At 36.9% G+C, this 72,089-nt stretch overlaps 2 protein-coding genes across 2 annotated transcripts; both read right to left on the reverse strand.

Annotated features, from left to right (window-relative positions):
• Positions 1 to 7,826: 7,826 nt before the first annotated feature.
• Positions 7,827 to 13,963, reverse strand: LOC127640576 (prosaposin receptor GPR37-like). The gene is made up of 2 exons (XM_052123208.1): positions 12,647 to 13,963; positions 7,827 to 9,980 (listed from the first exon to the last, which is right to left on the reverse strand). Exons 1-2 carry the CDS (start codon positions 13,559 to 13,561, stop codon positions 9,159 to 9,161), a joined length of 1,737 nt encoding a protein of 578 aa, XP_051979168.1. The 5' UTR covers positions 13,562 to 13,963; the 3' UTR covers positions 7,827 to 9,158.
• A 262-nt stretch (positions 13,964 to 14,225) lies between these two features.
• Positions 14,226 to 56,619, reverse strand: LOC127640651 (protection of telomeres protein 1-like). The gene is made up of 18 exons (XM_052123336.1): positions 56,573 to 56,619; positions 43,154 to 43,243; positions 42,980 to 43,030; positions 41,566 to 41,671; positions 40,225 to 40,355; positions 38,921 to 39,214; positions 36,298 to 36,453; positions 21,545 to 21,714; positions 21,249 to 21,337; positions 21,128 to 21,151; positions 19,914 to 19,946; positions 18,776 to 18,932; positions 17,449 to 17,636; positions 16,735 to 16,870; positions 16,235 to 16,317; positions 15,532 to 15,626; positions 15,140 to 15,245; positions 14,226 to 15,002 (listed from the first exon to the last, which is right to left on the reverse strand). The coding sequence occupies exons 2-18, from the start codon at positions 43,172 to 43,174 to the stop codon at positions 14,908 to 14,910; spliced, it is 1,935 nt and encodes a 644-aa protein (XP_051979296.1). The 5' UTR covers positions 43,175 to 43,243; positions 56,573 to 56,619; the 3' UTR covers positions 14,226 to 14,907.
• Between the last annotated feature and the right edge of the window lie 15,470 nt (positions 56,620 to 72,089).

Here is a 72,089-nt window from a genome sequence, read left to right on the forward strand (position 1 = left end):
GTCCCTCTACTTGGCAGGCAGAAGAATTTCTATAAAAAATTGACTTAAATATTTATGTTTCTCACCCACACCTTTCATATTGCTTCAGAAAATATGGATTTAACCACTGGAGTCATATGGATTACCTTTATGCTGCCTTTATGTGATTTTTGGAGCTTCAAAATTTTGGCACCTATTCAGTTGCATTGAATTGACCTACAGAGCTGAAATATTCCTTTAAAAATCTTATTTTGTGTTCTGCAGAAGAAAGAAAATAATTATCTCTGTATATAAACTGTATATCTATCTATATATATATATTATATATACAGTGCTGGGCTGATTACTTGTGAATTGTAATCTGGTACCGATTAAATATTACATACGCAATCAGTAACGTAATCTATTAGATTACATATTTGGAGTAATCTGATTACATTCAACCTAATTTCATTTTATGTCACATGCTTTTGAGTAGGATAATTATTTTAATATAAACATACAAAGAGGAAAATGTACTGTATTCCATTCTTTATTACTAACAAAAAGCTCCTTATGTCATTTTTAAAAAGTGCATTAAACATTACATGAATGAAATAAACATGAAATCTAACAGCAATAACAGTGCATTGCCAAAGTTTATAACTCAGAACACTGAGACATGAAGTTTATTTTAAGTGCATAACACACTAGCAGGGGCGTCGGACTGGGGGGGTAAAGGGTACCGAGTACCCAGGGCCCGAGGCAGGGGGGGCCCCTTAGAAGTCAGTTTTCTATACATACATATTTGGTACGGGGGCCCAGCAAGATGGTTTGTACCCAGGGCCCAAAATTTGGTGCTACGCCCATGCACACTAGCAACATTACGAACATTAATGACCATAAAATCAACATATTATTAACAATTTATTGCCTTGATAATACACTCACCTAAAGGATTATTAGGAACACCTGTTCAATTTCTCATTAATGCAATTATCTAATCAACCAATCACATGGCAGTTGCTTCAATGCATTTAGGGGTGTGGTCCTGGTCAAGACAATCTCCTGAACTCCAAACTGAATGTCAGAATGGGAAAGAAAGGTGATTTAAGCAATTTTGAGCGTGGCATGGTTGTTGGTGCCAGACGGGCCAGTCTGAGTATTTCACAATCTGCTCAGTTACTGGGATTTTCACGCACAACCATTTCTAGGGTTTATAAAGAATGGTGTGAAAAGGGAAAAACATCCAGTATGCGGCAGTCCTGTGGGCGAAAATGCCTTGTTGATGCTAGAGGTCAGAGGAGAATGGGCCGACTGATTCAAGCTGATAGAAGAGCAACTTTGCCTGAAATAACCACTCGTTACAACCGAGGTATGCAGCAAAGCATTTGTGAAGCCACAACACGCACAACATTGAGGCGGATGGGCTACAACAGCAGAAGACCCCACCGGGTACCACTCATCTCCACCACAAATAGGAAAAAGAGGCTACAATTTGAACCCACCAAAATTGGACAGTTGAAGACTGGAAAAATGTTGCCTGGTCTGATGAGTCTCGATTTCTGTTGAGACATTCAGATGGTACATTCAGAATTTGGCGTAAACAGAATGAGAACATGGATCCATCATGCCTTGTTACCACTGTGCAGGCTGGTGGTGGTGGTGTAATGGTGTGGGGGATGTTTTCTTGGCACACTTTAGGCCCCTTAGTGCCAATTGGGCATCGTTTAAATGCCACGGCCTACCTGAGCATTGTTTCTGACCAAGTCCATCCCTTTATGGCCACCATGTACCCATCCTCTGATGGCTAATTCCAGCAGGATAATGCACCATGTCACAAAGCTCGAATCATTTCAAATTGGTTTCTTGAACATGACAATGAGTTCACTGTACTAAAATGGCCCCCACAGTCACCAGATCTCAACCCAATAGAGCATCTTTGGGATGTGGTGGAACGGGAGTTCGTGCCCTGGATGTGCATCCCACAAATCTCCATCAACTGCAAGATGCTATTCTATCAATATGGGCCAACATTTCTAAAGAATGCTTTCAGCACCTTGTTGAATCAATGCCACGTAGAATTAAGGCAGTTCTGAAGGCGAAAGGGGGTCAAACACAGTATTAGTATGGTGTTCCTAATAATCCTTTAGGTGAGTGTATGTAATCATCTTTACCCTTCAACATATAAAAAGAGTTGAATTCCCTTTATTCTAAGATAAATTATTTTTATATATATAAAATATAAAATGTATATACACATCTCTGGAACAAAATTATGTGTTGGAGTAAAATAAAAAATTTTGTTTTATTCTATGAAGTAATGACAACATTCCTGTATTAATATTGTTATTCAGAGCATTTATTTGCAGATAATGACAACTGATCAAAATAACAAAAAAGATGCAGTGTTTTCAGACCTCAAATAATACAAAGAAAATGAGTTCATATTAATTTTTAAACAATACAGTACTAATGTTTTAACTTAGGAAGAGTTCAGAAATAAATTTTGGTGGAATAACCCTGATTTCATACGTCTTGGCATGCTCTCTACCAGTCTTTCACATTGCTGTTGGGTGACTTTACGCCACTCCTGACACAAAAATTCAAACAGCTCAGCTTTGTTTGATGGCTTGTGGCCATTCATCTTCCTCTTGATCACATTCCAGATGTTTTCAATGGAGTTCAGGTCTGAAGATTGGGCTCCTCAAAAAAAACCTTAATTGTTTCATTCATGTTCATAGCACAAACGGTGTGGGACAAGTAATGCACCAAAACGCATTACTAGAATGATACTGAAGTATGAGCAATATAGTGGTAACTTGGATATCTGCAAAATTTAGAACGATTTGTGCACCTTAAAAAAAGAGGGTCAGTCTGGCTAATGTATGTCCAAGTCGACCACTCCATATGTTTTCTCATGGGCCTCAAACATTAAAAATGAATGAGTCTCTTGTGGTCCTTTTGTTTGTGGCCTTTGAGTCGCAGGCCAGTAATGCTCATTTGGCTTTTTCCCCCACATGCCATAAAATGTCCATACAGGCCAGTGTTTGTTTCCTTTTTACCCCAAATGTCACAGTGACGCAAACAGTGCACATTTCGGTTTTGATATATTGAAGAACAGTCATCAGAATTGTTCATTCTTGAGAAAGCTAGCTAAACAAAGGGGTTAAAGAGATAGAGAGAGGGGAAAAGAAAATGGGTCAATAAGAAACAGAAGAGATAAACATGTTCTGTAATGTTTTGTACATGGGTAGCTGGCATGAAATACTTTTTGGAAAGTTACTTGCTCTGCGGTGTGACATGTTATACTCATCTAAAAGTATTTTAAACAGCAGTTTGCTAATTATTTTATAATTATTATGCATGTAGCTTTACCCTATATTAAGAGACTACACAGAGACGACAAATTACAGGACCTGAGATATACAGTACACCTTAAAGTTAACCTTAAATTTTGATGTTGATAAAAAGCTCTGAAAAAGAGATATGAGATTGAGAGCGAGAGATTATAGAAATGGTTTGTAACCATTATTATGATGCTGGATGGTCATTTGAACCCTCCAAAACTGTCTGGTTTATTCACTTAAACAGTATGTATTTTTTCTGGACAAGGATATGGGCAATGGTGGCTCAGCCAGGTTGAGGCTCTGGATTACTAACCAGAAGGTCGGGGTTCAAGCCCCAGCACTGCCAAGATGCCACTGTTGGACCCTTGATCCTATCTGCTCCAGGGGCACCATATCATGGCTGACCCTGCACCTCTGACCCCAGTTTAGCTGGGATATGTGAAAACAAATACATTTCACTGTATATATGCAAAAATGTATGCATAATGCATACATTATGCATTAGTATATAAATAAAGGCTTCAATTCTATAGCACTAAACTAAATGTCTACAGAACAACATTCTTTTGTTGTTTATAACAACTACGGTGATTTATATTGGAGATTAGAGTGGATAAAAGAAGCTATTCTGAAAAGCTGAAAAAAACTGTTTTCAGATAACAACCCTGCATCAGTGAAAAGAGGCTTGTAAGGCTGAAAGACACCATCCCCCAACACCTCCTCCCCTCTCCTGCTACTCAACATGCACTTAAGACTGTTAAGATAATGTGTGCCGGGTCTTCCGGAAACAGAAGACAAGAAAATCACAGAGCCCAGATGGTGTTTCACCCACTTGTCTAAAATCCGGTGCTGACCAGCTGGCCCCCATCTTCACACAGATCTTCAACAGATCACTGGATCAGTGCGAAGTTCCCTGCTGCTTCAAATGCTCCACAGTCATCCCCGTCCCAAAGAAACCCATGATCAAAGCACTTGTCACTCTGATGTCTGTGGTCATTTGAGAGACTGGTTTTGGTCCAGCTGAAGGACATCACTTCTGGACAGCCTTATAGAGCAAACCGGTGGATGATGCAGTCAATATGGAACTGCATTTCATACTTTTGAATATGGGATATGGGACTTTTGCAAGGATTCTATTTGTTGACTTCAGTTTGGCTTTTAACACCATCAGCCTTGCTCTCCAGTGGGCTAAATTAACCCAGCTCTATTTGTCACTGGATCACCAGCTTTCTGACAGACAGGCAGCAGCTAGTGAGAATGGGGAACTTCACCTCCAGCATACGCACAATCAGCAGTGGTGCCCCCCAGGGGTTTATGCTCTCCCTACTACTTTTCTCCCACTACACAAATGGACCCCTCTGTTAAGTTCGGATTAAAAGACTTGAGTTATGGGCTTGATGCTGAACAGCAGACAAATCTTAATTTCTAGGCAAAATGCATTAAGGTGAAAGAGTAATTTATTTTTAAAAGATGATTAAAAAAATATTAAAAGATTTATTATTAATTAAAGGGATAGTTCACCCAAAATTGAAAATTCTCATAATTTACTCACCCTCATGCCATCCAAGGTGTGTATGACTTTCTTTTTTTCTGCTGAACACAGCTCTGAAGACCCATACAATGCAAGTGAATGGTGGACAGGCCTTTGAAGCTCAAAAAAGTCAGCATAAACATTATCCATAAGACCAAAATGTCACTCCTTTTTCACTATAAATCGCCCTGCGCATGCATCAAGCATTAGGAAGTGGAAATCAAGCTTGAAATCATGATCATGCCTAGAGACTGCAATGGCAAGATGTGAAAAAGGAGTTATATTTTGCTCTGTTCTCACCTAAAACCAATTGGATCACTTCAGAAACATTGATAAGTTGTATGAATTACCTTCATGCTGACTTCATCTCCTTTTTGGAGCTTTAAAGGCCTGGTCAACATTCACTTGCATTGATTGGACCTCCAGAGTGGAAATATTCTTCTAAAACCTTTATTTGTGTTCTGCAGAAGAAAGAAAGTAATACACATCTGGGAAGGCATGAATGTGAGTAAATCATGAGATAATTTGTATTTTTAGGTAAACTATTCCTTTAATTTGTGGGAGGGGTGATTTATAAGATATTGATAGCATCATGATTGTTACATTAGAAGTGGAAGTAGTTTAGTAAATCTACAGGAACACAATCATTCCTATTGCTTGGATTTCACTAGCATAAGTCTGGGATTCTGGCTAGATAATACAATTTAAATACAAAGTTTTGGATAAATGCTTTTCCTTTGATGTCACACCTGTAATATTGTATTATTGAAAAACTGTATACTGTTTGATTATTAAAATTTGGCACATTAATATTAATATTATTAAGTACACCAATATTTTCAGTATCTTTGGTTTTTGGGTCCTTCCAAATAATTCTAAATGTAGATGCACGTGAACAGATATTAAAGACCAGCCATTAAGAATCATTAAATATTAGCATATTTAAAATACTAGTCCCTTTCAATATTAATAGTGTTTTAAATATGCCCTAATCACTCTGCAGAAATTAGAATTAATTAATGGGACATTAATTTTTACATCTAGTGAGAAAAGGTTATTGACCGTCATTTGGATAGGGCACAATTCAACAATCCCACAGGTTTGGGAAATTATTGTTCTTCAGAGTTATCATTGCAATATTTACTCTCAATAAGAGATCTCTTTTGTATAACCAATGTGTGTCCTTTCATAATCTTTAAGACAAATTTAAGTGACATTAAAAATGAATGTCCCTATATAATGTATAAGAGAATATAAAGCTGACATAAGAGACAAATTGTGACTATTTCCCCAAGGCTGAAGGTCATATGCCAAGGGTAGGAGGGAATGAGGGATGCTCTGCTGTGTGAATGTCAGAACACCTTAATTAGGCTTTAACAACAGACCTTTGATTTGGCACAGCCAGCAATCATTTTCCATCATAGTGCATTTTAGGAGGGGGGCACAAACAGTGTATACAGTCTGTGACAGACAAGACCCGTTTACACACAAGGAAGTGTTCACAGGGTGCTCATAAATGCATTCATGCGTCCATCACAGGCAGTGACCTAGAAATGAGGAACAATTTCACAAAGGGAAAAACAAGACAATAAAGTCTTTCTTTTCAATGGATGGATCCACTCAATCAGATGGATCCAATTAATAAAAGCAGAGAGCCATTAGAAGTATAGGTACCATCACGGTCCAAACACCTAAAACTGTTTCTTTTCAGAATAGCCATTGTGTACTACATAACAACTGTAGTAACTATGGTTTTACTACAAATTCAATGGTAAAATATGGTCACTGTAGTAAAATCATACTACATTTTGCAGTTAGGGTGGTTATACAAAAAAAATACCATAGTTGATTAAGCTATTGCAAATTAACGCAAAACCATCAGAAAATAAATTCCCTCCCTGTCTTCTACAGAGCTACATCATTTTGCACCCTATTGGTGGAAAGTGACATTAACAAATTCCACAAGCAAATCTTGCTTTTGGCATGAGAAATAAATTACCCAAGCAAGCAAGTAATAAAAAACGAACAAAAATGGTAGAGGAGAAAAAGACAGATAAACCAACACCAGCGATCATCAGAGACAAAAATGAATGAAGTCCTTGCAGCATCCCAACAATGTCTGAACTGTGTAGTGGATTGGCACGAAGATCTCATCATTCATGAAATATTAATATGGTGTTCAAAAGAGTGACTGTTCATTGGTTCTTATGAATCATTTATTAGACTGAAGTGTGGGTTTGAATGATGCAATCTACTTAAGTATGTATGAGAATGTCAGTGAACACTCTTAGAGAGCCTTAAAATAAAATACAACCTAGCCTAATCTTTTTATGATACAAATGTATTTTGATTAGGTCATCAAGGCCATGTGAGAAACAAATGGAAACTATTCAAAGATGGAGAAAATGCTGTGAATATCCAATGTCAAGTTTGGCAAGTGGTCAAAATCTGCCTGTATTGCACTGAACATTTCAGAAACTAATTTAGTCCAATGTTGGGACACTTGATTTCCATTGCAATAAGTTCTATAACATCTAGATATAATACAAAATCAGCATAGAAAATATGAGAAAAAATATCAGCAGATTTAGTCTGGACCTGCCTATAAGCAACAACTTTCCTGTTAAGCCAAATTGGCTTCCTACATCTTTCCCCACACTCCCAAGCCATTCCACATATCTGTCTATGATGTCATAGATCCTGCTGCTGAATGCCTAATATTGAACTGACCACATCCTTAGACAATAGCCTCTGTGTGCTAGGAGAGTACTGTATGGCATTGATGACTTGCAGGCCTGATAACAAACACCTTCACCATGACTGAAACTGCCATTGGGGAAGTTTTGGTCTAAAAATCTTCTCTAGCACAAACCACAAAGCATCAAAGTGTGGATTCTTCCATTTACTAAACCACATAATCAGGTCAAATGTCAATAAAACTCAACATTTAAAAACACTATCCGCAATTACAGTTGATGACCCTAGTTTTCGCTTTGTCCAAAAAGGTTTGGTACATTCTCAAGACGTCTGCAAGAAATGTATCTAATGCTGATAAGCTTTAACCTTTCAGGTGTCGTTTTTTTATTAAAGTGACATATCTTGACTGAAACAACAGTTGAAGAGCAAACTGAAGAGCATTTTACAAGTTTTTTCAGCTAGCAAATACAGAGGGAATTTAAGACTTACATAGCAAAGGAGCTAGGCTTACTTTTAAATTCCGATTCACAAGAATCGCCAATTTAAACAAACTACGAACATCCATTTTCTATATATTACCTTCCATAATACACAGAAACAGATATAAAAAAAGACACAAATGGCCATGGAATAAGTCACCAAAAAATTTAAATTACGTCATTATTCATGCATATCATTAGAAACCCGTATGATTTTCTTACTTGCATTGAACATTAGAGGAGAATGTCTTGCAGAATGTCCAAACTGCTGTTTTTCAGATTCAAGCATGGTGCATACAACACGCTATGGCTCGGACATTTTTCTCATCCACAGCCCCCCATCCCATTCAGATGAAGAGACAACCATAAAGATTAATCAACATCTCAAGAGTACGTGTCTGCAAATTCTAGGCAAAGTGTGGCCACTTCGATGTTGCTAAAATATAACGTAGTTTTTATTTATTTTGATTTTTTTTAGGTCACAACATAATTCCCATATTTCCATTTCTATTATTCCAGAGTTGTGATGACTTTACTATTATTCTAAAATGTGAAATAAGAATGAGTAAGTGACCCTAAACTTTTGAACGGTAGTGTACCTTCATCGTATGGAAAAGAGCAGCTTGGATATTAATTCTGTGACATTCTCCTTTTATGTTCTGAGTAAGTAAAAAGTAGTACAGGTTAACGGTCATGAGCGCTAGTATTGTGTATTACTGGGTGAACTATTCCTTTATGACTGAAAAATATAGAAGTAAGAAAAATGTGCAAATATAACATATGCATGTGTTAACTCATAATCCTTCTAGACTTCCTATAATCTTTCAACAAACTACAGTACACATTACTCACGGTTTTTCATTGTAAACAGCAATATGGCAGTTGCATCTTAAAGACAATCTGTCCTGTATTAAACGTGGTTCTTTGTCCCTACTGTATTTTCACAAGGTAAAATGCACAGTTTCCAACATCATCTTCAAAACACAGTCTAACATTAATCAGTATTAAAACAAGGGCCGTGCGTAAATCTAAAAATTGTGCATCCAGAAAAAATAACTTTTCTTGATGGGTTTATTCAGTAAATCTGAGCCCTTGGTAATGGACCTGTAAGGGTAATGTGTATCCCTTAGGTAAGGTACAACCTTAGAAGTGCGTTCCCACTCTTGGGAAGGTAAATGTTTCCCTGTGGATGGTGCTATAGGGTGAAAGCTCCAGGTCAGTGGTGCCGTCCTGATCATTGTCATTGCTGGTGGCCGTGGAGGACTTCGGAGGGCCGCACTCTTCAAAGCAACAGCAGCAACAATCCAGGAAGGCTTTACTGAAAGGCCGACAAAGTACCAAAAGCAGCACAGGTGTAACTGCTGACTTGCAGAACATCATCATCTGACTTACCAGATGCAGGATATCCAGTGTGCGACGTGGCACACTTGTTGCCATGTACACCGATACGATGTTGCTAATGTTCTCCGGAATGACGCAAAAGCCATACAGAATGGCTAGAGCTACAATGATGCAGTTCATTTGGCTCTCTAGTTGGATCTGCTTGCGGTTGCCACGGACGCTGGCGCGCTCGGCCTTGCGGATCTTGTGAGCTGTCACCACCGAGCTGATGATGGTGAAGAGGGTGGGCAAGCAGAAGTAGCAGCCAAAGTACCACCAGAGGCGAGCACTGTTGTAGGTGAGTCCGAGAACGTAGAGCGTGTCCGGGAGTGCTGTGGAGATTTGGACTACGCAATGCTCGTAGGGTGTCACCTCCGGAGGCTCACGCTCCTCTTTCACCAGCTGCCGGATGAGGAGCTCGGGCAGGGCCAGGAGCAGCGCACCGAGCCAGATAACCGTTAACTTGGCTGCAGTAGAAGTACAGTTCTCAATCATCTCGTAGTACATCTGGATGTTGCTCGCTGCACGGAAACGGTCGATGCACAATGCACAAAGCGTGAATGTAGTCACTCCCAAAGAAGCCACCTGCAAGGTAAAAGCATGTAAAAAAGTTTGATCATTAAAAAGTGTACAATTTAGTAGAAAAAGGATTGAAGAGCCCATTAAATGGCTTGCCAAGCACAGCTTTCTTTCCTGTGTTGATGCATTTCCTTTTGAAAAAAGGAAGCTGGGGTAAGGCATATCGAAAAGCTTGTTGTTAGTGTATGTCACACCCATGGACTTTGAGGTGCTGCTTGCTATTGACAATTGGCAGCTGATGGTATTGAGGAGGGACACTCTGATTCTAGAGAGCATTTCATTGGATGTTATGTGCATCCCCAAATGAGAGGTCATTCATATTTTTGGTCCATTTTCTCAGAAGAGAGAGACTGCCATTTTAAAGGCGTATATTGGCAAAAAAAATAATTGGACAGTTTTCCACCATCAGGCGAACGATTCCAGAAGTATTTCCAGTACGTTATGATCACAAACTGTTCCCAGACCAGATTTCTCAGCACAATTAGCTTGCCGTACTAATGTAAATAATGCTGGTGGAATGTCTTTAGTATGTGGTGACTCACGCTTGGGTCACTTGTTCTGTCAATCCCATGTCAACAAGCCTGGATCGGTACAGATGGTGGAAAAGAATCTATTTTGCTAACTTTCAAGAGTACACTAGTATATAGATGGCCTCAAAGCTAATAGACATGAACTTGATTTACTCTCATGCGACTCTCATATGACTTTCTTCTGTGGAACACAAAGACATTATGTAGAATATATTAGGTGTTTTTGACGATACAATTCAAGTTAATGGAATCCAAAAAATGTAAGGTCCAAAAAGGACATAAAGGCAGCATAAAAATAATCCATATGACACTAGTGGTTAAATCCATGTCTTCTAAAGTGATATGATTGCTTTGGGTGAAAAACCAATCAAAATGTAAGACTTTATTCTTTATTAATCTTTACATCCAGGCCAGTTGGAACAAACTGCATGCTTCAATAATGAAATGCTTTGATGCTACAGGCGGTTGCCAGGTACTCAATCCTGGTATCCTTATACATCATCGAGATGTTGCATTTTAAATTTCTAGTGTTTATCATTAACATTGTGACGACTGCTCTAAATTTGAAAAACACCTAATCCCCCCCACCCCCCTTTCATTTGTGTTCAGCAGAAGAAAGTAAGTCATACTACTTTAGGAAAGCACACGGGTGAGTAAATAATGAGAGAATTGGGTGAACTATTCCTTAAACACCAGAGGTCAAAAGAGACATTCAGCACTTACATCATGACACAATATGAAATAAACAAAATAATTGTCGCTAATTATGCAGTATCACAGTCCTAGAGTACAAATAGTAAAAATGCGTCTCCATTTCAACATATGGTCATATTTTTCTATTTTAAACGGGGTCTACATGTGCACAAATTTTTGTAGAAATCCAAGGGAAATGTATTCTATTGCTGTGAAAGAACCATGAAATTCAATCTTCAGAACTAGGTTGCACATGAACAGCAAGGCCTAACCATTTAAGTCCATAGACTTCCTTGTCATGTTGAAACATCATGGTAGCAGGAGGTTTTGAATCAAGGGTGTAGGCTGGGACTCACTAGTGTCATAAGATTAAAGCTGCAGCTATGACACCAATCAGCACAGTTCTTCAGGAATACATGATACAATCTAAATTCTACCCAAGGGCATCGCCACTATCTCAGTGTTTCTGCAGAGACACTTCCCCCTTACATTACATAAGTGAGGGAGACAAAACAACAAAACATATCCATGAAAGTAATGACCTACACACATACAGTAACATGAATTGTGGGAATACTGGCTGTCTATATCTGTAAGCAGCATACATTTAAACAGGCTATATTAAATGGATATTTTGGGATACATCCAAATGTTTTTTAATTCTGTCATCATTTATTCACACTCATGCCATATGTGTGTGACTTCTGCAGAACACAAATTAATATTATTAACAGAATGTCTCAGCTAAGTAGGTCCATTCAATACAAGTGAATGAAGGCCAGAACTTTGAAGTTCCAAAATGTGCATTAAGGCAGCATAAAAGTAATCCATACTGCTCCAGAGATTAAATGATCTTCTGAAGCTATATGATAGGTGTGTGTGAGAAACAGATCAATATTTAAGTCCTTTTTTACTATAAATATCCAGTTTCACATTCTTATTTTTTGTTATTTGCATTCTTGTGCATAACACCACCTACTGGGCGGGGAGAATTTATAGTAAAAAAAAAAAGAAAAGAACTTCAATATTGATCTGTTTCTCACCCACATCTATCATTATAGCTTCAGAATGCATGTATTTAAGTTGTATGAATTACTTTTATGCTGCCTTTATCTGCTTTTTAAAGCTTCAAAGTTCTGGTCACCATTAAGATGCATTGAATGGAACTTCAGAGCTGAAATTTTCTTCTAAAAATGTTTTGTCAGATTTCTCACATATCTCCTATAGTTATTATTCATGAATAGTTTTAGCTTTTGACATATTGTGGCTATTCCTTTTAACTTTCAATTCTAGTTGTTTATGTAAAGAACTAGTTCATGGATAACATATGCATTCTAGAACATACGCCAAATATTACTATTTGAAAAGTAATATCAGACATCAGTAAATGAAAGCACTCTATTTCAAACAACGTAACCAACCACAGTTATTTGAATCCAGTATGTTTACCTCAATGTAGGGAATGATTTTACAGGTGAATTCCCCAAGTAGCCAATCCTGAGTGAGTTCATGGAATACAACAAGTGGCAAGCTGAAAAAGAGGACGACAAAATCCCACAGGGCAAGATTGGCCAGCAATGAGTTTGAAATGCTTCTTATGTAGTAATTGTTGCACACTATGCACATGATTGCTATATTTCCAATAATGCCCACAGTGAAAAGGATGATGGAGATGCACGTGACAACATATGCACCGTAAGATTCACTCGTCACTGGGTAAAATGGATTCCTGACCCCTGGGGTTCTTGATCGGGTATTCAAGGGAATGAACGAGGTGACGAGCTCCTCATAGTCTTTTCCAGGCGAGGTGGACCATTTAGGGATGCTTGAGGAATCAATGGGAATGTCTGTAGGCTGGATCTGAGCTTCAGGCTTCGGTAATGATTCCAGTTCACGTGCATCTACTGACGACTCGTTGGTTTGATTCCTTTCGCTCTCGTTAACAGCCTCCCTTCTATGTCTGTGATGGCCAACTTTTATACGACTTTCGTTATCTGTTTGTCTCAATATTGATTGAAAATGGCTGTATTTGTCAATATTGTCGTTCTGTCTCGCTACTCGTCGATTAAGTACGCTTCTGGCATCGCTCAAGTTCACTGACTCGTAATGGGTCAATAAATGAATCGTTTTTATACATGCTGTAGTTCCGGGCGATAAAGTCACACCTGTAGATTTATTTTCCTCTTTAACTGTTTTGTAATAAACCTGATTAGTAATTACACGTCTCTCCCGGCTTATTCCCCGCACTTTGTGCGTAAAATGATCAGTTTTTGACGAGATATCGATTCTGTTATTATTATTTGTAAAAATTGAAAGTTCACAACACGCTAGCAAGCAAAACAAGCTTAAAAGTTGTATTTCCATTGTGTTTTGCCCACAGAAAATACTCGAAAATATGCTAAATCCAGTATATCCAATAACATTAGGGAAAAGTTGTACAAAAAATGTCAAGCATCGTCCCAGTCGCTAATATTAGATTTGTTGTTTCCATTGTACAATCCCTGGAGTATTATGTGTACAGTAGAATTGTGTAAATCCTGACACTTGTTCACACAGATGTTTGATGTTTTAACCGAATTAGTTGAAATAACAATACAAAACTAGTTTCAGCTCTTGAACACATTTCCAAGCACTTAGTATCACTGGAAAAAAATAAACATGTCAAGGCCAAGCGTATCCAGCATCTCGATACAATACAAATCCTAGAGTGTCGTCCATGTCCGCCCGCGAGCTGCTGATGCAGCCATGTGAACCTGTGACAGGGAGGCGCCGCTCTCAACGATAGATTACAGTGACATGCGCCGCCTAGCGGACTGAAACAAAACTGCAGTTTGTTTCGAGCATCAAACCAGATGTATAGTATTATTTCCAATATTTCCCCCCTGAATTAGATCTTTCAAGGGCAAATTATACCTCAATCTACCCCAAAAACAAAAAGGAAAAAAAAGTGTAATCCTTTCAGGTCAAATATTTACATTTAATCAGATGGCTAACAAATAAGTAAGTGAATAACAAGATTGAGAATTTATTTAACTTCTTACCCATATAATTCAATATAATTCAATCAACATCAACTCTAATTTATGCAATATTTACATATAGAGCTAAATAGAGTTTAGGGACCCCTTAAATTAATTATTTTATTCTGGACAGTCCATAATATGGGGGCCTTTTTATGCCCAAGCTTACGGTCCAAGCTCAGTTTCCTGATTTATAAGCTAAAACTTTGGCCAATTAACCTACACGAGTTTCCCAATAATTTGTGATCTCTAGATGAGGATTTTTATAAATCTATTTTTAGACTGCACTCACAAAGAGATATTTCTGGCAGTTGAATTTATTTAGAGCTTAGCATAACTATAAATATATATGGGCATTTCCATGACTTTAAGGTTTGGCTAATATCCATGACCTTTCCCAGGCCTGGAAATCACCATTTTAAAAGTCCCTATTTTTCCAGGTATAACATCACTGTGTGAACTCTGAAGATCAAGAGAGGAAATACTGAAGAGCTATCTTATAAATAGACAAACACTTTTGCTATGAATTTAAGGAATAGGTGTTTGACCATAAAACATGTATTTATATTTCTTCACAAAACATTTCTGAAATTTCTGCCAAATCTCAGTTTTTTTCTTGTTAGAGATATCACTGTGCAATTGTAGGTGTCCTATGATTTAATTAAATGTAAAATGTCCATACAAGTTTACTCAGTCTTCTCTAGTTACTGTGTTTGTGATCTGGTAGCAAACTTTGTCCTGTACAGTGTAGGCTGACAGGCAAAGATCCAGCCATGGATGTTCTTCTACAAAAACAGTAGAAAAAAAAAGGTTCAACATTATTATCATTATCAATATGCAACATACAGTATTTGACAAAAGGGTTGAAAAAGTGTAGTTACAACTGCTAAAAACAGAAAATTCAAGGAAGTGAACTGTTTACCCATACGGCTTCCTGGTGGTTGAAGTGTGTCCATGATGGTCTGAATCTTGTCCTGCAAATCTTGACTGGCTGAAGTGTCGACAGCGGAAACATGGAAAAATCTCTCCTACAAAGAATGAGACAAACATGGGACTGACACTGAAGTCTATAAAAAAAACAAAGGGAAAACAGCACACTCTACTGATCAGGAAGTGCTATTACCCTTTTGACAAACTAGCACACACTCTCTTAAAATGTTAATTAGAAATAATTATAAAAATTACTATAATTACTATAACAGTTTATCAAAGACAATAATGTAATTTTATAAATGAGACACAAATATCTAAAAGTTTTTCAAGCCCCTTTAATTAAATGTCACTTATATACCGGTAGGTAGTATTTTGACTCACAGAGTTCTCCCACAGCAGAGCCTCCAAAGTGTCAGTCTGGTCCTCGAGTTCAAATTGGACTAATAATCCATACTGCATCAGCTGAACTCCAAGAGCTGTATAACAGACACAGACGAGCCTAATATAATACCTATATACAGTTTAAGTCAAAACTTTACATACACTTAGGTTGAAGTCATTAAAACTCATTTTTTAAGCACTCCACAAATTTCATATTAGCAAACTATAGTTTTGGTAAGTCATTAGGACATAAACTTTGTGCATGACAAGAGTAACTTTTCCAACAATTGTTTAACTTTTAATTGACTTTATCACAATTCCAGTGGGTTGGAAGTTTGCATACACCAAGTTAACTGTGCCTTTAAGCAGAAGAAAATGATGGATGGATGGATGGATGGATGGATGGATGGATGGATGGATGGATGGATGGATGGATGGATGGATGGATGGATGGATGGATGGATGGATGGATGGATGGATGGATGGATGGATGGATGGATGGATGGATGGATGGATGGATGGATGGATGGATGGATGGATGGATGGATGGATGGATGGATGGATGGATGGATGGATGGATAACAAGCCATAAAATCAGCCTGATCTAAAACCCTATATTCCAAACAGAGTCCATCTGACCTGCGTGTGTGTGATTCTACCCAAGAATCACCATGAGCTCCGTAACCTACTGGTGACATAGTACCTTCTGCAATTCTCTGTTCATCCCAGTTCTCCACTCCAGTAAACATAGGGTTTTCCAATGTGTTCTCAGAGCAGTGTTTACACCTGAGACACACACAAACAATATACTGTATGTCAACAGTACATTCATGTATTTTTATTGTATACAGTCTTCTTATTCTATGTATACTGCATATTGTATATTATTAGGAGTAAATTGTATATTGTGTTTTGTAACATGATGTGTAAACCGTGTAATGTGTAAATAAGATGTTTATTGTAATTGTCATTCTGCTATGTTGCTTGGACTTTCACCCACTGTTGCACTTGTGTATAGAGTTGAGTGACAATAAAGGGATTTGATTTGATTTGAACTATATGTAGTAGTGATTTTATTATTTCCCTGTGGGGAAATGGCGGATACATGATGTGTACACTTGACAAGATGTACACATTGAATGCCAGGCAAGTTTAAAAATGGTCTCTGGAGGTTTGTTGAAGTGGTTAGCCCTGTCATCTTACCCATAATATCTTTTGTCTCCACAGAATAGAAAGGGAGCTGTGAGATCCATTAGGTTCATCCTGCCGTTCTCTGATCTCACGGGTACCAGGTTTTTGTAATCACGTGACAACAAGCAAACCTCATCCAGAGTCATTCCTGCAGACACAAAGCTGATCATTATAACTGCCGAATACAGGGTTCCCACATATCTTGACCAAATTAAACGATTTATTTGTCCATGAGATATTTTATTCATACATAGTTTATATGAATTTATATGACATTTAATAGAGTTGTATTCTGGGATGTTTTTTTCATGTCAATTACCAATGATTGGAATTAATAGATTTAATTTACTATACTTATTAGTGTACATATGTCTCCAAATATGGTCAATCAATTAAAAGTTAATCAAATGGGTTGATTAATTTGTCACAAATATCAATATTTGGGCCCAGAATAAATAATTGAATAAATTATCATTAAAATAATAATAATGTATGATAATAATATTATATTATTTATTTATTAGACTTTTTAAATAACTTTTCCAAGCTACTACATTAATAATTTCCATGACTACTCCAGGCCTGGAAATCACAATTTAAAAAATGCCAGATGTTTCCAAGTTTTCATGTGTACCCTGCTAATATACAGAGCAATAGTTTTTAGAAGTAATGTTATCTTGCTAAAAAACACAAATAAAAAGTGCTTCTCTTTGCAGTCAGACTAACCCTGGATGAAAATGAGCTGGGTGTGAGTGCTTTCCCCCACCATATCTATAGATATGTGCATCGAGATGATTCTGCCTGCTTCAGTAGATCTTAATGAAGTGGCAGCCCAAAACTCATGGCAAGGTTGGTCATCGCTCGCAGGTTCCTGGAAAAGCTTACCAATCGTGCTGTCATCAGGGACCTCTCTCCTATTACACACAAAAATGCAGGTTCATTTATTTATTAGAACTTCGGTAGGAGACATCACATTTGGCAGATATGAAATTCAGATATAAAAAGGAATAGTTCAACCAAAAACTTAAATTATGTTCATTTGCTCAAGTTGTTCCAAACCTGTATGACTTTCTTCGGTGGAACACAATATAATCAGTCACCATTCACTTTTATTGTATGGAAAAAAAGATGTATTGAAAGTGAAAGGTGACAGAGACTGTCAAGTCTCAAATATTCTGCCTAACATCTTTTGTGTTCCATGAAGAAAGAAAGTAATATGGGTTTGGAATAACATGAGGGAGATGTATTGTTGCGTGAAGTATCCCTTCAAAGACAATTTTCATGTTCATTTGCTCATGCTGTTCCAAACTCGTATGACTTTCTTTCTTCTGCAGAACACAAAGAGATTTTGATGGAGATATTATGTGAATATATTCATACAATGCACGTCAGTGGGGTCCAAATCTTCTAAGCTCATAAAAAGCACAAAGGCAGCATAAAAGTAATCCATACTACTCCAGTGGTTTAATAACCATGGCTACTTTTGAATGGCTGTCTATGTGGAAACATGCTTTTTGCCATTGGGTGGTGTAATTCCAGCATCTACCAGCAGGTGCTAACAGCGACCTGCTAACCAGCCAATTCCCAACCCCTGGTTAAACCACGAGTCTTATGGATTACCTTTGTGCTGCGTTTATGTCCTTTTTGGTGCTTGAAAGTTAGGACCCCATTGACTTGCATTTTACAGATATATTTACATCATATCTCCATTGAAATAAGTTTGTGTTCAAGAATGGAAGTCATACGAGTTTGAGATGTCATAAGGGTGAGTACATTAGAAGAGAATCATCATTTTTGGTCAAACTATTCCTTTACCATTTGCTTTTTTGCAAGCTTTGTTTACTTGAATAGCCACAAGGTGGCAAACAAAACATGTAAACAAATCTAGAACATCAAGGACATCAGACATTATTACACAGAAATGCCCCATTGAGACCCATTTTCAATTTAAGACTGAATTAGTACATTACAACTCCCATTATTTTCATATTAAATCATATTAGCACTGAATATAATGTGAGGTGATGGAAGGTGCAGTAAGTGTCACACTTACATAGTTTTACACTTTGGGCAGAACAGCTTTAGGCACTGATACAGTGGCTGTGGCTGGTATTTCTTCACCTGGGCACGAACATGACATACCAGCGGAGGTGTAGAGCTTTTCACCTGGGCGAGTGTGACTCGTTGAAAGCTGTGCTCACACGTCAGAACTGAACACAACATTGCAGACAGTAAAATATCATTATTTTTACTCATGAAAAGACAGTTTGCCTGAGCAACCACCCAAAGCACTTAGCATCTGCAAAACAACACACTATAACACCTTAGAAACCACATAGCAATTCTTTCACATTGCAGAAAATAACACAAAACATAATACATTCGTGGTGAATCTCAAAGGGACAGTTCACCTAAAAATGAAAATTCTTCATCATTTACTCACCCTCATGCCATCCCAGATGTGTGACACAAATAAAGATTTTAAAATAATATTTCAGATCTGTAGGTTAATTTAATTCAAGTGAATGGTGACCAGAAATTTGAAGCTCCAAGAAGGACATAAAGGCAACATAGAAGCGTTCAATATGACTCCATTGGTTAAATTCACGTCTTCAGAAGTGATATGATAGGTGTGGGTGAAAAATAGACCAGTATCTTCCTTTTTTTTTTTTTTTTTTACCATAAATCTACACCAATTCAATTTCACATTCTTCTACTATTGTTATTGACGATTTACATTCTTAGTTCTTATCGCCACCTACAGGGCAGCGAGGAGAATTTATAGTAAAAAAAATTACTTTAATATTGATCTGTTTCTCATCCACACCTATCATATCACTTCTGAGCACATGGATTAAACCACTGCCATATAGATTACTTTTAAGCTGCCTTGATGTACTTTTTGGAGCTTCAAAGTTCTGGCAACCACTCACGTGCATTGTATGGACCTACAGAGCTGAGATATCCTTCTAAGAATCTTCGTTTGTGTTCTGCTGAAGAAAGTAAGTCAAACATTTCGGATGGCATGAGGGTGAGTAAATGATGAGAGAATTTTTTTTTTTGGATAAACAATATAAAAAAAGCAACAACAAAGCAACATTCTCACCCAATCTGACTGTAGAACTGAAGCTATTCAGAATTAAAACGTTCTAATTAAAGAAATCAGGAAACTATTCTCTACTATTATCTACCTGTTCGAGAAAGTCCAACATCTGCCTCTCCATCTGAAATAAAATAAAGTATGCAATCATCAAAGCTTTATTCTGTGGTGGAAAAGACCTTAAATGAACAGTTCACCTAAAAGTATATTAAAAGTATAATGTGACATGTGCATCATATTCCAAGTCTCCTGATGGCATGCAAGAGGTTTTGGTGAGAAACGACCTGAAACTGAAGTCATTTTTCAGTGAAAATTTTGACATCGGTTGCACAGTCATGAGTGCATGAGAGAAACTAATTCACAGTTGCATGTGTGTTCACACGAGAACTTGCGTTGGTTAGCGGTAAAAGGTTAAAACAACACAAGTTCTCATAGCGCTCTTGAAAGCACAACAATCAAGATTTTAAAGGGGTCATGATGAAATAGAATATCAAATTGTCCTTGTTATTTAGACATATAAGAAATAACTGCACTATAAAAACATACTGTACATTTCAGAACTCAAAACTTCCTCCCCAGTCTAAAAACAGCATTTGTAGTACCCACGTGTTTGAAATCACAAGACTTGCTCTTTTTCTGTGCCTCAGTGCATAATGTGTGTGTCACGATTTACCGTGCTATGGACAGTGCATGTGCGATTATCAGCATGGACTATTTGTGAACCAGTCATAATATGATTCAAGCGTTGCAAAGGAACTGTTTTTGAAGAATGGGGCAGTTAAAAACACTTGGACTTGACAGCAAAATCGTGAGTAAAAGGTTAGCCAATCAGAACAGTGGGTGTTTAAAGGAGACACTGTAGCCAAAACTTAGTGTTTTAAGACAGAGGGCCTGAAACAGGGTGGAAAATGATCATTTATTATTAAACTATGACAGTTTTGGTGCAAAAAACTTTACTGACATTATCGGTGGACCTCAGTGAAGATAATAAAATGATAAAACAGTAGCATTTCATGACTCCTTTAACTAAAAAGGTCTTGCACATCAAGTTGTTTCACATCATATACCTTTAGAGGGCTTGGAATATAACACATAAGCCTCATGGACTTCTTTTATGATATTTCAGGGTCCTTTTTAAATCTTAAAGTGAGGCAATATCCACTGCATTTGTATTGAAAAGATGGACTGGTATATTAATTAACATGTTTACTTAAATAATAAGGGTGAGTAAATGATGACAAAACTATGTTTTTTGGGTGAACTTTCCCTTTAAACCAAATATCATATAATTTAATCTATCTATACCTTGTTCTTCATCATTTGGCATGACTGAAAGGAAACAAAAGCACATAAAGATGAGGGCCAGATGAGCAAGAGACATAACTTTACTTAATATGACCTAGAAAACAAAAGTATTGCCACCAACCTACAGACTCTGGCGGCGTGTACCATATATCCAACAGTGTGCCATCATTTACTTCATCATCATCTAGATCTGCATGATTCTCTAACACTCTGAATACAGATCAGGGTGGTGAGAGAGAAGTGGATGAAAGTGTCATTTAGACAGTTATGGGGTCACAGAGGTCATTGTAAATTAATTTGTTTGGTTGTATTTGAGTATGGTGTCTGTGGGCACATTTAATTCAGCAAATTGCCAGTGAGAATATATAAGCAGACAGTGCATATTTATTATTATATACACTGTATATGTAGACTCACCTCTTGAGGTACTGGAGTTCAAGGCTTTCAGCAGGGAGGCAGCGTAGTCCTCGTCCATATGACGTTCCACCGTGGAGGTGGAAGCCGAGATGCTCAGGTTGGTCAGGCAGCTGGTCCGGGGCTCTCTGAGCGACTGCATGGAGATTGTAGATGCGAAGGAATGTGCCAGGCTGAAAATAAAGACAATAGCAGCAATAACAGATAACAGTAATTATACTGCAGATTATGAGGCTTCAAGTGAATCCGGATGAGGGGTTTAAGATCCCCTTCTTGGACCAGTGCATTATATTTAAAGGGATAGTTTAACCAAAAAAGACAATTCTGTCATTATTCACTAACCCACATGTTGCTCCAAACCCGTATACCGGTACATAAAAATAAAACAAACTTAGTTTGATAGCTTTACTTTGGTTAGATAGACTCTTCATAACAGTCCAGCAGGGGGCAGTATAAAGCCAGGGTTGAACCACTGAGTCTCAACATTTTTTTGCTGGTCCCTTGAGATAACGGAGCGACATAAGGAAAGGAGGAGACTTCCAAACATTTAATGAGTCCTTTCTTGGGTTAAAATAGAAGACATTTACATCTTCAACTTCTGAACATTAATAACCAAGAAGGACATGTGATACCAAACACTGGCATTCAACACCTCTCAGTCACAGATTCTGTTCTATACTTATAATCAGGTGATTACACAAGTGCTGGGAGCCCTCCCATAGCTGGATGCTGGTGACATCACTATATCTGGGATTGAGGCTTGAGCCATTTCTGGGTTTTCAGGCCTGGTTTTCTGTTTGTACAGAGATTTGAGTTAAAGCCTAAAGGCTGGCGTTGGTTGGATGCAATATAGCCCCAAGACAGTGCTCCTTAACAGACAAAAAAATGCATTATGGAGCAAACCAAAATAGTTTTAACATAATGAATGGTGGGATCATTCATTCTATAGAAAAATTGCTATTTTTTCTATGGTCCAAAACAGATTTAGACACATACAAATGTATGTAATCACATTAAGCGAAAACCATGACTGCTTCAAGCAAGGCTCATTACAGTCTTGCATGAAAATGAGTTAACTGAAAACAGTGTGAGATTGGAGCTAAAAAGTAAACAGCCAGAGAAGGATGGTCCACCCCTGCCTTGAAAAAATATTGTTTGATCCATGGAAACAGCCAAAACTTTTCCTTCATACTGTCACCCAGCAGTTTCCATCCACTGAGTCTGGACAAACATATAGACTACGGTAAAGATTAAGAAAACTGTGGGGCAAAAATAAATAAAAAATATCACCAAAAGTGACAAAAATGCCCACCAACATCTGGAAAAATTTAAATTAAAAACAGACTCATCAAAATAAAATGAGCACATATTATCCCTTAATGGAAAAGCTAAAGGGTAAGTTCACCCAAGATAGAAAATTCTGTCTTCATTTACTCACTCTAATATCATTCCAAACCCTTATAACTTTCTGTGGAAACATGATCACATGGGAATTTGGTATGTTGTTTCAGAGAATTCCATTAGATCAGCCACATCATGTCAACAAGCGGCATCTCCTATAAGACATTTTTGCATTGGCTGTAGTGTGTTTACCGTCCCTTGTGGCATGACCGGAAGTACCGGAAGTGCGAAACCCGTGTTCGGATCCCGTGTTTAAGCCAGGAAGTAATAGTGTTTGCAAAATTAACAAAGAGCGCTATTTGGAGGTTGCATTTTCCCCCTCTAGAACACAATTACTTAACCGATGGTTCGGTTTAGGGTTTGTAATATGCATTCCTCTTTACTGTTTTACAGCCCTTACAGCTGAAAATAACTCTTTACAAATCGCTTTTGGCACACCTTCGTGGACATTTGCCCAGAAAATGAAGCTCACACTTTGTCACATTTACCGTTTTGGCCACTGGGGGCAGTGTTTGAATTTCTGCAAGCACAGATCGAATTTAGCAAAAGAAAAGTCGACCTACTGATTTCACGCTGAGATCAGTCTGGTGGAAAATAAATGCCTCAGCCTGTCATCATTCACTTTTCCACCAGTTCCACCATAAACATTCATGAAAACATCTACTTTAGTTTCAACTCCCAACCCGGAGATATGATTCTTCCTACAGTAATGAACAGAAAAACTGAACCGTGCTACATTTTCATCCTGATCATTACCCTCATCACCATAACTCAAAAGTTAACATCAAAACTCATCCAATGTCCCATCAAGCTTGCAATATTTTCCTTGAGAAATGACTCGGCGCATAAAGCCACCAGTAGAGGTGAATCTACATACACTTGGTATTCTCCTGCTTGTGCTCACTGCACGGATGGTTACACACAGCAGGGGAAGGAGCCTGGCTGCTCGGCGCAGGTGTGCAATAGTTGGTGTGAAACCTCTCAGATGGTGCCAGTGAGAACAGCTGAAGAACTATAGTGTTGCTAGAGAATCCTGCATGGAAAATTCCATTAGCCAAAGCTTTGTTGATGTACACATTTGAATAATATGGACTTTATCAGGACCCTCATCTATATGGAAAGATGAACAGGGCTGAGGTAGCACCCTTCGTAAACAAGCAACGCAGCCCTTTACAAAGACAAACCAATTCCCTTAACACATGCACTGCTGAAAACAAACAAATACAGCCAAAGCGTATGCTTGGAAAAGTGTTCAGTGAAGGCATGGAACAATCCCCAGAGGATAGAGATCTAAAAATTAGTCGTATATCTATCTTGATGGCGTGATGAACAGCAGGAAAAAAACAACAACTGCTAAATGCAAATAATAAAATGCAATTAACCATATAATCATGCATAGGACAGTAAAATATGTTTATCTGCTTTTGATTACCTTTTGATGTTGACGTCTCCTCTGTCGTATAACAATTCTAGTTTTGTGGCTAATACCAATAATATAATAATAAAACTACTAATAAAAAGTTTAATTATTATATTATTACTATATTACATTATATAATATTAAATTATGGTTATTATATTAAAATTTGTTTAATTTTTAACTAAATATTTAATTTGAAAAACGAATCACCTGGCTAGTAGAAATAAAATACTGTCTTTGGCCCAGTGTTTGTTCCACTTGTTGTGAATCACACTTCTGCCGTTGTTTTGGCATTTACAAAATTGTCAGTTTCCCCATTCAGCCTGTCATGTTAAAAACGTTTATATTATCGGAACTATGGAGCTCATTGTAATATAACTTGAAAGTAAGAATTTTTTTGGGGGTCATTTTTGAACAATTTTGGTAGTGTTTTGGGATGCCACTTGATGTCCAATGCGAGTTCTGAACAGAACCAGTTGAGAAAAACTGGCCTATAGCGTATGTGTAAAAAAATGTAATAAATATATATATATTATTAAAGGTATCTCACTGAAAATCTTATGGCACTGACCAGATGCGTGAAAACGCTTCATCTAGCAGCCATAATGAAGTGTTTAACGACCAGACGAATATGGACAATGTTAAGATTGACCAATAAGGGTACAATGCAAAAAAAAATATTAAATAAAAATTAATAAGAAAAGGAATATAACAGGAAGTAAATTAACAGTTTCAGTTAAGCGCCCTATGGACAACATATTTATTACAGGAAAGTAAAAAAATAAACAAAATCAATGCAAAATCATGTTGTGCACTTACAATGGAAACTATTCCTTTCTTATTTTCTGTAGTTATCAATAGCAAGCCACAGATTCTGTCGATAGAGCTTAACTTGTATTTAAAGTCAACTTAAAAAGTGTTTACAACCCATTTTACTTAAAGCTACACTATGTACCTTTTGGCCCTCTAGTGGTTAAAAAATAAACTGCATGTGTCTTGCTGAAGAACATTGATTTGGTAATGACGAAAGTTGTGCTTCGGCTCCTCTGCATGGATGAATGTGGTTTGAGGCACCGGTGTGCACATGGATACAGGACATCTTATCAAAGGGAATGGACAAATAAATAACGAAAGAAAGGAAAAGACAGATATCCAAAAACGTCATCTGAGCAGATAAGTGCCATACCTTATGCTGTTGTTTTGATTTATTGGAAACAATGATGTTTTGAAATAAATTATGTTACAAACGTTAGATAACGTTGGTTAACATTATATAACAATTGCTTGTCTGAAAAAGTCAAACTTTGAAACGTTGTGTCATTGTTACCAACCAGTTGTCAACATCATTTCAAGACTCACATGTCCTTGGCAAGCCTAGGACTAAAGGATTTATTTATATAAATTATTCCCGTTATAAAGAAAAATACACACGTGTGCTAGCAAATGAAAAGTTCTGCACCGATTACAGTATAATAACTGTATTTCACTACACAAACACAGACATATCAATAAAATGTCTTACCTGTTGAGTAAGATAAAAGCCATCTCTGGGTCACTTTTAAATCCTTTCAGATCTCTGAGTTGTCACCACCTCTGAAAAGCCGCCGATGTTGATTCAGGTTTTATTACAGACTCTACGGCTTTCCCTTTTTGCTTTTAGGCTCTGCTCTGTTTTGGATTCTTTGTTTTCACAGCCGGTGATTCCCCAGAGGTTTGCCATTTTGAATGATCCATGGTCAGTTTTTCTCATTCGTTTTGACAAACTTTCAGCTTCATGGTACTCCCACACCATACACGCTACAGTAGCCAGAGATAATTTTTTCTGTGTACGGATATGACGTCAACACGTGAACATGCACGGGCAAATTACATATGCAATTTCCCTTTAAATCTGTCCCGACAGCTCTAAAATATAAATCATTATTATAGGTTTATCAAAGTGTGTTTGGGTAAAGTAAATACATGGTTTGGAAATTTGTTGCACTCTCTCAATAATAACATTTTGTTATTTAATAACAACTGATTTTATCCACCAAGAATTGATTGGACTGTGAAAAGTCAATTGGTCTCTATGTGACAGGTGGTTGAAGGGCTGGAGTGGAAAAATATAAGGGCTAGTTAAAAAATACAAAAGTTTTTACATGTTGATGAAATGTTTTTCTTCTTTGGAATAACGTGCACTGATGACTCCTGCTGAATAAGACCAGGACTGTTTATTATTATGGAAGTACAGCAAATAGGGTCAATTTTGATTTGATCTTGACTTTAACCCCGAAAATTTCTTTAAAACCATACTATGCCTGTACATTCTATCCTATACTATTGTACTCTATTGCACAGAGTTATTTTTATTATTTCTCTAGTCTTGGCAGAGGAATATGGGCTCGCAAATCCCATAAAAACAGTCTAGCTGTGCAGATTTCTGAAAGAGTCTGTAACTCAGCAGCTATTCTCTCTGCACCTGCTCTGCTTCTCTTTTCAAAGACACTACGTTTTGTCAGCAAATACTGTGCTTAAGACAGGCCATCCAAAATCATCTGACAGCTGACAATTCCTGATGTGTCCCACCACATGCTTACACAAGTCATATCTAATAAAAGCGGTAAGAAAAGAGATTTGTGTGCAACACGGTTTGATTTAAAAAATATATATATATATATATATATATATTAAATGGAAAAGCCTGATGAGAATTTCTTTATTTTAAATACTTCATTCGAATTCAAAACCAAAGTCTGTCCAATGAATTTCAAAGACATTTTCAGTGGTTTGCCTTTAATCTATAAATATATTTTAAAAAATCATTTTTCAGACTGATTCGCTTATCAATAGGGTTTGGAACCGGTTCCATTTTTAAATAAATACTGGAACCATATCATTTTCAGAACTTTCTGTTCCATTACCATTTATTATTATTATTATTAATTAGTTTATGTATTATCTTTATTTGTGGGGTAAATGTGTTAATTGTGTTATGAGCATGTTTCAGTTATTGTTAACAAATTCCATTGAAAAATAATACAATTCAAATATGAAAAAAGAAATACTGTTTACTGTGGCAGCCTCTGTAATAAAACACACAGCTTGAAACACACATTGCAACCTGTGTAGCCTGATTCCTAAACAAATTACTCTTATGAGCTGGTTCTTTTTAAACCAAAGTGCAAAACACACAGCACAACTAGTGTAATCTGAATCTCGAACAAATTAATCTTATGAGCCGGATCTTTTGAATCTATAGCCCAAACACAGCATGGCCAGTTTAAAGATGTTTCTGAATAAATGACTCATGCTACTCTCCACGATCCACACACAACTCACCACCCACCCCATTGAGAGCGAGAACCACTAATCGCGACCACGAGGAGGTTACCCCATGTGACTATACCATCCCTAGTAACTGTGCCAATTTGGTGGCAAGGAGACCTGGCTGGAGTCACTCCGCACACCCTGGATTCGAACTCATGACTCCAGGGGTGGTAGTCAGCGTCAATACTCATTGAGCTACCCAGGTCCCCTGAATAAATTACTCTTATCAGCCGGTTCTTTATTATGGAGCAAAAACACTCGGTAGTGCAGTTAGTTTATTATATTATTTATGCCTAAAAAATATCTTTGAACAGTCATTAAAAATCTGTAAACATGTCTTAGCAAACACTATTAAATTTATCTAAGATTTGTAATATCTGCTTTCTTGCAATCTGAAATGATCTCATCATTTGGTTACAGGCTGGTGAGGGCAGAAAATGTAATTTACTTCTAAATAGGTCATCCTCAAAGAAAGAATCGTTAACGGAACAGTTAAGGGATCTGACTTGTTCAGGAGGAATCTGGAATGGAATTGCAATCATTACATTTCCTATGATTTCCATCCCTAAAGAATCATTCAGGCCATTTTGTGAGCTGGTTTGACTGATTCATTGAAAGAAAATGACTCAAAAGAACAATTCATTCACAAATTGGATATCACTTTTGTTTGTGATCAAATTTTATTAAAATATTTTTTTTTTATTTTTTTTATTCTATCCATTTACTCACCCGTGTCTCATTCCAAATCTGTATGACTTACTTTCTTGCATGGAACTTCAAACGAGTTAGGCCGTAGGCTAGTCTCAGTCATCATTCACTTTCATTGCATCTTTTTTCTATACAAGTTAATGATGACTGAGGCTGTCATTCTCTCTAATATCTCCTTTTGTAACCATGCAAGAAAGTCTTCACATGTTTTGGAGCAATATGAGGTTGACTACATGAAAGAATTTTTGGTTCAACTATCCCTTTAATCCTCATAATTCCAGGTTTTCGATGACTGGGGGAACCCACAAAACAAGTCATTATGACACTTCTGGACGGACACACACACACACACACACACACGCACACATGCACACACAGGCAGGGGCTGTGTCTGGGTGATAAGTTAACCCAGGTGCTAGCTTTCTCTCGCTCTATGAATAATTGATAGTCACATGTATACTTTATCAGCTCTAGCTGTGCTGCAAGTGCTCATATGCATTTAGGATGTTTCTAAACCGCTTTACAATTGCCGACAAAAGAGGGAGAATGGAAAAAGCGTCTGCCGCATTACTAGATTTATGTGCTGCTTTCTGCGTGGTTGTGTAATATGCCATCAAAATCTGCAATTTTACACAAGAATTTCCATAGATGTCTAAAAAGCAAAGTGTGCAACATTGTAATTAAAGAAAGTAACAAGATAATTACATTTTCTGAAGAAAATGTGAGTGGTGTTTGACAGCAAAACACAATGCCACGAAGCTAAGGTAGGTGTTCAGCGTGGTTAGCTAGGCGTTACTATGCAGTTGCAAGGGTGTTCTAGGTGGTTGGTTTCCAAGTATGATATTCTGCTCCCTAGATACAGTATCTCCATGTATGTCTGAGATGTTCTCTGCCATTTTATTGTCAACTAGGCAAAAATCTGGTTTTGAAAAGGAATAGCACACTCTCCTCAACAAGCTGTTTCATGTACAAACTGTGTGAGACAATTATGCACCAAAGTTATTCCTTACGGTTTGAATTTTTGAAAAATACCTAACCTACAGTATAGGCAGCAGTAATAGTGATGTTTGACATTATATACATATGGATATAACAAAAGAGCTCTTGCATATTGTTTGTCAAATGACATATTCCCATACAACACCCTCTGCACGTGCACGCATCTAGCACAGCATTGATCTCTATTATTATTGCAGGAGGCATCCATTCCCAAATTTATGGGCGAGATGACTGATGATTGAGAAGTGAATGTGGCAACTGGCCTGGGACTCTGATGATGCCAATGACACAAAAAGCACACAGAGACAATTTCACAATCCAGACAAGGGAAAAAAAGGTGAGATTTCTGTGGTCCCCTCTCTCTGTTTTCAGAGATCCCTCAAAAGTGTCTGGCCAGAAACACAAAGGCAATACTAACACTGACGTCAACCATAACTAAAATAGGTCTATTTGCTCAATGCTACAAACACTGATGAACAAAATAAAGATCAAACTATGGCTGCAGGCAGACATTTTGGTGCAAAGCTCACCAGTGGAATTTCCCAGAGTAAATGCCATGTAGATCTGTGGAATATACTGTCAAGGGCAGCATAGATTTGTGTTGTCGTGGCATCACATGACAGACATTTTTTAATTTTTTTTTATAATTGGTTTAAAGGATTTAAGATGATATATAATTGCTTTTAAATAGGCCCAAATTGAATCTGTAGACTTATTTTTTCACATTTTCTGAGCTAATTTTAGGGGGAAACCTGTTGAATGGATTAAAATATGGTAAAATGTGTTAAACAGAGCCACGATTACTGCACTCTTATTGGTAGTTAAAAGTAGTGTTGTCAAAAATACCGGGGTGCCGAGTACCGGGTCTACCGGGTGTAATATTTACCTCAGCCAACTTTTGACCATGACACAAGCCCGGATCTGTCTGATTCTTAAAATGGACAAAGATCCAAGCGAGTGCAAGAGTTGCCGTCCAATTTCCCTGATCCAGCTAGATGTTAAAATATTGTCAAACATTTTGGCTAACTGATTAAGTAAAGTTCTGACATCTCTTATACATATATATCAGCTGGGGTTTATTCGGGACCGTAGCTCTTCAGATAACGATAGGCATTTCATCAATATCATGTGATCAGAGACTCCGGTCGCTGACATCTCACTTTACGCAGAATATGCGTTTGATATGGTATGAAGGATGATTGGATAGAAATGAGGATGATTTTCCAGGGGTGGTGGCGGGAGGTGTGGCTCATAAGCTTTAATATTTTATTATTCGTTTCCGACCCAACTAGATCTATGCCTCACCTCCACAGAATTATTCATTCCTTTTCTAAGTTCTCGAGATATAGAGTTAATTGGTCTAAATCGGAAGCTTTGGCTCTGCCCGGTAACGGCTTTTCAGCCAGGCGCCTTCCACTGCCCAAAACAGGGCTTTAAGTATTTGAGTATTTTATTCCCAGCTAATTTGTGTGATTTAGTTAGATTTTGATCCTTTAATAAAAAGGTTTTTGAGCAATGTGGGCAGGTGGGCTTCATTACATTTATCTATGATTGGTAAGGTTAATGTTATTAAAATTAATTGTGTTCCAAAATTCAACTACCTACAACAATCTCTCCTTATAGATGTCCCCCTCTCTTATTTCAAGCAATTTGATCTCATAAAGCAGTCCTTCATTTGGAATGATAAACATCCCAGATAACATTTCAGTAAGTTGCATAGGCTGTTTGACAAAGGTGGGCTAGGCCAACCAAAGATTTAATTTTATTATTATGCATTCAGTCTCAGACCATATAGACCACTTTATAGTCCTAAAGTGGCAGATACTCTGGGAGTGGTGATTACTGCTTTTTGAAAAGGTCATGAGGCATCAGTGTATTACTCCCTGCTAATTCAGAGTCTGGGGGACAGAGCTTCAACTTCTATAAAAAAAAAAAATGGGAGAAAGATTCAAACTTGGTATTGGAGGAAGGAGAGTGGGCTAGGATTCTAAAAGAGGACAAGTCTGCATCTAGAGATGCAAGGGTACACCTTATGCAATTCAAGATATTACATAGATTCTATTGGACCCCCCTCAACATTGTATAGGCTTGGTTTTAAAGACACCAGCAGTTGGTGCCGGCTCAAAACTTTGCACATATTGTACATTACAGGCATGGTGGGAACGGCAATAGACAGCAACAGTCTGGTTTAGTCTACAGTCTACATCATTCACAATTTCTTTAATAAGGGCACAGACTCTTGCCCCATGAAGCATTAAGTAAACAGTCTTGTGCCTGGGTCTTTTTGTCCGATTTTCTTTTTCTTGCATCAAATCAAAGTTTGTAATGTTGCAATTCCCCATCAGAAGCTGGTTGGATTTGTTTGTGGCTTAAAACTCTTTCAGGAAGGATTTTATGGGATGAATGGGAAAACACGTCCGGAACAAAGACATTTAAAAAAGTAGCTTGACACAGTTGCGCTTTATAAACAAGTTTAATTTCAATGCACAAAACTTCCGGTTTGGTGTCCTCACCATGACATTTTTAACAGTAAAAAGTTCAAAAAATCTAACATTCAAATACTTCCATTTTTGAGGCTTGATATAAAGATGATCTGAGCCCCTTTTAGTTGAAAATTGTTAAATGAGAAAACTAAATGAAAAAAAAAAGTAGATAATATATCAATTCAAAATAGCAGAAAGGTGTTTGGATGACCTGGTATAAGATAGATAGGAACTTAACACACCTCCAGTCCTTGGCCCCTAACTAGTAAAGGCCAAAGAATACTTCCATTTTCTAAGAGCTGCTGTGTCCTACGCAAAGAGTTTCTGAGCATGTGGACAGCCCAGGTATGTTCGCTTTGTCGGTTGATATGCCTGCCGTTGACTGTACTAGTTGTAGTATGGCATGTGAAAATACAAAGTATACCCTTGCCTTAAAGCTATGTTAATGTGTAAAAATGGAATATTTTAAAAGTGGAACCTCTCAGCCTTTCTGTAATAAAACAGAAAAATCTGTGTTGTTTCTTGCAATGAGTGCCAGACTATGCCTATTTGATGTTCACAAGTTGAGTGATATAGGGTGTAGGCAAAAATCAGACAGTATGTGCGCGTGTAGCTCCCCACAATGAAGGCCCCCATTAACCGTGACAGCCGTATCGATTTGGCCTTCTCTCTCCTCTCTCATAAAGCTATCTCTCTCAGTCCACTTAATCTCAATGGCTGGCTTTATTCTTCTTTTCTGCCTCAATACTGAGCTCAAGCAATTTCACACAATATTAGAGGATATACCACCCAGGATATTGATAATGGTAGGGAAATATTACAATTCATTGCAATCTACTGTGGATAAATTGCATTTCTGATAGAACAATTGATCAAAATCCATTAAGTTACCATTTCAAATAATCATTTGTTATGCATTAAACGTTCAATTTGTCTATTAATGTATCATTATATTTTACATGAGTTTGCATGGTATGCACAGTTAGACCCACATCAACGCAGTGATGTTTACAGCATCAAAACTTTGAAAAATGCAGTTTAGTTCAGTCACTTAAGCGTAACATTCAGGCTTCAAAATTAAAAAGCCCATTCAATTTCTATATTTTTAATGATAATTTATAAACCTCTAAAGATCTAGTGAGCTTCGAGTTTTGTAATCGATGGCACATGCTTAAGAGCTCAGTATATGTAAGAACGAAGGCATTTAAAGAGAGCTTTTATGCACTTGTGCATTTATAAAGTTCAAGTTAATTGAAATAATAACAAAAAATTTGCAAATCAAGTATATACATATACAGTACATACATTATATACATGTTTAATATTCCTGTATTTATTTATTTGGTTAGTAGCCATGTAATAAGTTTGAAAATGTACAGTCTGCCAGTTGTTATCTAAAAATTAACCCCTTCAGGTTTATGCAAGAACCCCCCCGCCGTGTCAGGGTTTATTGTGCGTAACAATTTATATTATATTAATATTTTTAATTATGTCATTAATTAATCTCTCATGTCGGCAACCAATCGCTGCATTCCTGATTGTGGTTTTGCGTATCATACATGTGCCAATACATGTACATACTTGTATACATGTGTGCAATTAACTCAGACAACTCAATCCAGATATTCTAATGCATTTAGCATATAGCTTATGAATTTGATGTACAGAATTAGCTAGAGTAATTATAATGATTAGAAGATCTGGAACACGTCATATAATCTCAGATGTATTAATCGAAGTACAAAGAACAGGCCCCAGGTCAGTCAAGAGCAGAGGGTCAATCGTAACTACTGGCATTTAAGTCTTAAATGAGAAGCAGCACCAAAACAGAGCATTTCTGACAGATGGTCGGAATGTGGGAGGAAAATGATCATGTTTTACAAATATATGCCATTTGTGTGTGTGTGTACAAAACACTTTATTAATGCTATTAGTGAACTTCAAAGAACATTTAAAAATAATTCAAAAAGGTATGTCATGACCCCTTTAAAAAGGTAGTTAGCTACACTTCAAGTTACAAACAAAAAGTAGCTAAATAAATTGAAGCTAAAGAGACAATATGTTTATAAATATATAATAGATTTTCTATTCTATTATTATTATTATTATTATTTTGGATTAATGTAGCAATCAGAGCAGTGTTTATCTGGCACAAAAACAATGAGCATAACACAACATTTACACTAAATAATAATAAAACTAAAAAAAGAATATTTATCGCAGAAGAAAAAGTGATAAACAAGCATTTAAAGAGCTATTTTTCTACCAAAAATTGCTTGAATTGTGAATCATTTCTTTAATGTGTAAATTATTTATTTACCTGAACGGTCCAAACGAGCCAGTTAGCTAAAATAAATCAGACTTTTTAACTTTTAATTCAATCAAATTCATATTAACAGGTTTCCCACACCTTTTGACAAATACTTTTTCCATGACTTTCCCAGATTTTTCTTTGATTTTCCCAGTCATTGAAAATTTCAGAATGACGATATTAAAAGTAATTTTTCAGAGATTACACTAATGAGTGATTTCAAGCCGATTAAATATTTTAGAGCGGAGCATACAGTAACTAAAAAAACAATTTATATTGACTACAGAAGTGCCCGTGACTTTTTAAGATTGTATTAAATTCCACAAATTTTACAGGTTTTCCATGACCATGCCAATCCAGTATTTCTCATAATTTCAAACATAAATACACCATGTGGGAATTCAACAGGGCCAAATAGAAGCTAACAGAGAGAACCTGAATAGTCAGCAACTCACAGTTTCCTCTTTTGAACATTAAGTTCACTCCACCCACCTTGGTTCAAACTTCACACAACGCATATTCAAATAGACCTTTCCCTGCAATCTAATGGAATAGAGACCAAAAATATGTATATATGCTGTAGTTGTACTGTAATATAAATGATTTACCACCTTTTTAATCGTATTCAAGGATTTAAAGACACGCTTTTGTGCTGTACGTCTATAATGGGACCAACTATACATTACGCGAAGAGAAAGAAACAATCTGAGTTTTCTAAAAAGTACAAACACTCTCAAAAAGAGGCATAAAAGCTCTGTTGCTGTTAAAATATTAATAGAAAGGATGATGGCAGAGAGGACAGAAATGTTGCTGGTAGTTATGTAGATAATACACTTCAAAAACTACTATAAGATGTTCAAATTGGAGAGGAGATTTTTGACGAGTGAAAACAGACAGGGGAGGTTTTATGAGCCACAAACACAATCAAACGACTCAAAGAGGAGTGAGCGGCTCTCAAATAAGCCAGTACAGGATGTGCTCACAATCTTACCAGGCACCTTATTCATCATTATAAATGCTGGGGTGGGTGCGTGGGTCTCCCGCACTGAATGGTGCTACAGTAACAGAGCATAACTGTAAAAACTGCTGCTCAAGTTCAATTTAATAAACATAGGTGCTGCTAGTTTCATATGGTGGGGTTGTAGGCTGATAAAATGAGATTACTACTCCTGCAGGATGGGTTTTCTTTCAGGAAATGGGTCCCCTAGATTGCAAGAGAGCCCACCCACTTTTTCACACGTCTAGGCAACTTTAATTATTTTTTCATAGGGCTCTCACAAAATCCCTCATAAAAGATTTCGAAGCCATGAACCCAACCAGCCAGCTCCGTGATGAATCGCATTACAAACTTGGATTTGAAGCAGAGAAGCATTTGAAGATGGTTGAAAAACAAAATGTACAAGAATGTACGTTTGTAATGAATTACAATCCCTTGAAGCATTACAAATGACAACTGAAACAAAAATGATTTGAAAGTGAAAAACTATCGATTTTAAGTAGTTGATTATGAGTACAGAAACATGTTTTATGTTTATTGCAAAATATTCTGAAATAAATATCTAAGTAGTTTGAGAGTGTAGAGAGGCTGACTCGATTATATCATCCACAGTGCATCATGAGAGTGGGTGGTCGCTGCGGAGCTCTTTTGGCATGATTTGTTTGCTGCGATTATCTGATTGGTGGATGTTTTCCCTTCAGGATTCATGGGTAAGGTAGTTATTCACTAGGAATTCCCATAAAGGCAGACTGATGGCTTCAACAGAAGCATTTACCATCGATTAAAAACCCTGGAGCTCAAGGCAAGTCTGTATTTAAGGTGTATACAGTTTTTACTTTCAGAAGACTGTTGTGCTCTAGTAAAGCTAAACAACATTTTACTTTAGGAATCTTCCCTACCCCTTACCCTAACCATGAACCACCCCTACTGATAGAGGGAAATGATAGACTGTTAAGAATGTTGTACAAGCCCCCAAAAGCCAAACCCTAACCATTAAATTAAATATTAGCTCTAACCCGAAAATCTGATTGGTTGATTGAAATGTTCCAGGACCAACAAGGCTGTTGGAACCTGTGCTACTTGGTGAAAACACAGTAATCTCTATATATCTACTGAGGTAAAACTCACCTTTAAGCATCGAGCTACCTCCACGTGATTGTCGTAGACCAAAACGTTGGCTGTCAAGTTCATCCGATCTTTAGCGACAGTGGATTCTCCTTCTATTGTGTCAGGTGTGACAGCAATCTTCAATAGTGGATGTTCACCCTTGGTCCCATCCCACACCTGATCACAGTGGATAATCATACATTTTACTAAATGGATTTGAGATTCTTGTCAGGATATAAGAACAACATTTGCATGAATATGGAAGCCGTGGAGTGGCAATTAAAAAAAGAATGAATAAATAAATGATCAATCTATTAGTTTGAAAATAAAAGGGTGAATAAATAAACTAATTTATAAATGGACAAATAAATAGACACAATTACATGTGCTTATTTAATTCAAGTTTAAAATGCAGATAAATGTAACAATAAAATAGCAACCTTAAAAAGTCATTTTAAAAACCATTTGGCAATTTCTTTTCTCCATCGATTTGTCAATGTCTTTTCCCTTTTATTTTGGCATTTCATTTCCATTTGCCAATTGCTTTTCTCCATTTGAAAACTGAGTTTAAAAACGCCATTCTACAGTTGACTCATGGGAGCAACTAATGAACTTTCGACTCAGTTTGAAGACACACCCTCTCTCCCATGTGCCACTCAAAGGAGATGCAAGTCGGGCTGTCATTGGACAGTTATTTATAGAGGTATGAGCAGTTTACGTGCTCTGTAAATCCTGCGCAAAAGAAACAGACACGAAGCATATCATAAGTTAATGGTCACTTGTCACCACTGCTGTTAAATGCCGAGCACATCCCTCCTCGAGTATGCACAATGGAAGAGAGCCGTTAACCACAATGTAGCCAACAGACTGAGCCACTCGACCCGTTACTCTGTCTGAAAGCATGGGCCACGGCTGCAATATGCTTCCCTCTCCATTGCCACTTAAGGTACCGAGCTGCTGGAAAAAGCCACAGGACCTCCAGGCTACAGCAAACACTATTAGCATTCATTAGTATTCATCCAGCAAAAGCATTAACTTCTGATACGCTTTGCATCCGTTTCTTTTGCTTGGGCATCAAAGAGCACGTAAACTACTCATACCTCTATATATAACCATCCAATGATAGCCCTTCTTACATCTACTTTGAAATAGTCTGAAGTTCATTGGTTGCTCCCACGAGTCAACTGTCGAATTACATTTTTAAACTCGATTGTAAAATGTAAAAAGAAAAGCCAAAGTAAAATGAAAAAGAAAAGTCATTGAACAAATAGATGAATAAAATCAAATGGCAAATGAATGAATAAATTGCCAAATGCTTTTTTAAATGCAATTTCAAAGGTGCATTTAAAAATTATTATTAATATGCTATTTTATTTTAACAATTAATTGCATTTTAAACATGAATTAAATACATTATTTATTAATGGGCAATTTTATTGTTTATAACATTTTTAAACAATGTAAACAAATAAAAAAAACAGATTTAAAAGACACATTTAAAAGTGTTTATTTATCCACATTTTTATTTTCAAATTAAAAAATTGAACATTTATTTCTTCATTCTTTTTAAATCGCCACTCCATGGCTTCCATACATTAAGGCCTATTTACGCAGTAAAATTTAGGCACTGTAAATATGTGCCGTGAATAGTCATTGGAATTTGACTTTTGTTAACAGTTGCATTAACAAATGATGAGGTAATTTCATATTTCAACAGAACGGATTATTGGTGTGTTCACACAGAATTGTTAATTAGGATATATTCATTCATTAATTTTAATAAAATGCCACAAAAAAACAACAAAGCTCAATGTGTATCTTTAACTACACATTTGTCATATCAACAACCATTCAATAATTGCTAAATTTATATTTGGTTCAAATCAAGTCAGATATGATGAAACAAATGACTTGAGGTACAAATGACTTGAAGTTTTTAATTCTCCAAACAGAACAAACTGATATAAGACATTGGTTTGGTAGAAGCGCTGATCATTTTGACATGTAGATTTAAAAGAATTAACTCATAAGAGTCATTCAATTGGGAATCAGATTACACTGGTCGCGCTGTATGTTTTGCATTGCTAATTCAATAGCGGTGTTGCAGTGCCGCTGAGAGGTAGACGGAAACAATGGAAGAATATTTGAGCACGGTGATGCAACCGCATCGGCAGAAGAATGCACATCTGAGAATGAAAATAGTTTGGTTCGGGTAGTTTAAAAAAATTTTTTTAACCAACTCTTGGTTCCCAAACCTTGCTGTGAACAAGAATTTTAATAAAAAAATGCATTCACACCAGAGATGAAATTCTTCTGACCACAAAGCATGTTTTTTTTATCATGTACTGTATTCGGTTTGTATAATCTGGTATGACTTTTCTGAATGTGAATGTCAATGGCCAGATGGCTTTTTCACTTCATGCTTGGTGTGAATAGACCTTTTGTCAGCAATTAATTTGGCTTGTGTAAATAGGCCTTTACTTCAAAATATTCACACTCTTCGTATGTAACTTCAAACAATTAACAAGGCGATATTTAAAAGTAATAGTTAATATTTGCAAACAAATTCAGATATTGGGAAGAAGCCGGCCTTTCGACCCTAAATGGTAGAGATTAATATAATTGAACTTCAATCAGAAAGCACCTTCAGCAGAATACAGCGACTATCCATGACGGCCTTGGCCAGCAACTGGCACGTCAAATCGAAGTACATCCTGGGCTGTACTGATGACAGAGGGACAGCGGGCCCACTGGGCATCAGCGATTGATTGGCTGCCCATTGGCGAAGCTCCTGCACCGCACTTTTATCAGATTCTCCAAAGTGAAATGACTTGCTGGAAGTACGAGGCACTATTGGGCTGTCAATTATTCCATCGAATGTGACTATAGACCAACCAAAAGTGTTCACGAGTGTCATGGAGTCATTGAATGTATCTGCCTGGGAGGATATGGGAAAATTAATTAATTAAGTAGAATCAGAGCTTTACATTTTAAAGTCACTCCCAATAGCACACGTACATCAACAAGATACATTTGTCACTAAGCCAATGTTTTTGCAATGTTTAAGATCAAAGATTCACACTGACAGCAAATAAAACATTGGTGGTTGCAAAGTCACTATACTCTGCCCTGTAAGACAAAATGCATAAACTGCAAATTTTGGACAAAATTACCACCAAAATCGTGTCTTTTAGACTACGATCTGTCCTGACATAAGGGTTTGACTCAACTATGTACAGACTTGGATAAAATGGAGTGATACTATTTTATAATCCACATTTGGACGGCTAATCGAAAAAACAAAAACTTTAAAGCAGAATTTTTCTCTGTTTCAGTTTTTTGTGTATTAACTTCATTTTGGCTTTGTAGGGAAGTCTGTTGGTCGCTAGCAGGTGATCCTACTCAACTATACTATCTTTAAGCAGGAAGTGGCTCATGTGAGTTCCACTGTTTGCACTCGCCAATGCTCGCCACCATAAATGACGTCTTGAATCGCCAACCTTTGTTGACTATGAATGACTTTGGTTGCTTCGTCGCTGCAAATTGCTGTCAGTGTGAACATAAGAAATATTGGCTGTTTTTAGCAAATGTTCATATACAAATAAGACTTAGGAAACAGAAAACATCTTGGTTTGGATATGGCCTAACATCATAGACTTCTGAACTACATGGTAGTAGAAAGCATTTTCAAAATGTTTTGTTTTCGGTGGAGAAAAACACCACTCCATTGTGTATAAGAGGTGTAAACGCAGCAAATTTAGATAGACTGGCATGCCTTCCAGATGCTCTTCCACATGTATGTGTGCTTACTGGTACTGTATCAGGTGGTGCTGCTTCATTTCTTTCAGCAAATAAGATATTTAGCCAAGTTGCAAAATTCTTAAGAATGATTACAGAGCAAACAAAATCAATATGAACAATAAACAGGCCAAATTAAACGGACCTCACCTTGAATCTGTGCAGTCGGATAATGTCTCCGACACTGAAGATGATTGGGTGATCCTCCAGGTTTTTGGAAAAGATGGTGCAGCCCACTTTAGCATCAGACTGGTCTGTGATCTTTATTGTGGAGCAGTAATCTAGTGACAAATAATAAGGGTACTGTCTAAAAAGCTCACTTGAGCTTACAGACGTTTTAAAGCATGAGTGATCCCTCTGAGACTACCCCAACTGGCCAAATATAGACAAGGTTTAACAAAACACTGTTTACACGGCTAATGACAGATGCGCTTTTAACTTTAATCAATATTTGTAATCACACTACAAAGGGTTTTGAGTGTTTCAAATTCATTAAGGAATGAAAAAAGATAAAGATAAATTGCCAAAATCAATACTTCATGTTGATCATATATGCACAAACATCAATTATATTGGTTCCTCTCATTTTGTTTACTAAACTAAACCATATTTTGCATTTTCAAGACTGACAGTATCTGTGGGTCAGTATATACAATTTGCAGCCTCATGCATTGATTCAGGATCAATTTGGACATGTGCACAATTCCCTCCGCTGACTAGATTGAATAGGCTTGCATTCTGTCCACTTATCAAAATATTGATACATCAACAAGCCTCAAGTGTGACAGGAATATATTCCAGACCTAACATATGATGATCCAAGGCATGATTGACTATATGTATTAACAGGAAGATAACTCCATGAAGATAACAGTCATGCACCGTGAGAGAGTGGTTGTGTATTAATTGGTTTTTGTTAGCTTTTCCTAAGATGCAGAGTATGACTTTATATAAATGACCCCATCGCAAAGAACAAAACCACCAGTGAAAACTAATATGAGAAAAATGTGACCAATTGCACATTAGAAAAGTGTTTTTTCAGCTGGTTTTGCATCAGGACCCAGATTTCACAATGGAAATCAAGTGGGGATCCAGCACGGTAGCAACATGGTTTATCGTACAAACTTAGACTCCTGGATTCAAGGTCTGAGGAGCTATTTAATGCAATGTGGTCGTCACAAATTAATTAATGCAAGTGAACCAACTTTTACATTTAAATGTATGCATTTGGCAGCCGCTTTTATACAAAGCAACTTCTAGGAAGCCTCTAGGACTTCTAGGACCACTAAGAAGTCTCTTTTGTTACAGAGGAAAAAAAGTTCAACAATTCTGAGATCCATTATCGTTTCTCTCCGATCTGACGGTTATTTCAACAGTGGCCCTGAAAGTCATTTAGAAAGTCATCTTTCCTCTGGACCCAGTCTCCAGAGAGCTCAGATAACAATAGGAAAGCCTATTACAGTCTCACTAGGATGAGCGAGAATCACTGACCTGAGCCTTTGGAAGGGAATGGCTGCTTGAAGAAGGTCACCACACCATAGACGTTCACCACTGTTTTGGGATTCAACTGGTTTAGGGGAGCATATGTGTACTTTCCCTACAAAGGAATAGAGCAGGAATATTGCCATTAATGTCAAGGAATCCAATGTAGGCAGGTGACCTACGAATCTAAGTTTTCAAAAACCTTTTCATGACTTTTCCATTTTTTGTTATTACTAGATAAAGAAAAATATTTTAAATAGATTGCACTTACAAAGAGCAATTTATATCCAATTAAATTTTTTTTTAGCTGAACTTAACTACAGATATATATAGATATATATATAGTGTGTGTATGTATGTATATATATATATATATATATATATATATATATATATATATATATATATATATACATACATACATACATACACACACTATCTATAAAGACTTCTATAATAATTTCCATGATTTTTCCAGGGCAGTCCTGGAATTTTATATATATTTTTTTCATTGTGTATATTTCCAGATTTTCCATTACATTTAATTAATTTATGACAATCAAGCACATTTAACCCCCTTGCCCAATTGTGAACAGCCTGTTACAAAGAATTTAATAAATACTGGTCATATTCTCATTACTGTATAAAGAAAAAATATGTATTATTTAAATTGTAAATTACATTTATTTAGTACAAATGTCAGTATACATCATGGTATTATTTGTTGAACTGAATTTATTCTGATTTTAATTTTTCTTAAAATCATAAAAATAGAACATAACATTAAAAAAAAAACATTGTGCCCAGCCAGGATGATTTTTATTACTGTATTACAGTAATGATAATTACATTTTCAAATTACAGTAAGGAGAATGAGCCTTCTTTACAATACAGTGAGAATTTGGATGGAAATGTGTATAATTGTTATAATGCACAAAAAAAAAAAAAAGGCTTGGTAAGATCTGTTTTCTGATTACAGAAACCAACAAACAATAAAACATTGAGTAATTTAGGATGATTTACAATTCTGTATTACAGTACCAAGAATAAGACATTTTTTTCACAGACTTTTTTCATTATATTGAAAATCTTTTGATTTTGGGGTGGAAAATGACCCAAAATAACTGGGCTACTTTTTCTGACTTCATATAAACTGGACTGAATGTGTCTAAGGACATTTAGTCTTACAGAACTTGATCTGGCTCAAGCAAATATAAAAGAGGGTGACAAATTAAAAAAGGACACCACGCTCAAGCAAATGTACACAATTACACAAACAGAAAGAGACAAAAATCAGCAGAAAGAAGCCAATTAAGATAAAGAATCTGCTTGATCTCTGAGGGATAAATGGCAGATATGGTATTGGAACAAAGTGGAAGGGATTTATCTTTGATATCAACATGAAAGAAAACACGTACTGCACCTCAGAACTGATGACAGTGGGCCTGTGGGAGGAGGTGGCTGAGGGACACACCTATCAAACACATGTCAATGACATCAAGTTAAAAAAAAAGAAGAGGGAATCCAAAATATTGTTTCCAGTTAAGCTAAAGACAAGAATGGTGAGGATTCTGAAATGCATTCAGCCAACACTTACAAAGACATCTTTGCCATCCATCTCCAGGTGACAGGGCTACAGCTTGTCCCTTAGAAAAGACGGAGACTCTCTGACTGAGAAGCCTGTCAACTGGACAACATCCAAAAGAGAAAACATTAAAGGTGATGAGTAATTATTTGATCCTTAAGTTGATAAGCAGAGACAACTAATAGCAAGACATTTGTAGCTTGATTCCCCTAAAATGTATATACAGTGTCTCTATTGAAGTACTGCTCTGTTTGAGCATCCCAACACAGAGACATTGGCTAAACCAATGACACGAGCATGGGGTGGGGCTATCTATTTGATTGACCACCAGCAGAAAGGAAGTGTGTTCTTTAAAAATTATTTTTGCAATCGAGTGCTACTTTTTAAGCCATATTGTTTTTTCCGGATGTTTTTTTTTTTTAATTTTCTCCCCAATTTGGAATGCCCAATTCCCAATGCACTAAGTCCTCGTGGTGGCATAGTGACTTGCCTTAATCTGGGTGGCAGAGGACGAATCTCAGTTGCCTCCATGTCTGAGACCATCAATCCGCGTATCTTAACATGTGGTATGTTGAGCGCGTTGCCGAGGAGACGTAGCGCGCGTGGAGACTTTAGGCTATTCTCCACAGCACCCACGCACAACTGACCACGCGCCCCACCGAGAGCGAGAACTACATTATAGCAACCACAAGGAGGTTACCCCATGTGACTCAACCCTCCCTAGCAACCAGGCCAATTTGGTTGCTTAGGAGACCTGAATGGAGTCACTCAGCACACCCTGGATTCGAACTCGTGACTACAGGTGTGGTAGACAGCGTCTTTGCTTTCTGAGCTATCCAGGCCCCCACTGAAGTATTTTTTTAATACATTTTTCCCACAAGGATTTCATAAAGTACTTCACAAAAGAGTTCTGAAGCTATGAAACAAACCAGCTAGCTCTGAGATAAATCACAACATTACAAACTTTGATTTGAAGCAAAAAAAGTATTTGAAGTTCAGACAAAAAGACCAAGGTACAAAACTGTGGACTTAATGTGTTTCATAAGGGAATTAACTATAATCCTGTGAAGCACTGCAGATGATGTAATCAAATGAAAAATGATGGAAGAATATACCACTATCGATTCCAAGTAGTTGATTATAAGGAAAGAATCACAATTGTAGTATATTGCAAAATATTCAGAAATATGCAAATATACAAGAATACATGGAGACCGAATAGACTGCCTTAGCAAGTATCAATTACTATTGACTTTGAGAATAATCATTCAAACAGCCACACATCCTTTAATATTTAAAAACACCTAAAAACGTGCAATCATTTTCAAAAGTCTGCATCTGCATAAAACTGGAGGACTTGCAGAGTGACTACGAGTTTAATCATAGCTTGCAGATATTCAGAGATTTAACTGATATTGTTTCACACTAAAATTGTACAGAAGCTGCCAAGTGTTAGGATAGCTCACCAATACAAAGCTTTATCTTCTGCCACTGTTAAGAATCGCTGCGACCCAAGCCAAATGGCAGTTTTATAATCGGTCTTCCAAAAATGCTACTGGCAACAACAAGCATGTATAGTGGAGGCTGTTTGTCACAAAAGTTGTTTTGCTGCACTTCACAAAGAACTTTTTTGTTGTGTTGCACAACGAAATGTTCATAATGACTATGACCATTGCAGATCACCAAGTTTGACCTTCAACTCTAAGAACAGGAAGATTGAGAGCCAAATTCTAGTGCATTACTGGAAATATGAGTGGTGAAGGGGGGCGTTTTCATTCTGTAAGCAACAGATAATCTTGCCGGGTGACAGAAAGGAGGATCCTTGGGGAGAAAGAGTCTTTCTGGGCACTATTTGTGAGAGTAAACGTCAGAGTTTTGACTGAAGGCACGTCTCTCAAGGCCGATTTTCTCTCACAAAGCCATTGCCTGTCTGTGGGAGCTGTTCTGAGCTGCAACCATTGTGCTTCTGTAGGAGAAAGGCAGTAAAATACTGGCTGTGCAACCACAGTGCTTTTCTTTTCTTTTTCTTTTCTCCACAGATTGGAATTCCCAATGCACTCTAGGTCCTCATGGTGACGTAGTGACTCCGGGTAGACAATCCGGGTGGCGGAGGACGAATCTCAGTTGCCTCCACATCTGAGACTGTCAATCCACGCATCGTAACCTGTGGCTTGTTGAGCGCGTTACCGAGGAAAGATATCGCGTATGGAGGCCCACGCTATTCTCCGCGGCATCAACGCACAACTCATCACACGCCCCACTGAGAGCGAGAACCACATTATAGCAACCACAAGGAGGTTACCCCATGTGACTCTACCCTCCTTAGCAATCGGGTCAATTTGGTTGCTTAATAGACCTGGCTGGAGTCACTCAGCAAGCCCTAGATTCAAACTCGCAACTACAGGGGTGGTAGTCAGCGCATTTACTCGCTGAGCTACCCAGGCCCCCAACCACAATGCTTTTCACCTTCTTGCACCATCTTCACATAAATGAGGCTACTTCAGGAGACCTGTTTCAAAGTTAGTGAACCAAGGAAGAGATATTTGGCACACAGGAAATAGATGGCTCATAAATTCTAAAAACAGTCCAACTTTGAAAAAAATTCTAGAGGAATCTCGAGACTCCTGCTTAATAAAAAAAAATTCAGAAATGCATCGTATATAAAACCCCCTAAGAAACACATCCATACTGGATCAGGTGAACTTCAAACCAGCTTAATCATACAGGGCTTCCTTAAAGGAATGTTCCGGGTTCAATACAAGCTAAGCTCAATCGACAGCAGCATTTGTGGCATAATGTTGATTACCACTAAAATTCAAGCTAAATCTGGGTTACAGTCAGGAAATAGAAGTGAATGGGGCCAATTGGTAAACGTAAAAAAACCCACACTATTTAAAAAATATAGCCACAATAAAAAAATTGTTGTTTCATCTTGTGAGATGAAATCGCTTACTACCCTTTATTGTGTAAAGTTATAGCCAATTTTACAACTTGGTTGCCATGACGATGTCAACAAACCCTAAACCACTGTATGTAAGTACTTTTATCAAATTATAAGCTTCACATTTCTTTAACCCTCAAAAAATTCACTTCCTTTGTTAGTGCATCACTGTAACCTCAATTTTGCCTTTTTTTAAAAGAAAAGAACAGCTGAGTCTAAATACATTTTTGTGGTAATCAACATTATGGCACAAATGCTGTTGACTGAGCTTAACTTTTATTGAACCCAGAATATTCCTTTAAGACTTCAGGCAGCTCACCGACTAGTTGATTTTTAGAAAATCTGTGGTTTTATCTAGGTAGTATCTATGAGAAAATTTGCATTTTTACTCAAATTTAACACACACGGTCAAAGGTTTTGAAACACTTGACTGAAATGTTTCTCTTGATTTTAAACATCTTTTGATAAGGTGGCATATGCTTAAATGTTTGAAATGAGTTTTGTAGACAAACATATAATTGTGTCACCATATTAATTTATTTCATTATAAAACTAAAATTCAATAAAACATTTTTTTTTTTTTTTAAATTGATGACTTGTACTAATTGCCCAACATAGATGGGAACTACTATGTATACTATGTACTACACTGAAAAGCTTTTATTTCCATATTGCTTTGGTGCATGCAAATGCTCAAAAAAATCGAAGAGACACAAAGAAAATGCTTGCACACAGTTTCTATAGAAACAATATTCTACAACATTTATTAAGATGGCAAAAATTTTCCAAAATACGTGAAAGAGCCAGATACTGATAATGATGCAAATTGAAAAAGTTTTGTTCTTGCAATGAGCACTTTGGGACTTTTTGCACTTTTTTGGCCTCTTTTTAAATATTCTGAAAGATTGTGTGCAAGCTTTTTCTTTCCTTGTATATGCACCAATACAACACACAGTAATAAACAGCAACATTTACCTTCAATAAATGTAACCATAATTTTACTAAAACATTTTTATTATGGCTGTCGATTAGCCAAATAATTTTTATCAAATTAATTACATAATATGCCGATTACTCAATCTAATTAAGCACATATCAATCCTTGCCAAGAAAGCCCCCAAATAAAAAGCAATTAAATAGTAATTTGTTGCCTGTAATGCTTGCTGTGTGTTGCCTGTACACCTGGAGTTGTACTTACTGCCCCCTAATGGCCAAGACTCATCACATCTAATCAGAACACTCTTTCCCTGACTACATTATTACAGCCCTTTAACCACTAATGCAGAGTTTACACACACAAAAAAAGCCTGAAATCGTAGGCAAATCAGAGCTCACTCACGTGAGCAACGAACACAATGTATGAACTATCTAAGACGCGATTTGAGAGAAGCGCCGATGCGTCACCAATGGCAGCGAGATATCTAGGATGTTAAATATCTGGACCTGTCTGCGATTCCAAATCGGGCAATGTGAAATGTGTTTTTACTGAAATCAACTGCAGCGTTGACCTACAGCCAATGAGAGAGCAAGAAACGGGGCACAGGAAGTTTCAGTGGGAGGAGTCCTGATGTACCTGCAACAGAACACCAACTAGCATGGCTGCGATTTTTCATGTATTTGAAAAAGCTATGACTTCCATGACAAGACAGACAGTTGTGTAATATGAACGGTACCATGATCCGACGTCTTTTAAAGTCATGTAGTGTGTAGGAGGCATAAGCTACACCACCCAAACCTTTACATTTCAAATTAAAAATTCTTCCAGTGGAAAAAAAAAAACTATTCATGAATTTTCCCCAAATATTCATATAAATATTTGATGCATTACAGAAGCTTGCCCCTTGCCTGACAGACTGGGAGAAGTCCTTGGCCAATGTGCCAAAGAGAATACTGTTGATTGATGTATGTTCAGTGGTGCTCCGAGGGGGTCCTCCTTTTTTTGAGAGAGAGAGAGAGAGAGAGAGAGAGAGAGCAAACAGCCAGGGGAGAGTGAAAGAGTGGCAAAGTACAGCTTTCATTTGAAGACACTCTCAAAAGCTTCAGGACTAAGAGATAAGAATCATAGACTTGAGTAAGTTCTTATGCTTTGATGGTGCCACGTCAGGCAGTCATATTGCCCCCAAATTGTGCTTCTCTTCTCTCCCTCTCTCTCTCATATATATATATAATTATTAAGGCACAAAAAATAGTATTGTATTTATTAAAAGTTTAATGGACCAAAGCCATGTAGCCTGAATGACACAGCCTACAAATCTTTCGCAAAGAGGTTTTGAATCACAATACACTAACTATAAAGAATTGCACTATTACCGTATCACAACCCAGAAAGCGAGCTCGAAAATATTGTATCAGCAGGTTCTTGCGGATTCCCACCTCTATTTATAAGTTTACAGTTCCATGAAACTAGTCATGCTGCCTGGACAACAAAACCTACAACTCTTTTAAAACCCAAAGCACCAAAGCTACTTTAAAAAGGATGCAAGGCGTGAAGGCCAGACAGATAGTGTCATTGCTGACAAAACAGATCAGCTTGATCTGCGCCAGCTTGTTCAAGATCTTTGTCTTTGCATTTAAATTCAAATGGGCAAACTCACCTCTGATCTTATCTTTAAGCATTTCTATAACACCTTCCTGCATGCAGTATATCACAGGACATTTGTGAACCAATCTAGCCTATCCAGAGAAACATAAGCACTTTAAAAGGGATAATTCTCTTAAAAATGACCATTCTGTCATCATTTACTCATCCCCTTGTTGTTCCAGACCCATTTCTTTATTCCATGGAACACAACAGGGAGTTTTAGGGGCCATTCAAATGGAATGCTAAATAAAGCTACAAGTAAAACAGAAAAAATGTGTCCCGGGATGTGTTTTTACAGCTTAAGTTCTTTTTAACTTGACACAGCATCTGAAAATCATGGTGCTCCTGTGCGAGATGCTGAGAAAAAAAAAAGTCTGGCTAGCAAATTTTAACATACAAAATAAACAATCGACATGAACAGACAAAAAAACATGTTAGGTATTTGTATACCTCGGAAGAAAGTATTTTGGGTTTGGAATGACATTTAGAACATACTTTTTAGGTGATCTAAAGCTTTTACTTAAGTCATATAATGTACATACAAGAATAGTGGAAACACCAACTGGAATTTGGTAAATGACCTGTGAGAGTTGGAGCTTTACAGGTCCAGTCATGTTTTAAAAAACATCTTACAAATGTTGTTTAGCTTCCATTAATATTAAAGAGGTAAAGAGAAAATTCTGTCATTCCAAACGTGTATCACTTCTTTTCTTCCATGGAACACAAAAGTAAATGTTTTGTTAATGTGGCTCTTTTCAGGAAAATGAAAGGAAAGGAAAGTGAACGAAGGTGGACGCCATTGTTAAAAAACAAAACAAAAAACAAGAGAGTGCCATTAGAACAGTCCATTTGACTTGTGTGCTATATTACAAGTCTTCTATAAAGCCATTTGCTAACTGCCTAAATCTGCCATGATAAAAAAATACATGAATGCAAATGAGATTTGAGACTCAAATTTCAGTCTGTTTATCAAACAAAGTTATAGTATGACTTAAGAATACTTGAAACATAAATGCAAATGTTGCCAAGCTCTGATGCAAAGAAATGTGTCATATTAAAATGCAGCGATACAGAAACTAAAGCAACATATTGTAGCAAAGTCACATTACCCATCCTCTCACAAATGATTAAGCCCATGTGGCATTGATCCACAAAAATAGATGTTTCATACGGTTGACTAATTGAGACTGAAGAATGGTGTGTACACGTGTGTGTGTCCATGCATTTAAGCTCCCCCCCATACATAATCACACAATCTTGAGTAAAGAAAAGCAATGGAAGAAAATGATGTGAATCACAAATCATAATAATTAATTCTGAAAGCGACTGCCGGTGTAGCTCGCCTACAAATCAATGCAAGCAAAAGCTGACATGAAAAAGATCTCAAGTGGCTCCATATGAACATGAGTGTGTTCAAAATCTCGTCCTGCTTTTTCAAACTTGTCATGAAGAACGCAAACGTGTTTTCTTCATGTGGAGTTTCGTCTTATGGATTTGAGCACACAAAGAACCTCATCAAGACCTGAACATCTGGAAGAGAGTTCCATCAAGAGATTTAGACACCTGAGAAGCAGCACAAGATATTAAGACTTTCTTTTAGAGAACAGATATTGAATACAAGTATATTTTATCTTCACTGCACTCACAAAGTACAACCAAGTGAAAAAATACACTTATATTTGTCTCTTAAAGCAAGTCTAAATATCTTATATGTTGCTTCTCAAGTAAATGTATTTTTAGACCATTTTAAATGGAAAAAACACTTGATAACAATAGGATTTTTTGCACTTTTTTAATTAATTAAACTTAATACACAGTATTTTATTTTTTTAATTCATAGTGTCATTTAGGTATTTTTAAAAGATGATTTTGTTCACTTTATTGTTTGCAAGCATGGTTAATACAACAGTTTAAGACGAGGCACAAGCTGAATAATCAGTTAAGAGCTAATGATTAATCGTTGCAGTAATCGGCCAAATAGTCAAATAAACATTCTAATAATCGTTAGATTAGTCAATATTCAAAATAATCGTTAGTTGGAGCCCTAATTTCATATCACAATTAAACCTGTTATTGGACATATTTCGGAGGGATATGTGGATGCTAATGGCAGCGCTAAAATAGGAAAACTGATAAATACACACAAAATAAATAGGTGGTATATAGAGATGCTCCAATTTACAGCATGACCCTACTAATGTGCATCCTGAGCTCAGTGATGTGCTTCAATGTGACCAGAGAGCTTCAAAAGTGTGTAACCATAATGTACAGTTGAAGTCAAAAGTTTACCCTTAGACAAATACATTTAAACTCAGTTTTTCACAATTCTTGACACTTTATCGTAGAAAACATTCCCTGTCTTAGGTCAGTTAGTATCACTACTTTATTTTAAGAATGTGAAATATCAGAATAATTGTAGAGAGAATTATTTATTGTAGCTTTTATTAATTTCATCACATTCCCATTGGGTCAGAAGTATAATGACACTTTAGTATTTGGTAGCATTGCCTTTAAATTGTTTAACTTGGGTCAAATGTTTTGTGTAGCCTTCCACAAGCTTATCACAATAAGTTGCTGTAATTTTAGCCCATTCCTCCAGACAGAACTGGCGTAACTGAGTCAGGTTTGTAGGCCTCCTTGCTCGCACACGCTTTTTCAGTTCTGCCCACAAATGTTCAATCGGTTTGAGGTCAGGGCTTTGTGATGGCCACTCAAATACCTTGACTTAAGCCATTTTGCCACAACTTGAGATATGCTTGGGGTCATTGTACATTTGCGACGAGCTTTAACTTCATGGCTGATGTCTTGAGATGTTGCTTCAATATATCCACATAAATTTCCTTCCTCATGATGCCATCTATTTTGTGAAATGCACCATTCCCTCCTGCAGCAAAGCACCCCCACAACCATTTTGATGTTGTTTTGATTAATTATACAGCCCTGAAGGATCGTGAAATTAGTCTACTGATGCGCTCTATGAAACTTAATAGCCTAATAAAAGGCTCATTAAAATCATCACAATATTCAAACCATTGTTGAATTTGATATCATCAGCAAAATTATCTCGATAATATCGTGGATAATCGATATATTGCCCAGCCCTAATAGACACACATAGATTTTTGCCCATTGCCCCAAGCATATTGGTGTGCATGTAAAGGCCAAAAATGTTTTAAGGGCTGTTGAGTAGAGCTGACCTTATGCCTGCACAACAGTAGGCTAATGGGTCATTGTGTCAAAGAGAACCGATTTTGCGTCTCCATCTGCACTGACCTTGAAGAGCAATTTAAAATACAACCAAAATGAAAAGCAAGGGTGAATGAAAAGGCTACCTCTGAACAGGTTTCGAACCGACCTCTGATCTTGACGCACCGCCAATAAATCCAAGACGATACACTTAATTTACACTTCACTGACAGCATGCTCGATGAATCTCTGGGTTGTTTAAAAGGGTTGAAATTAACACTGTCATGTGTCTCCTCACCTTAATTCAGAGCTAAAGAACCGTGACAATCTATGGTGACTAATGTTTGCATTCTCTGTTTGATGTTTTCAAACCCATCCTTGGAAAAAAAGGAAAAACCTTCTTGTTTTTTGAGGTGTCTTAGCACCACAGAGGCTGTTTTTTTTAACATTTTGATCTAGTTGCTTCTGACTATGCATGTTAGACATCATTACACAGGGCATCAGGATAAACCGTAGTGATGTTGTTATTGCTTATGAATATTCCTACGCATTGCTCCCAGGCACTCCAAAAAGGAAATGAAACCAACGACATGGAACGGAAAGGAACTAAGCCTTCACAAAGTGAATTAGGCTTTAATGTTAAAAACACAGAATTCAGGAAAAGAAAGAAAAATCAATACATGATGTGTCTAATAAATTCCTGAAGGGATTTCTAAACTCCCAAAAATAATTAACCCAGTCAATAATTTATTTCACCTTCCCAAAATCAGGAGAACAAAAGCTTCATGCCCACATTCAAAGTGTGCCGTTTTAAAGGCAAAATCCACAAATAAGACCTAATCGACCTCAACAACATAAATTGATGATGACTGATTAAGAGACTCTTATAGTTTAATTCCAATTAATAAACCATTGTTATGTTTGAAATTAAATACTAGCACACTGCTTACTGCAATGCGTTACATTTTTTATCTAAAACGTATTATGCAACAATAATCATTCCAAAGTAGATTACATTGACCTCATTACATTGATCAGCTGTTCAGATATCACATCAGAAATGAAATATATATTTTTTCCCTTGCATTTTTAATTACATTTTTGTGTTAAAATGTCTTGGTTAAAATGTTTGGGATCACCACAAGTTAAGCTAATTCGACAGCATTTGTGGCATAATGTTGATTACCACAAAACATTATTAGATTTGTTCCTCCTTTAGGCTACTTTTCTTCTTTTTTTTTTGTGAAAATGTATTTTTGCAGTAATCAACATTATGCCACAAATACTGTTGATTGTACTTAAAGGGATAGTTCACCCACAATGAACATTATCTTATCATTCACTCACCCTCATGCCATCTCAGATGTGTATGACTATTTCTTCTGCTAAAGACAAAGATTTTCAGAAAAACATTTTAGCTCTGTAGGTCTGTGTTTCCAATGCCTATGCGATTACACGCACATACCGCTGCTGAACGGAAGCATGATTTAGAGTAGGGATGGGCACGAGTACTCCGGTACTCCGATGTGGCAGCAATGATTGATCATGAAAACGATGATCGATGGTGATCATTTATAATGTGACTTTTCACTTAATTTGAAATTCTGTGACAATTACCTGACAACTAGACACAAACGTGTCAAAGAGGGAATTTTTATTTTTAATTTTGAGATTACGTTGTGGTTTTGAGGGGTACATTTATTGTCAGAGACGTCTCATAACAACCAAACTGATATACGACACTGCAATGCTATCATTACAATAATCAAAAGAGTGTAATTAACCATGTCTCTGCAAAACATTTGCTAAACACGTTTTATTACACGTTTGTAAGAACTTTGACTCGTTAATGGATATTCTTAAATAAAAGTGAATGTTTGTAACTGACTGTAAACCTCCCTGCCCTGGAAGCCGAAACGTTTGTGTGACGTAACACACCTGAAATCTCAACGAAATGGGAGTTGAACAGTTCCGCAAGAGTTTCCATGTTAGAAGTCCGACATAAAGTGTCATTCTGTTGCACTTACCCCAGTTGAAAGGTGGAAATTCCGACTCACTGAGTTGAATGGAACGCTTCATGAATCATCACAGTAACAACAATAGTGTATCGCAGCTTTCACCACTCGAGCAAACACACACACCAGGCATGTGGCAGTGGACTCCACATGCAACTGCAGCGCATATACAGCAGGCGAGTGTTTCAGCTAGACAGAGCGCAGCTAAATGGAAAAGAATGCAGCGGCTACAAAACTGAACTTTAACATAACACACATATTAAAACACAATGGTTGTGGCATCTCCTGTTAAGCCAACTTGAGTACTTGACTCGTAGGGGTGCACCGATTGATCGGCCACCAATCTAAATCAGCCGATTTTTGACTTAAATCCATTATCAGCGATCATGCCAAGATTCAGGGCCAATCTTTTTTTGCAGCATGCAGGAAATCAAACATGCACTGCTACTCTAATGAATGAGTGCTTGCTCAGCCCTTGAAGCATGACAGTATGGACAGTGTAGGATGAGTTGGCGGCAATTCTAAGCATTCACAAATTTGTACGAGCATGCACTGTGAGCACAGAGAGGATTAAGACACTGCATATGAATTAAACAACAAATAAACATGTGTATACAAATCGGAGTACACGTGATGTAACGTGAGTCATGACAATCGGATGGTGTGTTGAACGAGAGACTGTTTGAGCGATCATGAGTGCTATAAGCTTCTCCCCCTTCAACATGAGCACTCTCAGTGTCAATCAAACATGCACGCTCTCCAGGTGCTCTCAAAATCTCATCATCATTCACTCATCTCAGCTCAATTAAAATGTAATTGAGGATCCCAATTTAAATCAGACTGATGTTGGTCACAATGCCACTAATAACAGAAATAACTGTTAAACCTTAAATAACAGCACTGCATCTTCACGCATTTGCTTATTATTAGTGAATTGTGTTACAACAAGACGCCAAAGGCAGTAAAAGGCATAAATACTAATGAATAGGGTTAGGGTTAGGGTTAGGTCTAATAGTCAACCCCTAATAGTCAACCAAAACATAGTCGATGAGAAGAGTCTTGGTCAACCAAGTTTTGATTGGTCGGTTGGTCGCAGGAAAAAAACTCCACAGGAAGTAGCAAAGTCAGGCAGTCATTGATGGACAGATATGATCGTTTACAATGTCTGGTCCATGCGGTAATTCATTATTCACGTTCAAAATGACGAACACCAGTATTACTGCTGGTTGGACGCTAGGTGGTACTATGGGGTAATTTTCATTAAGCAGGGTTAGGGTTAAGCCTACACAATAAAGCAAGACACCTTGATTTCAAACTTTGAACTTTATTTTAACAAAAAAGTCAAATGAAACTGGAAAAAATTAAGTGCAATTAAAATGCGTGTTGTTCACTTTTTGAAAGATGGTTTTACAACAGTTGTCAACATCTCTCAGGCAAAGAACCTACTTCATCTGTCCATTCTCGACCGGTCTGGTATTTCGTTGTCCAGGAAAATACAACATGTGTGTGTGAATAAATTTGTTTTGTTCCCTCATTCACATATATATATACATAAATGCAAGTCTTTGCATTGACTTTGTATGTAAACAAGCCGGCGAAACGCTCACTTCGCGTTGTATGTGAATGCACCATAAGGGTGTGTAAATGATGACTGAGAGAATTTTTGTTTTTGGGTGAACTGTTCCTTTAACTTGTATTGAACCCAGAATATCCCTTTAACTCATTCCAGTCAAAGGCTGAAATTGTCCACTCAAAAACAAAATTTACCACAACTTTAAGCCCTTGGACACTTGCAAGCACTGTAACAAATCAAAACTGCAAAATAAAAAGTTTATATAGTGCAGATCTGACCATTGCAAACAAACCCTCCACACCTGGTGTAATTTGTGTCACCTCACTGTCTTGTTCCTTTAAAAAGACTATGAAACCAGTTTAAAAAAGGCTCTAGTAAGATAATAATGTGTCCCTGTTAACAAAACGCTTCACTAATAACTCCAACATCACAACAGCTATATAGCAAGAGGACACAGCACCTCAGGCATATTAGCTAAAACTCAATGAACACAATTAATGATAATGACAATGAGAGAGATGCGGTCCACTATTTTCTCAGAAACTGTGACAAGACAAAGACTGTTTAGCTACAATGACTGTTGGCCTTTATGTAATTGAGATTATGTATTGACATTTATACAGAACAGCGGCTGACATTACGGTCAAATGTAGGGAGATAAGAGCACATCATATTTCGATTACAGTAGCCTACATCTCTCCTGGAGCGCTTACTGGGTTTGACACCTGTTTAAATATCTCGCACACATATATAAGGATTTCGAACATTGCATTAGTATTTAATGCACCTTTATGTTTTAGAAATGACTTTTCACGCAGCCGTAAACAAAGCATCGTGCATTTCAGACGATCTCAATGACAAGCAAATGCCACATTTATCGCTGCAGCTGAGCAATTAAACTCACAATAAACAGCAAAGCAGTGTAACACTCTGGTAAAACACATGGCATGCAGAATCGAGGTAAACAACAAAGTTAGCTTTTGCTTTTGCTAACTTCCTACTACCAAGATACTTAATGCAAGCAACCCATCGTATTCAGTCTAAATATAGATTTGCATTCAGGTATATTGATATGATTGCTTTGGCAGCGGAGATTCGAGCGAGCAGATGCCTTCATCAACGACAACAAACTCACTGTGCTCTATGTGTTGTTCGCATACACCGCGCGCTTCAGCTTCCTCCTGCTGCTAGGTTTGAATGGGCGCTTACTGTACGGTACCGGATACTACGTCAACGAAGAGCGGAGAAAGCCCGCGAAAATCATATCGCCAAAGAGCGCAATAATAACCTGCTGTTTATTAACACTGAAGTTAAGAAAATTAACTTTTGACAGATTAAATACTATGTAAATAAAAATAATATCGTTGTTAACATTCATAGTAATTATATGATCAGTGAAACTATTATGAAACAGCAAAACATCAAACCATATTAGCCTACAGAAATACTAATTATTGAATTGTGTGATATTACAACATAGCCTATATTTGGACGCATTCCATCTTGCCCCAATATCAATGTGACAACTTGCCCCAAAAGGGCATTTATGAAAAATACCCTTGTCTAAGATCACAGTTCAATCTTAATAGCTGAATCTGAATGTATCCCAGTGTGGTTTTATTGTGATAATTTTAGCTACAGCTATTACAAAAATATAATGATACAAGGGGGGGATCTATAATTTGTTTAAGGGGTGGCATGCAGACTATGAGGGGTGGCAACACCAAAGCAAGTGCCCATGCATCGTTTATTTATTTATTTATTTATTTCGATCTCCATTAGCTGCACACAAGCAGCTACTCTTCCTGGAGTCGATACAATCCAACATGCCGCTTACAAGACTTTTACACCAATATTCAATGCATTACATTTTGCAAAACAAAACACTAATGCAACAAAGATTAAAAACACAACACCCCTACTCACACATCCCTACATACAAATCCAAACACACACCCATATACACAAGACCTAGTTTAGTCATAATTCTAAGATATGAAATGATCTTTTGTTACAAAAATACAAAGGATTGTAAATGGAAATACAATGGACAATCGTTCTTATGGATTAAGTTACCAAGCTTCATTGCAACATGTACTAGTTCATTAACTGGAGTCGCTATCAAATTACAAATGTCCATGAATTTGTGATGCAACTGCCTTTCCTCAGGAACCACATAGTAATAATTTTACTACTGATTTGCCAACATGACATTTTTTTTTTTTTTTTTGTTTGTTTTTGCAGAACATCAAGACATTGTATATTAAACATGTCAACAAATTCTAAATGTTCCTTAGACATTCAGAACTGGCAATCTGAACTAAACTTGACTACCATTTTTAGTGTTCCCATGGATGGAATACAGCTGGAATAATCAATTTTAAAAAGATTAACACAAAGTTAGTTCGAAATAAAAAAAACTGTACAGAAAATTGTACTGGTGGGCAGTGCTGCAAATCTCATGAATACTAATTATGTTGCACACAGTAAAAGATTCATTTAAATGACCTGTTTTGATCAACTGTCATTCTTAATGACTGTTACAACCACCCAAATAAATATTTCAAATAAAATGGTAATTGAATATCTACATCTGCCACTTTCATTCTTGGGATTTTGTTAGTCAGTAAATGAATACATACAGTAGATCATGATTAAGAACATGACTGACTGATCTAGTGGTAACGTTTGCCTTTAGTTTTTAGGCAAAAAGTGGTTTTGGATTCTAATTCACCCAAATACAACTTTTTATTATAATAAGATCGCATCTATGGATCGATGTTTAAAAAAATGCAGTAAAAGATGCGAGATGGGAGATGAAACACAGACACATTTATTGACTGTTCTCTATATGGGGAAAAACTAGCAAACTCAGAAATTCAGACAGCGACAACCACAAACTCTCTGCTTCAACAGCAGGAACCCAGAAAAAAATTAATCATTATGCACCTGAGCACCCTTGAACGAGATGACAGCTCACGAACAATCCTCTCCCACAGCACAACCCAGCTATGAAACACTCAGTTTATATAGGGAGGAAACACTGCACACCGGTGCACCCCATCAAAAATCAGTTCGCTTGGTTACCACACACCTGAGAGTGATTAAGAGTAGGGTGACTGCATTCCTGTTTGTGGAAAACGGGACAGCCCCCTCCCACCAAAATTAAATTGACGTATCCTTACCTAGACGCAAATCAATGCGAAGTAGAGGGTGCATCTGCATCTGTAACGGTTGTCACCTTGTACTTTTTGCTTGCAGCAGTTTTTCTCAGTGTACACTTGTCTTTCAAGTGTTTTTCGTAAAATGTAAAGCAGTCCAGTCCAAAATTAAGATGTACGAAAAGCATTGCCTTCATGACTGTTACACTAAGTCGAGATTTAAGCGGTGCTACATTCATTAATGAGAAAACCCACTGCACAGATGCAGATGTCTCAGGCAGGCAAAAAACAAACTACAAAACCTTGGCTAAGACTCCGACATTGATGGTCTTGGTCTCCAACTCACAAAATTGTCTGTCCATCTCTCAGACATGGCTGTTTTGTTTATGTTCCACTCAGTTATGCAATGAGTGACAATGTTTTTTGTGCAAGCCCACTCATCAAAGTGCGTAGTTTCGTCAATCAAACTGAGACCGGGGATTCTGGATTAGAAGTGTTCGAGGCTGTTCTGAATGTCTTTCCACTCTGGGATGTCTCTCTAGGGCCCACTGGGGCAGTGGTGGCTCTGTGGTTGAGGCTCAGGTTTACTGACCAGAAGGTCGGGGGTCAGGAGGGTGCTCCACAAATCTCACACTACACTTTACTAGGCTCTGTCTGTGACTCCTTTTTTAGAAATGTAAACTCTTTTTGAAGGGATCTTTAAATGTACATGCACATTTCCTTGACATTTTTACAGCCGCATTTTCATCTGTGAGCTCTTTGAAAATGACTCTTCAATCAGTTCAATAACTGGACATCTATTGAAAGGAGATTGTGATTGGATAGTTTAATCCAATCATGTACTTCAAATAACACATGTCATTTTATTGGTTTTACAAGCCGTATCCTTGGCTACCTTTGACACGCTTTAAAGTGAATGTGTGAAGCTTTCTGCTCATACACTAAAACACCTCATCGCAATCACTCGTGCTCCGTTTTTAGCTTTTTAGGGTTTAATAATCACAATAATTGGCCATGTAGCAAACTGCTTATCTGGAAGTCAGATATACTATTGTCAAAAATCACAGAAATGGCCAAATTAAAGCTTGATTTAAATGGACATATGAAATGGGGAATAGACAACAATGACTAATATTTAGTAATATAATAGGGTAAGGTTAAATATCACAGGCCAAAAATGCCACTCAATTTGAAATGTTATGTTGAAAAATAAATAAATTATATTATATATATTTTTTAATAAAGTTTTAATTAATTTTATTAGACACTATTTTGATAATTTTTTTTATTAAACTCTTAGATTTCAGAAAGAATAACCATCCAACAACCACAATATACTACATCATGCCCGCTTGTGTGTTTTTGCTTAAATATTACACCCGTTGGGCACAAAATGTCCTGGAAATGTCCTGGAAAATTGTGTATTGAAAAGATTGTGAACCCTGATCACTCAGATGTCTATCTGTGTGGAAGACATATTTTTTATGTTGTTTGCTTTTCTGCATTACGTCTATAAGACGTTTCCTCAGGGATGTAAATAAGACATTCAGCAAATGTCTTTGTGATGTTTATGATTTAGAATATTTGTAAATCTGATATTTTTAAGATGTTTAGCAGATGGTAATTAAAATACAATTCTTTCAAGATGAAAATCTTGATCTCGGAGTTGTGCATGTGCTATCTGGGTGGCTTGTCGATATTCTAAGACAATTAAGATGCTTTAAAATGTTATATGCCAGCCAGGGAGCACCTGATACAGAATGAAGTGCCTGAGGGGCCATGCCTCCCCACACTGAAGATCCTTGGATCAAATGACAGGACACCTGCCTGTGGGCAAAGATAGCCTGTGAGCCTGCCTTTTTCATAGATCGTACTCCAGGATGGCTGCCTGCTTAATACTAAATAAATATTATGTAAAATTTCACCACTACAAGATTCTTGGCTTCCTGCTTGACTGACTCCAAGATCAGTCACACCAAAATCTTGTTAGATGGTTGAACACAAGGGGCTTTCATTAACAAAGCACAACAAATGTGTAAATCAGACACTTTTTCATTAATGTAAGTATTCATCTATTTTTTCATGGCTCAGCTGTGGCAATAATTAACACATTTTCATGACCCGACATGTACATGTTAAATGAAGGATGCTAGATTTTCCTCTGTTTAAATTGGATATTTGCAGTGGTATTCTCAAAAGAACATGAATGACAACTTAACCCAAATGCCTTACATTAGACACATGCATTACATCTCATTGTAACAGCGTTTTAGTGCAAATTCAAATTTAGGAAGAGATCACTGCATTTGGAAGCTTTGGAATGTTGAAAAAAGAAGAAATATAAGGCACATTGTGATGAGAGAGTTGCACCTTTCAAGCTCACCCTAATTAATTTTAACAGTTGTCTCACTGCCTATGGCAATTTAATGCACAAAGACACAAAATGTATAGACCAATATATAGTTGGTGCATTTTTTGTATTTATTGTCTTGTAAGTTACAAACAAACTTCACCCAGACGTCTATTTGGTGAGTGTGTTTACATTTAGAAGACTTATTTTTTATGTTGTTTGCTCAGTAATACAAAGCAACATATGTTAATAAGATGTTCAGTAGATGTCTTTGAGATGTTTATTAGAATGTGAAGTTTACCAGATGAAATGGTCTAAAACAGACATCCTGGAAATGTATGTGTGCTATCTGGGAAATGAATGTTAGAAGTGGGTGCTGTGTATTGGGTTATACTGGACTGATTATTTGTTGAGATTCTCTTATGTGAAGTAATCCCTGTGGTTTGTTTCACGATAAAGTGTGTGAGAGAATAAGAATATAATTGCAAATAGTGCATGTCACTAGACCCAAAACCTTGTCCCAAAAAATTACAAATGCTGCTTACTCAATTGGCTAAATTAAACTGAGCCCAACAAAACACATTTCTTGTGCAATCTATTCAAATTTGATGTTGGCATTTCAAGGCAAAGGGGCTTGTTACTGTTTTAAGTACAGCTTCTTAAATTATTACTACGTGCCCTGAATGACATATGGAATGACAAAACTGACATATCAAAATTATTTGATCATTTTTTTTACATCATGTTGGGTGTAATTGGCACAAGTTGAAGACAGAAGCATCAAAATACACATGAAACAGGTTTTGCTTACAAAGACAGATGTAAACATTTCACATGGCTTTTAGTCCGCAGTTTGAAGATTAGTTCATCTCGGTTGCACTGGCCTAAATAAGCTTCTAAAGTCATGTAGGCACCACTGAAAGGATCTATGTACAAAGAACACCCAGCAATTTCTTTGCAACACTGATTTAATATACAATTGTTAGCAGTCAGTTTGCCCGTGTATGTTGATTATGGGATAGTGAGGGTTCATTGTTTGTGGAGCCATACATAAATGTGATATAGATGATGCAATTAGCTTCATTGTCTCCAGTTGGCAATCAGCCTGATGAAGTATATCTATGTAGAATAACATAGCTTGGCAATTAGTATACCTGACAGACGTTAGACCAAAACCATGTACTACTCCAGGGGATGTGCTATTATAAGCCAACTGACATAAAAGGACAAGGTACTTTGACTGTAGACCAAATTATTCTAAAGTTGGCATATAAAGTTATACGTGTATACTATATAGCAAGTTTTAACAATAGGTGGCACTGTCCCTCAGGGCATTGTGGCAGTGAACATTACCAAGTTTTGTTTCACTTCCTGTTTGGCATCCTGGCTGTTAAATTTGTTGGATCGGCTGAAACATACAGTACACTACAAATGTATGTGAATGTAAGCGCTTCTAGCAACACAATCTGGATTTAGTTGAATTCCAAAATGTGTTGGGCCGCAATATAACACAATGCAATTACATGTTACATTCTCAACGTTGCCACAAGGGGTGTTATGGCGAACCTTAGTGTGAACTATGTGTTGCTGCAGTGAGTTTTCTCTTTTAAGTTAACATTATGTTGAAGCAACAATCTGAAGAGGAGTATTGCTGAGTAAGGTCAAGTTAATTTATTTATATCAACTTACCTGAATAATAACACATCCAGATTAATGGCATAGACTTTTAAACTTAACTTTATCACCCCCTTGAGTACTGAGATTTCTTACCGCCACAGTAACGAACGTTAAGCATGTTCATCTGGACTAGTAATGCTGGACCACTACGATCTGCATACACAGTTAAATAGTAAATAGATTGGAAAATAAAAAATGATTATCTATTATACTATTAATGGATTGTCACTAATATGGATCAGTCAGCTGTGAGCTCAAGGTTAGACTTCAGCAACAGTAAAATTGGTGGATATCTGCTTCCAATTTAACTTTTGTACAGGTGACCCTTCAACTGAAGAAGAATTTGCAACATGTGGGTGTAGTTTGAAAGAGTATATTTTTCCAGAAAATATAAAATGGCTGAAAAATATATTGGACAGAAATGGAAACTTCCCAAGAGACTGATTCAACCCATAAGAATTTGTGGAGCCAGATATAAATGTGTTTCAGCTGTTCCAATTTGTTTAATCTCCAGTTGACAATCAACCTTTCATGATTCACTATTGTTTGCCTTGTGTTTTGCCCTTGTCATCTGTTTCCCCGGACTACATTCCCCATAATTCACTGCCCTCATCACTACCAGCTGTTCCCAATTGTTTTCACCTGTCTTCCATTACCTCATTTATCCTTGTGTATATAATCCCCTGATGTCTGCTCTGTCTTTGTCAGTTGTTATGTGTTTCTCTCCCATTCATTTACCTAGTGCCCATTGTGGATGTTTTATTCCCCAGTTCATTGTTCTGTTTCTATGTTAATTTATACCACACTTTGTTTCTTAATTAAACTTCTTAAGCCGCACCTAGATCCTGTTTTTGTGTTTCCCTTGACATTGTGTCGACTCATCGACACAAATGTTCTAAACCATTTCATTTTTGTAATAGCGCCAGTGCCACGGATGCTTCCAATGCAGACAGCATCATTGATTATAATGGGGTTCTTTTACTTTTGTTGCGATGCGGCATGACACTCGCATCTGGTGTAGACAGGGTGTTTATTCATTTTGAAAACAAATTATTTTTGCTACATTTACAACTCTTATCCATCCTGGAACTGCATTTTCCTCCACAAATTGAGCATTTTGAAGACACTCCATTTTTGGCACTGCATGTTTTGGAGATAAAAATGTTAGGAAACTGAAAACAGAGTTTTCAAACCACAATGGATTAGTGTGGATGTGGCCTGAGTTAGAATCTCTCAGTAGAATAACTCTGAATTATAAAAATGAGGAAACATAAAAGCTTGGCAGTTACATTAATATACCTGACATACCTCAGTTTTAAACCTTGTCCTACTCTATATCAGTATAAATCAAGAGTTTGTCATTTTGGGGTCATGGCGTGGCATGTCTTGGGGTTCCGTACAGCATCAACATTAGAGCTGCTGAGACCCATTATGAGCAAGCCCTGGACAGAGGCTCTGCTTCCAGCACTTTCCAAATGAAATGCCACATGTTTTATGGGTAGTAACTCAGTGGTGGACAGAGTCATAATGAGGCCGCGTAGAACAAGGCATCAGTCAGTGCCGTGCTTATGTGTTTGTATGTGACAAATATGAAAGAGAGAACAAAAGAAGGGCGAATTCACTAAACAGTTAAGACACTTTTGTGTGTGGATTTTGAGCAGAAAAAAATTCATCTTATTCACAAATTACCTGCAATCTAGAGGGTAAATGCACTGAAATGCCAAATAGTGCCAAACTTTAGCACTTAGGATAAGGGTTTTTTCAGCAAGGGTTTTTATGAGCAAACACAACTGATTCAGTAAAGTGAATCAAAATAAATGTACCTTGTACCTCTAAGATTTCAAATCAGTGGCTGTAAACACTACTCTCTACAGATCAATCTTTCATTTCCAATCTGTCAGTGGTCAGCATGGAAGATTCCCAGGGCAGACTGCAGGGCAGAATGCTTGAGACAAGTGGCTTGCTATAGCCTTTTATGCAACCTTTAACAGCATAGTTGAAGTGACTGGAGGCTGTCAGATTTGAAAATAAGACAAAAAGCACCATGTAAGTACCATATATGAGACTAATCACACTGTGAATTCAGCGACAGAAGGTCGAAGGTTCTGCTGTTGAAATTGGTCTGTGCTTACTGAAATTCAAAGCACTGCCCCCAGTTGCTGAACCTGGAAGTGTTGTTGAACATATGGGGATGTATGAGCTCAAGTTTCCACGAGAAATGTCCACACAGTGGAGAAATGTCCACCCAAAGCGAGCTGTATTTTTATTTGTAAATGATGTAATACAGTCAACAGAAATGCATTTTTTTTTATATATATATTGCGAAAATGCAATTGCTGTCACGAAGGAAGGTGAAGGCAGACACGGGACGAGGATCTAATTGCAGCGACACTTTATTAAATAAAAAGGCAACACGAAAAACACGAACGAAGGAAACATCCACGATGGGAAAAGGTAAAACAAAACACGGAAGGCATACAAAGGGTTAACGAAACACGGAAGGCTTACAAAAGGGGTAACCGGGGAATAAACCAAGACAGAGAGCACGGATAACAGGCGTCCACATACATCAAAGGCCGACAGGGGAATGGAGAAACAAACGGGGTTAAATACAGCGACACAGGAAGATAACAAACGATATTCAGGTGCAGACAATAACGCTGTGGCAGTGGTGATGAGGGCCGGGGACCATGGGAAATGTACTTTTATACACAGACAGTGAAACACGGGGCGGACAACAAGGAAAACGTGACATGGAACGTGATAAGTGACAAGTGAAACAGAAAACACGGGGCAGACAACACAGGAACGTGACAATTGCACTCACCATTTTTTGTGAATGTGATTACTTGCTGGTTCCCTTGGGACTAGAACCCATGACTTGGAGGTTGCTTGGGGTTGCTAGTGCTAGAGGGGAATGTTCACACTTGAACTGATGCCAAAATGTCTGATGCTTAATTTGCCAGTATTTCATCAGGATGGTTTCAAGTTTAGGGATAGGCTAAATTAACTTTCAGAATCAACATGTCGTTTTCCTGTGTGATCATGATGCATATAGTCCCCATGACTTCTGTGCAAATTTCCAAGTCTTTTAAAGTCATACGACAGCTTTGAGTAGGGAAAAGACTTTTGTCTGAAAAGATGTTCACTGAAAATCGTACTCCCCAACATAGCCCTCAAATCTAATTTACGCTTGTACATATTCAACTTGGCAAATCACCATCGAAAACTAAAGCCAATGGGGCTTGGCATCACTGACATCAAACAAGGCACAATGGGTCTTCTCTTTCTCTTCTGGGAAAACAGACCAAATATATTGAAGCTCATTTTGCACTAAACAGATTTCTGCAAACAATTGTTCAATCAAAAGCTCTAGAATGAGAATGTCCCTCCCCCTAATACCACCCCATGAGCACAACCGCATTTAAATGTCTCAAGCATGTGCACTATCCATTGCAACAGGCCTCCTACTCCAGTTATATTGTAATACACATGATGAACTACGTTATGAAGTTATTAAGTATCATAACATTTTTTGTTAATGATTTAGATTAAGTTCTAGAGGCTTTGGAAGCAAGATCTATCCACTCTCCCTAGTGATTCTCCAATCTTTTTGCCAAAAGGGTAATTGATAGGCCTCCTTTCTCAAGAGGCACTGGAGAGATTTCCAAAAATCCTTTATAAGCTGGCCTCTAAAAGATAACCTAATTTATATTTAATTGGAGCTAAAAGTTTAACCACTGCAAAATATATAACTCCACCCCCATTTACCTGAATTATTAATGTTACTTATGCCTGTAGAGACATACTCATCACACTGACCTTGATAACAGTCTTGAGAACAATGTATAGATGACGTTTATCATTACAGTGCTTGCAAGGCAGCACTGTCCTGATATTCCAAAAAACATTATGGTTTAGGGTTTGTTCTAAACCCCTAACCCTGTATAATGTATTAAACTTCTCCAAACAATTCAGCCCAAAAGTTTTAAAATAAACTTTATGTATTTAAAAATTTAAGAATAAAGTTTTAAAATCTCTCATTGACATGCAATGATGGAATATGCCGTATTCACAATTGATTTGTTCAAAATACACTTCAAGCTCCATTTACTTCCTTTCCTTAACATGAAAACACTGTAGAGTAGAAACACAAGCTCATACCAATTTTATTTTCTCTTCCGCTATGTACAGAAGTTTAGGTTGAACTTTGACCTGCAAATTTGCTAAAAGATATTTTACCAATAGACACCAATCATTAGCATCAAAACAGTGACAGCAGCCAATAGCTAAATTTGCAAAGTAACCAATGACAACAGTATACAGATGTTTTTTCAGTGTTAGAGGTTGAGTTTATATTATAATAGAATTATAACATATTTCTTCAATTGTATGTAGAAAGATTCAACTTAACATTGTTAGCATTGTTGTTATTATTACAAGTCTTGTATTCTAAATACTTTAACTTGACATTACAATGCACTACACAATGTGAAACTGAACCTGGAATGTTCTCATTCAGCAATAAAATATTATAAGGTCAAATAAATGTCTATGGACAACAAAATGCTGTCACAAGTCATTTAGACTACAGGCATAGTAATCTATTCCTATTTTTTATTATATAAATTACATGACAAGAAGTACAAAGCATTTCTGCCCAATATTAATATATGTCATGATCTGATGAAAGGCAAATGTCAAGATTAGATGATAGAAAATGTCAATTTTTGATTTACGTTTCATTCACTGTATGCTTAAGCTTAATTAAGCTTACTTTTACAGCCTCCAAAAGGCAAAAAAAACATAGTATTTCATCAATTTTAATTTATTACCAAAATCAAGTCACTGTCTGTCTTGTAAAAGATGTGTTTGTTCAACTATGCTCAGTTTCAAGGAAAATGAAGACTGTTTTAAAATTAATTTGGCTTTATATGGCAGTAAATAATTTGTTCCCTAAAATAAAAATGTCCATTTAATTTTCACAGGTCAACTAGCTTTGCGTAAAATTTTCTATTGTTGCCAAAGGTTTGCTGCAGTTTCACCGCTACAGGTGAAGAGCTACAAACTTCTGGCAAACATTTGCATATAATCACAAGCTCATTTGAATGTGAAAATAATGAGTGGCAAATTTGTGGCACGTTTGAGGCAAGGGATTGGTATGTTTAATGTTCATTTTTATTCTGTTGTTGTTCTTGTATTACTGTCAAAGTATTTGTGCATTTGAGTTGTATTAAAACTATAAAAATTTGTGCCATTCGCATACAATATTTGTCACGAACTATGTGCACATAAAGTCTTTATCTTAACTTTGTTTCTATCGTTTCTTCAAGGCTTACATTACACCAAAGCAACTCTTGGGTATGCACATCATTCACCAAATCTAGGCTGTTATTGGCCAATTAACGATGAATTTACACGCTTAACCGTGAGTAGCTATGAACTCTCAACAATGTGATGGCCGAAAATGAACCATTCATACAAAAGACATTTAGAAATGTTGTCAACAATTTCCATAATAAGCTGCATTTTGAATTGGTAGCATTAAAGTGTCAGTTAACCCAAAAATCTAAATCTCTTTTGATTGAACTAACCCTTTAACTAGCCCTCAATTAAAGCTGTTAAGGCAATAATGTGACAATCCCCAGTGATTATATAAAAGGACATAACTGAATTAAACAAATCACAGCAATCTAGAAGCACGTTGCTTCTGAGAGTTCCAGTATCCTTGGATTGGCGACATAATGCTGACTTATGGAAAAGCAACATCTCCTATCAGACATTTTTACATCTAGTTTTACCTTCACATGTGACATGACCGGGAAGCACACTGCTTCAGTAGTGTGGAGATCTGGGTTCAGATCCTGCTTTGAAATCAGGAAATAATTACATACGCATAATAGTGATAATCGTGAATCACTCTAACATCACATTTTTGCTCCACTGATGGTTAGGTTTAGGGTTGGGAGTACAAGTTTAAAAATATAAATTTTTCTTGACTGTTTTACATCCTGTACTGCTGAAAACAACTTGCTTCGCAACTTGCTTTTGGAGCCCCTCCAAACATTACACCCAGAAAATGGAGCTCACATGAGCCCATATGCCCAACAACACTTAACACTTGGCCACTGGGGGCAGTGTTTTGAATTTCGGTGAGTGCGGACCGATTGTAGATAAAGCAAAGTCAACCTACTGTTTCCGATTTCACTGCGAGATCAGTCTGGTATGACCGTACCTTAACAGGGATGATATTATTGATCTATTTAACCATTTATAGACCATTTCAAATATGTAAACAATAATAAAGGAATTAGAACGCAACAATTCCTGAAACCCTTCCGGTATCATTAACAGATCCTTTAAATAAGTCTCCGAGTTAACATATTATCTCAAAGAACACCAAACATTACTCTTAAGTGACTTATCCAGACGTGTTGTTGATACTGCGCATCTAAGTTTGAAAGGCAATGAAATTGTATCATAGTTCAGGTGCTCACAATTATTTCCTCAGCAGAGTGCTCAGGAATATTGGATTGTTCCTGTTATACTTTAATCAATGAAACCGTTCAATAAAGCTGTCTGCGGTAAATGTAAATATTTCTTGTTTGGTGTTCAGTATCACCGCTCCCTATAAATGGTCTGCACTTATATAACCTTAGAGGTTACCAAAGCGCTATGCACTGTGTCCAAATCACCCATCCACACTCACACTCATACAGGCACTAGCCTGCCATTGGGAGCAACTTGGGGTTCAGTGTCTTGCCCAAGGACACTTCAGCATGTGGAGTCGTGTGGGCTGGGAATCGAACCACCAACCCTGCGATTGGCAGCCAACCCACTCTACCACCTGAACCACAGCCGCCTACTATGAGCAGACTACACGGTCTGCGTAAGGCACCAACTCCCTAGGAGGGCACCAGAAAGTCCACTGGCTGCCCTTACTGACAAGAATGTCACGTGAACACCTCCCCCCCATCAGATGATTGCTTCATGCTCATATCACGTGAACTCTGCGTAGGACATCAATTTGGCCAGCAGCGGCCTTGTTTGTGTTCCTAATATGTCATGTAGGATAAAAGTGTCTACTAAATTACTAAATGCAACGGTAAATAACTGCATTATTTATATATATATATATATATATATATATATATATATATATATATATAAACACTTTAATTTCCATTAGTTCCAGGCATCCAGGGAGCATCCAGCCATGAAACAACATGGTCCACATTTTAATGACATTTTATGACAATCGTGTTAACATTAGTGACATGCTGCTTCATGTTTTCTGACATGTGGCAATATAGTGATCGTGATGCATGCATGGCTCACAAACAAGTTCTATTATTTTATGTAAGATCTATGAAAGACATAAGCTTTCTCAATTAAATTACCACAGCTGAGAGACAAGAAATTACTTGAATATACATTTGTGTCGAATTACGCTTATAATACATTTTACACAGAAATTATTCAGCATTTTCCCCAAGTGCTTTGGCTACTCAGGTAGCAGCCTCTTTTGAGTTTATTTGCAAAAATTCTGCACTGAGGTGGTTTCTTTGTGGTTTCTCTAATGCATCTTATTAGCTTATTATTTCAACAGTTTCCCTCCTCATATCAACATATCACCAGAAACTTATTTTAAAAAGCTATACATACACCCAGCACTGATGTAAAAATACAAATAAAGTTAAACATGTCTAATTGAATCTTGTATCAAGGTCCCAAAAAATTAAATGCTCTAAATGTGTAATCAAATTAAGCAATGATATCAAGTCATGTCCCATTTCAAATGTATTTTATGTTTTCATAAATGATATACAGTACATAAACACAATGCATATCAAATTAACAATAACTTTAAGTTAACAGAGCACCAGAGTGCAATAAGGAACTGTGCAATGATTAATTTCAACATTTGGATCATTAAATCTAAAAATATTAACGTGTGCAAAGTGGCATAAGCACTACATTGCATCTTAAGCGCAGCCATAAGAGCAATTAACAGAGAAAGATCATTAACTACAAACATCACTCAACAATTGGTAAAAATATGACAGGGATTTGTTTTTTATTTTTTTCACATTTCACAATCAAGTTTTAAATATATTCTTTGTAGGGACAATAAAAATTGCTATGGCTAAGATTTGAGCCATGTGCTATGTAAATGAAAGGTATGTATTTGAGTTGGTTTGGCTACATCTAAAATACACAAGTTTTAGAAGAGGCCTTTATTTTTTGTCACACTTTATCCATATGGTGAAATTCTTTATTTTGCATATCCCAGCTAAGCTTGGGTCAGAGATGATATGGTGCCCCTGGAGGAGATAAGGACAAATGCTTTGCTCAAGGGCATCTTGGCGGTGCTGTGGCTTGACCCCATGACCTTTTGGTCAGTAACCTGGAGCTTTAACCACTGAGCCACCACTGGCCTCTAATATACACTAATTTTAATGAAAATTATCCTGAATGTGAAACATTACAGCTGATGACAAGAGCACGTGAATGAGATGAAATATCAGAGAGGGAGATGACAGAAGTGTCTCTGCATATGAAAGTGTCCATGATGCAAGAAATCATTTGTGTGAGAGAGAAGAGCTGCAGATAAAGATTTACTCTGAAGACAACAGGCTGGTTTTACTTGCGACAACAATGCAGAGCTGACCCAAACAGACATGGGAGAATGATGACAGAAAATTCACTAGTAATATTTATTACCGGTGTAATCTGGAACTAGTCGCAGCTTGTTTATCTCAGTGAATATGCTATATTCAGTCGCATTACACCTTCCTTAAAGTTGTCAAAATGTTCTTGTACCATAATTAAGATGTGAATTAAAGCTATAAACAGTCGCCAACAAGTCAGATCAAATATCTACACACTGTTTAATTTGTATGAAGACTTTGATTTCGGCAGATCTGGCTCACGTTGGCCGCTGTTATTACCAGAAGTAAGTTTTTTTTAAATATTTTTTTATTTGCTTTAATCAGTACAACATGGCAGTCAAACCAATTGAGAAAAAAGGCTAGAAATTTGGCTAGAAATTCAGTTTACAATACATGTAAAATTAAGATTCAAAAAAGTATATTCAAGGCTTTATAAAAGTTACTACTCTTTTGAGCTTTTCTTTTTTTTTTTTAACTCCTGTTAACGTATTAAAATAACAATTTATTTCTATTTTGAAGTGTGTGAAACTTGGTTTCTGTATATTACATTTATGAATACATTTTTTCTGATAAATCAACAATACATTTATAATATACCATGCTTTATGTTCAGTTTTACTATCAAAATAAATTAAACCATCCTCTTTCTTTAAATGCATATCAATACCCATATTCATCCTAATAAAATATTCGAAATCACATTAGAACAATTTTGTATAGATAGAGTCAAAAAAAGAGGTGTACAATGCTTTCAAATAAAATTTTACAAAAAGCACATTTAAATCAGTTTCT

This window comes from Xyrauchen texanus, chromosome 49, assembly GCF_025860055.1.
Source record: "Xyrauchen texanus isolate HMW12.3.18 chromosome 49, RBS_HiC_50CHRs, whole genome shotgun sequence".
NCBI classification, from domain to species: domain Eukaryota; kingdom Metazoa; phylum Chordata; class Actinopteri; order Cypriniformes; family Catostomidae; genus Xyrauchen; species Xyrauchen texanus.

Bases quoted from the DNA above. Each gene is read 5' to 3' on its own strand.
- LOC127640576 (XM_052123208.1), bottom strand. From the start codon at position 13,561: ATGGAAATACAACTTTTAAGCTTGTTTTGCTTGCTAGCGTGTTGTGAA. The intron at 9,981-12,646 runs GTAAACATACTG...TTTACCTTGCAG, and splicing joins AAATCATTCCCTACATTGAG to GTGGCTTCTTTGGGAGTGAC.
- LOC127640651 (XM_052123336.1), bottom strand. From the start codon at position 43,174: ATGGATGGCAAAGATGTCTTT. The intron at 43,031-43,153 runs GTAAGTGTTGGC...TGTGTTTGATAG, and splicing joins TGGATGGCAAAGATGTCTTT to GTGTGTCCCTCAGCCACCTC. The intron at 21,152-21,248 runs GTTGGTGGCAAT...GTTTCCTTTCAG, and splicing joins CACGCCGCCAGAGTCTGTAG to TCATGCCAAATGATGAAGAA.